Genomic DNA, 72089 nt, shown 5'->3' on the forward strand with positions numbered 1-72089 from the left:
GGAGCGAGTCACGCTACTGGACCCCTACTGGCCCACTCGGACTTGGTTCTCGGAACTCAGACTTCTCGCGACAGCTCCTCCCTGGCGAATTCCACTGAGAAAGGACCTCCTCTCTCAGGGACGGGGCATGCTCTGGCACCCACGCCCAGACCTCTGGAACCTCCACGTCTGGTCCCTGGACGGGATGTGGAAGAGCTAGCCGGCTTATCGGCGACCATTGTGAATACAATCAACCAAGCCAGAGCCCCCTCTACCAGGCACCTTTACGCCCTAAAGTGGCACTTGTTCGCAGATTGGTGTTCTTCCCGAACTGAAGACCCGCAGAGATGCCCGATCAAGTCAGTGCTCCTGTTCCTACAGGAGAGGCTGGACAGGAGGCTGTCCCCGTCCACCCTCAAGGTGTATGCATTGCCGCCCACCACGATCCTGTAGACGGCAAGTCTTTGGGTAAGCACGACCTGATCCTCAGGTTCCTGAGAGGCGCCCGGAGGTTGAATCCCTCCCAGCCAGGCCTAGTTCCCTCCTGGGATCTCTCGGTAGTCTTGGCAGGACTCCAGAGACCTCCCTTCGAGCCGCTTGAATCAATTGGACTCAGGGCCTCTCTCTTAAGACAGCCCTGCTGATCGCTCGCCTCTATCAAGAGGGTCGGGACCTGCAAGCGTTCTCTGTCAGCGACAATTTCCTGGAGTTCGGTCCGGCAGATACGTCTGTGATCCTAAGACCGCTGACCGGGCTATGTGCCCAAGGTTCCTACCACACCATTCCGAGATCAGGTAGTGAACCTGCAAGTGCTGCCCCGGGAGGAGGCAGACCCAGCCCTTTCGTTGCTATGTCCAGTGCGCGCCCTGCGCATTTACCTGGACCGCACACAGAGCACCAGATGCTCTGAGCAGCTCTTTGTCTGCTTTGGGGGACGGCAGAAAGGGAATGCCGTCTCCAAACAGAGGCTCGCCCACTGGGTTGTCGACGCCATCACACTGGCTTATCACACCCAGGCCGTGCCCCTACCCTTGCGGGTCCGGGCTCACTCAACAAGGGGTGTTGCGTCCTCGTGGGCACTGGCCAAGGGCACCTCCCTAGCAGAGGGCACCTCCCTAGCCGCATTGAGTCGGTTGCGTCTCGTGTTTTCTCAGGTCCGAGCCCGTAGAACTCGGTAACACGTAGACTGACTGGCCGTGTGGATCGCTTGCACCCAGCACCCTTTTCCTGACGTCAAGGTTAAGTAGTGCGCCTTTTTTTCCCAGGGCGCCCCACTCCGAGTCGGGACCCTGGTCGATTCCTCCCCAGCCCTCCGGGTCCGCGGTTCAGCGGAGGAACTCGCCGACCCAAGCCACTGCGGGTACCCTGATGGCTACCCTGTACTGGTAAAGGTGCTCCGCAGGTAAGGCCTCCTACTCCCCCTGTGTGTATTCCACGGTTCTGTCCCCTTACGAGTGGACCCCCGTGTCTCCCTTAGGCAGTTACAGCTGCCCCGGTCACCGTGCTGTAGCAACTCCCCCCTTTCGAGGCTGGATCTACCACTGCACCATACTTTCCACACGAGCCCCAAGACGGCCGTGTGACGTGTCTACCACTTTTCCTCCCCAAGAAAAAGGTGTGCTCTCCGCAGGGTCTGGGTAAGACCCCCTTCCCTATATGCGTGTAAGGGCCCTGGCCGTGATTGCTCTATGCGAGAAACATAGAGAGAAAAGAGGCCCAGCCAGGCTGGCCCGTTCCCATGTTGGCAAACATCGCCTTGTTCCCCTCTCAAGGTAACTAGAAGGATCCCGATGTTCATATGGGGCATTGGGGAAGGGTACGTGCAGCCGGGTACAGACGATGCGTGGCACTGGATGAATCCCTGCCCGCCTCTGTATCGGCAGTTCACATACACGGTTCAGCACATGGCAAGATTGGAATGGGTCCCCTAGTGTTGCTTCTCCGACACAACGTGGAAAGAGCGACAGAAGGGGAACGTTTGGTTACGTATGTAACCTCCGTTCCCCGAGGGAGGGAACGACACGTTGTGTCTTTCCTCCGCCATGTCGCTGAACCGAGCCACTGTTGTGGCCGGACCATTTCCGGCTCCTCAGAAAAATCCTGACTAAACTTCCGTGATTTGCCCCGCTTAAATACCCGTATGCGGGGCGGGTATGCAAATACTGACTGCCAACTCTCATTGGCCCTTTTCAATAGGTCAGAGGTGAATATCGGCGCTCAAGAGAGACCCCTAGTGTCGCTTCTCCGACACAACGTGTCGTTCCCTCCCTCAGGGAACAGAGGTTACATACGTAACCAAACGTTATTCACTGAAAACCTCCCCCTCTGCTGTAGCTCTCAAATAAAATACAGCAACAATCCCATTTGTTAAAAAGTCACGTCAACCAACAGTATGCCATCAATGGTGTCATATTACATTTGGCACGCCAATTTTGTAGTCCATATGACTTATGTAGTTCATTTAAACGCTTCAGATGAGATGTATGGACCACTTTTATGATACTTTTATGGTGCTTTTTTGTCATTTTGACAGACTAGGCCCCAATTCACATTTATTATATGGAAAGCAATAGCCAGAATAGTCTTCAAAATTCCTCTTTTTCTTTTCCACGGAAGAAAGATGGTCATATAGGTTCAGAACAACATGCTTGTGGAAAAAATAATCGTTTCCATTTTTGGGTGAACTATCCCTTTCAGCTTTAGCCAGGCTCTATGAGGACTAACATAACATCAAGTGGGCAACTGCTCCTCTACAATCATCTATGGCCATTTCCAGCTCAGGCAGTAGAAGTGTTTGACTGATGGTGGGATGTATGAAGGTCTGCAGCAATCCACCCCCTATTGTGACACAACTCTCAAAGAGCCAATTTGAGCCCGATGAAAAACAAGCCTTTCTTAGCTCTCATCTTCCCAACAGTTGCTTTAGCAGTGTGAGCTCCATACACGCTCTGAAGAGCCAGACGTGTGATTCATGTCAAAGCTCCAACTGGGGATTATTTATATGTTCAAAACTTTTTTTTTATGGTCTGCATCTTTTTTTTTTTCTAATTATAAAGTGTTAACTCAGAGCCTTACCACCCTGGTGATATGCGATCTGAGAAGTTCACACCATTGGAACCTTCCTCGGATGCCACTGGTTTACATAGCCACCTACCTGTCAACATGTCCACTGGCGGGAGCTTGGAGATTTGCATTAGAGGGAAGAGGGATTTATGTTTAAAAAGTGATTATTGAGCCTGCCAGGGCTCTAACTGTTCTTGTCTAAATTCATTAAAATCAACAACAGTCATTTAAGCAACAGCAGTGGCGTGCTCATGCTGTCCCCTTATGTAACCAAGTCACAGCACCATTAAGTGAGGCTGAGATGAAAATGCTGCTAAAATTAAGAGCAAGGTCATGTATAGGAGCAGTTAAACAGGAGTTGCCACTCATATCTCAGCATTGTTCAATTCCCTCAGTTTGTGGAATTGGCTCATAACACAATCCACTATTTCCCTGATGGAAAAAATAGGTAATTTCAGCAAAAAAAAATATTTGAAAGAGGTATTAAAAGAACATTTTCTTAAACCAGACAAAGATAGTTTGCTGGTCTTAGCTGGTTTAAGATGGTCTAGATGGTCTCCCAGCCTGGCCAAACTGGTCTACAACTGGTCTCCCAGCAGACAAGTGCCCAAAATCCCTCTAAATCTAGCAAACAGATCAGCCTGACCAGGCTGAGAGACCAGCTAAGACATCAAAGCAATTTAGGCTGGTTTAAGGTGCTTTGTTTCAGCAGGGTTAAGTTCGTCAAAAATAAATAAAAAATGGAACACGGTAGCTGGTTTGCTGGTTGATTGGTGATACAAGGTGGTCTACAAGCTAGACCGGCTGGTAGCCAAAATGAGCATCATCCAGATCAGCTTGGACCAGATAATGGCCAGCTTGAATCAACTAGAAACTTTGTAAAATCATCAGGAACTGGATTTAAATAGATTTTCAAGCACAGCCTGATGTTTCTACTCTCTGCATGTTTATCTTGATGCCTGCCTAGTAATTTCAATAGTATGCCGACTGGGAACGGGTATGTTTGTAGGGGGGCAAAGGCATTGTACCTTAAATGTCCTCTGAACTAATATAACATAGCAAACATAATACTTTGATGACAGCCAGAGATTTACCAACCAAAGTTGTGTAAAAATTATGATGAAAAATGATGAACAAAAGGGCTCACCACAAATGTTAATACATTCTAATTTTCTGGGTTTGCCCATAAACTCTAAGCCAATCAGTCCACTCGATGGCCATCTTGGAAATTATCCGGGGAAGCTATTTTCTATGGATACAAGCAGTATAGAAGTACAGCTCCTATATACTTGAATAGGGAATGACAAAAATCTAAAAAAAATTGCTGGTCAAGATAGCATTTAAAAACTTATTTCAAATCAGCAGTAAAATAAAAAATAAAATAAAATAAAATAAATGGTAACATAATTTGTGTTTCTTTAGCTCAGATCACGCTAAAAAACGTTTGGTTACGTATGTAACCTCCGTTCCCCAAGGGAGGGAACGACACGTTGTGTTCATCACCTGTCTCGGTGGAACGGGAAGATGAAGATGGCGCCAGGATGTTTGCCGGCTTGCCACAGTCTGTCCTTGTTTCTTTTATTTGTAATGTTTTTTGTTTGTTTTATCACGCGCTCTGTTTGCTCCCCTCTGGTATATGATCGCATGACACTATTTAATATTCGATCGGCTGTGTCTGATTGTTTATTTTGCGATCCCAGAGATGATTGGCATTTGCACTCGCATTATGTGCCAGTCGCATTGAGGAACATGTGTTACCTGCCGGGATGTCTGTGTATGTGGAGGAAACGGCGAAGGAGGCGTGGGAAGCGTTCTGGAGTCCTTGTGAGATCGAAGAAGATCGGGAAGTGTCCAGTCATCGGACTTGCTTCTTCGATGGCGGAGGCCGTGGTCGTGAACCTGAGATGTTCATACATTGTGCCTGTCTTCCCGTCTTCGGCGTTGATGCCTCAGTTTTCGCAGATGGTGTGCGTAAGGCGACGGTCTGCAGATCGAGGAGTTGATCGTCGGAATCTTCGCTCTCTATTACATGACAGGAGTCCGGTGGCGTTTTGTGATTCCTCTCTGCAATCCTCTTCTGATACCACTCCTACTCCAGTGACAATGGCGTTGATTAACGCGAGATCTCTGGCAAATAAGACCTTTATTTTGAACGATCTTTTTCTTTCTCATGAAATTGATTTTTTATTTGTCACTGAGACTTGGCTTAAGGCCGGTGAGATGACTTCTCTCTCTGAACTTTCTCCTCCTGGTTGCAGTTTTTTAGTACCCCTAGGTCTGTTGGCCGGGCGGGGTCTTGCAGTTGTTTTTAAAGACAAGTTTAGGTGTAGACTTTTACCTTCTGCATCCTTTTGCACTTTTGAATCTCAGCTAATTACGCTGAATTCTTTTAAATCTGTGTTATGTGTTTTGATTTATAGACCCCCAAATTTTCATGGGGATTTTATACAAGAGTTCTCTGAACTTTTATCTGGTATTGTCTCTTCTTTTGACAATATTCTAATTTTTGGGGATTTTAATATACATGTGTGCTGCCCTTCAAAGCCCCTGGTCAAAGAATTTTTAAATTTAATAGAGTCATTTGTTTTTTTGCAATGTGTTTTAGGTCCAACTCATGAACGTGGTCATACGCTTGACCTTGTATTATCTAAGGGATTCTCTGTTGATAGCGTGAAGATTGTCGATACTGTTTTTTCGGACCATAAGACTGTAATTTTAAGTTCTAACTTTCCTTGTGGCGCCGAGTAATATTGCTTCTGCCTCGGTTCCATCCCGCATACTCAATCCATGCACAGCTAGTAGTTTTTCAGCTGCTTTTAATGTCTCTTCTTTTTTTTCCTTGACCGAGTCACACTCTCCCTGTATGGGTTTGGAAGAGTTGGTCGATCAGTTTAATTCTTCTTGTTTAGAGATTTTAGATGTTGTGGCTCCTGTTAAAGTCAGGGAAAAAAAGTCAAATCACAGCCCTGGTTGAACAGTACTACCCGCGCTCTTAGGCAGGAGTGTAGGAGGGCTGAACGCAAATGGCTCAAAGATAAATTACAAGTCTCTTATGAGATTTTGAAGAACCATTTGAACGAATTTCAAAGAGCTGTTAAATTGGCTAGATCAAATTATTTTTCTGATATCATCTCCAGAAACTGTAATAATTCTAGAGTACTTTTCTCGACTATAAATGCTGTTCTTCATCCGACTACTACTCCTCCATTCACTCCTTCTGCTAAGATGTGTGAAGAGTTCTTAAACTTTTTATTGGTAAAGTTGATGGAATTAGATCTCAGATTTCATCTGTTCTCAATGTTTGTTTTACTCGTGTTGACCCTACTGAATCAATTAACCTGTTTTATGCCTGTTTCTTTGCAGCAGCTTAATGATATATCTGCTCATATGAAGCCCACCAGGTCCCCTGGTGATGTGCTCCCTTCTTCCCTGTTTAAGAAGGTACTTGATTCCATTGGCCCAAGTATTCTGTCTATTATGAATACTAGTTTGTCATCTGGTGTTGTTCGGTTAGTTTTAAGCATGCGGTTATTCAGCCCCTTCTAAAAAGAAACGGCTTAGACCCTTTTGACATGAGTAGTTTTCGATCCGATTTCAAAATTGCCTTTTATTTCGAAGATACTGGAAAAAATTGTGCATGCACAGCTTAATGACTTTTAATGAGGAATAACATCGCCGATAGATTCCAGTCAGGTTTTCGAGCTGGTCATAGTACAGAATCTGCTCTTTTGAGGGTCTCTAATGATATCCTACGAGGTGTTGATTCTGGAAACCGTGTTGTTCTGCTTTTGTTAGATCTTACAGCGGCATTTGATACAGTTGATCATAACATTCTCATTGGTCGTCTTAGGAATCAGGTTGGTATTCAGGGCTTAGCCCTGAAATGGTTCTCTTCCTATTTGAAGGATAGGACTTTTTCAGTCAGTTTAGGGGATTATTTTTCTTCTGTTGCCCCTCTTGTGTGTGGGGTTCCACAGGGCTCTATACTGGGACCAATTTTATTTTCCCTTTATATGCTCCCTCTAGGCTCGATTTTTGAGAAATTTGGGATTCAGTATCACCTGTATGCGGATGATTCTCAAATTTACTTACCACTGAAACATGGCCATAGATGTGCCATTCAGTCTCTTCGTGCATGTTTGGCCGAAGTTAAGTGTTGGCTTGCGAATAACTTTCTCCAATTAAATGAGGATAAGACCGAGATGATTTTATTTGGAAATAAGGGCTGTGTGGATGATGACTGCCTGGGGTTGTTTCCTGGGAAAAAATTGTCTAGCGTGAGGAACCTTGGTGTCATTTTTGACTCTGATCTTAAATTTGACCGGCAAATCAATGCTGTCGTTAAGAATAGTTTTTTCCATCTTAGATCAGTTTCTAAATTGAAATCTATCCTTTCTTTTGACGATATGGAGAAGGTTGTTCATGCCTTTGTGTCATCCCATTTGGATTATTGTAATGTATTGTATCTGGGTGTGAGTCAGGCTTCTCTCTTCCGCTTGCAGCTCGTTCAGAATTCAGCTGCCAGACTTTTAACGGGCACTAAGAAGAGAGAGCACATTACTCGGTTTTAATTAAATTACATTGGTTACCCATACGATACAGAATCCAATACAAAGCTTTGTTGTATGTTTTTAAGTCTCTGCATGGCCTAGCACCTGAGTATGTTAGTGATTTAATCAGCCGTTGTCAATCAAGTAGATCTCTGCGCTCTAACGATCAATTGCTTCTCATGGTTCCGCGATCATGTTTAAGATGTAAAGATGATCGGGCATTCTCTGTTGCAGCTCCTAGGCTCTGGAATGACCTTCCTCTGTCTGTAAAAACTTGTCCTTCATTGGGTGCTTTTCAGAGTGCGCTTAAAACTTACTTGTTCACTTTAGCTTTTGACAATGCTTTGTAAGTTTTTATGTAATATGTTTGCATTGTTTTTATGTCTTTGTTTTTACTTTTATACCTTCTGTACAGCACTTTGGTTCCACTTGTGGTTTTGAAAGTGCTCTATAAATAAAGTTGAGTTGAGTTGAGTTGAGTGTTGGAGAAGCGACACTAGGGGTCTCTCTTGAGCGCCGATATCCACCTCTGATCTATGAAAAAAGGCCAATGAGAGTTGGCAGCCAGTATTTGCATGTCCCGCCCCCGGGCATACTGGTATTTAAGCGGCGCAAATACGGGAGTTCATTCAGGATTTTTCTGAGGAGCCGGAAATGGTCCAGCCACAACAGTGGCTCGGTTCAGCGACATGGCGGAGGAAAGACACAACGTGTCGTTCCCTCCCTCGGGGAACGGAGGTTACATACGTAACCAAACGTTCCCCTTCTGTCGCTCTCTCCACGTTGTGTCGGAGAAGCGACACTAGGGGACCCATTCCAATCTTGCCATGCGCTGAACCGTGTACGTGAACCGCCGATACAGAGGCGGGCAGGGATTTCATCCAGTGCCGCGCATCGTCTATACCTGGCTGCACGTACCCTTCCCCAATGCCCCATAAGAACATCGGGATCCTTCTAGTTACCCTGAGAGGGGAACAAGGCGATGTTTGCCAACATGGGAACGGGCCAGCCTGGCTGGGCCTCTTTTCTCTCTATGTTTCTCGCATAGAGCAGTCACGGCCGGGGCCCTTACACGCATATAGGGAAGGGGGTCTTACCCAGACCCTGCGGAGAGCACACCTTTTTCTTGGGGAGGAAAAGTGGTAGACACGTCACACGGCCGTCTTGGGGCTCGTGTGGAAAGTATGGTGCAGTGGTAGATCCAGCCTCGAAAGGGGGGAGTTGCTACAGCACGGCGACTGGGGCAGCTGTAACTGCCTAAGGGAGACACGGGGGTCCGCTCGTAAGGGGACAGAACTGTGGAAATACACACAGGGGGAGTCCGAGCAGGAGGCCTTACCTGCGGAGCACCTATACCAGTACAGGGTAGCCATCAGGGTACCCACAGTGGCTTGGGTCGGCGAGTTCCTCCGCTGAACCGCGGACCCGGAGGGCTGGGGAGGAATCGACCAGGGTCCCGACTCGGAGTGGGGCGCCCTGGGAAAAAAGGCGCACTACTTAACCTTGACGTCAGGAAAAGGGCGCTGGGCGCAAGCGATCCACACGGCCGGTCAGTCTACGTGTTACCGAGTTCTACGGGCTCGGACCTGACAAAACACGAGACGCAACTGACTCAACGCGGAGGTTGTAAAACCTCGCAAAGGTGTTGGGTGTTGCCCAACCCGCGGCTCTACAGATGTCTGCTAGGGAGGTGCCCTTGGCCAGTGCCCACGAGGACGCAACACCCCTTGTTGAGTGAGCTCGGACCCGCAAGGGTAGGGGCACGGCCTGGGTGTGATAAGCCAGTGTGATGGCGTCAACAACCCAGTGGCGAGCCTCTGTTTGGAGACGGCATTCCCTTTCTGCCGTCCCCCAAAGCAGACAAAGAGCTGCTCAGAGCGTCTGGTGCTCTGTGTGCGGTCCAGGTAAATGCGCAGGGCGCGCACTGGACATAGCAACGAAAGGGCTGGGTCTGCCTCCTCCCGGGGCAGCGCTTGCAGGTTCACTACCTGATCTCGGAATGGTGTGGTAGGAACCTTGGGCACATAGCCTGGTCGCGGTCTTAGTATCACAGACGTATCTGCCGGACCGAACTCCAGGCAAGTGTCGCTGACAGAGAATGCTTGCAGGTCAACGACCCTCTTGATAGAGGCGAGCGCGATCAGCAGGGCCGTCTTAAGAGAGAGGGCCCTGAGTCCAATTGATTCAAGTGGCTCAAAGGGGGGTCTCTGGAGTCCTGCCAAGACTACAGAGAGATCCCAGGAGGGAACTAGGCCTGGCTGGGAGGGATTCAACCTCCGGGCGCCTCTCAGGAACCTGAGGATCAGGTCGTGCTTACCCAAAGACTTGCCGTCTACAGGATCGTGGTGGGCGGCAATGGCGGCAACATACACCTTGAGGGTGGACGGGGACAGCCTCCTGTCCAGCCTCTCCTGTAGGAACAGGAGCACTGACCTAATCGCGCATCTCTGCGTGTCTTCAGTTTGGGAAGAACACCAATCTGCGAACAAGCGCCACTTTAGGGCGTAAAGGTGCCTGGTAGAGGGGGCTCTGGCTTGGTTAATTGTATTCACAACGGTTGCCGGTAAGCCGGCTAGCTCTTCTGCATCCCGTCCAGGGACCAGACGTGGAGGTTCCAGAGGTCTGGGTGCGGGTGCCAGAGCGTGCCCCGTCCCTGAGAGAGGAGGTCCTTTCTCAGGGGAATTCGCCAGGGAGGAGCTGTCGCGAGAAGTCTGAGTTCCGAGAACCAAGTCCGAGTGGGCCAGTAGGGGGCCACTAACGTGACTCGCTCCTCGTCCTCCCTGACCTTGCACAGCACCGGTGCAAGAAGGCTCACTGGGGAAATGCGTACTTGCGCAGCCCCGAGGGCCAGCTGTGTGCCAGCGCATCTGTCCCAAGGGGAGCCTCTGTTAGGGCGTACCAGAGCGGGCAGTGGGAGGTTTCCTGGGAAGCAAACAGGTCTACCTGGGCCTTGCCAAACCGTTCCCAAATCAGCTGGACCAACTGGGAGTGAAGCCTCCACTCCCCGCCGGGCAGGCGTTGTCGTGATAGCGCGTCCGCTACGATGTTGAGCTTGCCGGGGATGTGAGTGGCACGCAGCGACCTGAGTCGCTGCTGGCTCCATAGGAGGAGACGGCGGGCGAGTTGTGACATGTGGCGGGAGCGTACGCCGCCTTGGCGATTTATGTACACCACCACCGTGGTGCTGTCCGATCTCACGAGGATGTGTTTGTCCCGAACAAAGGGGAGGAACTTCCTGAGAGCGAGAAGGACGGTCAGCAACTCCAGGCAGTTGATGTGCCAACGCAGCGGGGCCCCTTTCCAACGGCCCGCTGCTGCGTGCCCGCTGCACACGGCACCCCACCCGGACCGGGAGGCGTCGGTTGTGACCAGAACGCGTCGGGACACCTGCTGCTGGTGCACTCCTGCGCGTAAAAAGCAGAGGTCTGTCCAGGGTTGGAGTGTTTTGAGGCAGGCGGGGGTGATCCTTACCCGATGCGTGCCGTGGTGCCATGCTTGTCTCGGGACTCGAGTCTGGAGCCAGTGCTGGTGTGGTCTCATATGCATCAACCCCAGCGGCGCGACCGCCTCGGAGGATGCCATATGCCCCAGGAGCCTCTGGAAAAGTTTTAGAGGGACCACTGTGCCTGGCATGAAGGAAGCGAGGCAATCCAGCACCGACTGAGCACGCTCGCTCGTGAGACGTGCTGTCATTGAGACTGAGTCTAACTCCAACCAGAGAAAAGAGATGCTCTGAACCGGAGTGAGCTTGCTCTTTTCCCAGTTGACCTGAAGCCCCAAGCGGCTGAGGTGCCGGAGCACCTGGTCTCTGTGTGTGCATAGTAACTCTCGAGAGTGTGCTAGGATAAGCCAGTCGTCGAGGTAGTTGAGAATGTGGATGCCGGCTACTCGTAGCGGGGCAAGAGCCGCCTCTGCGACCTTCGTGAAGGCGCGAGGGGACAGAGACAGGCCGAAGGGGAGGACTTTGTACTGAAACGACTGGCCGTCGAAAGCAAACCGTAAGAAGGGTCGGTGTCGTGGCAGAATTGAGACGTGGAAGTACGCGTCCTTCAGGTCTACCGCTTCGAACCAATCTAGATGCTGAACGCCAGCCAGAATATTTGTCTGCGTGAGCATTTTGAACGGGAGTTTTAACAAGACCCGATTGAAAACCCGCAGGTCCAGGATTGGTCGTAAGCCACCGCCTTTCTTGGGTACAATGAAGTAAGGGCTGTAGAAACCCTTCCTCATTTCGGTTGGAGGGATGGGCTCTACCCTGCCCTTGGCTAAGAAGGTTGCGATTTCCGTGCGCAGGGAACTGGCATGCTCGCCGTGTACTGCGGAAAAGCGGACGCCCCTGAAGGGGGGCGGGAGCCGGGCAAACTGAATTGCGTAACCGAGTCGAATGGTCCGGTGCAGCCTGCATGATGCGTTGGGAAGCGAAAACCACGCTTCCCAGCTCTGCACTAGGGACACCAAAGGGACGAGTATTTTGGACGTACCCGGCGGGGCCTCGCAGCGGGCGGAACAGATAATGCAGCATCGGGCAGCTTCGATGCAGCCTGAGGCTGGGGTGCTGAGAATAGACTCAAAGCACTTACCTTGCTCCGCGCACCCGGCAGGGGGCGGGTTCGTGACTGAGGAGGAGGTCTGCTGGCGTCCTCTGGACTCGTCTGAACCGGCCGGCCGGGGGGCAGTCCTAGGCAGGCGGAAGGCGGGATTGCCTTCCGCCTGCCTACTCGACGCCCTCGGCGAGCAGACGGGGCAGGGCCCGTAGCGGCAGGTGTGCGGCGGGGCATGATGTGAGAGATGGCCTCCGTCTGCTTCTTCACTGTGGAGAACTGTTGGGCGAAGTCCTCGACGGTGTCGCCGAAAAGGCCAATCTGGGAGACAGGTGCGTCTAGGAAGCGGTTCTTGTCGGCCTCACGCATCTCGACCAGGTTGAGCCAGAGATGGCGTTCCTGGACCACTAGGGTGGCCATCGCCTGTCCGAGTGCCTGCGCTGTGGCCTTCGTCGCTCTCAGGGCGAGGTCGGTCGCTGAGCGCATTTCCTGCAGCACATCAGGATCAGGTCCACCCCCATGCATGTTTCTGAGTGCTTTGGCCTGGTGGACTTGCAGGAGGGCCATCGCATGCAGGGCGTAGGCAGCGCGTCCAGCCGCACTGTAGGCCTTCGCGTTGAGCGAGGATGTTGTCCTACAGGGCTTGGATGGGAGTACGGGGCGGCCACGCCAGGAGGTAGGGCTACCGAGGCATAGATGGTACGCAACTGCCCTATCGACCTCCACGCCGTGCAATGAGAAGAGAAAGCCGCTGTTGTGCGCCATCAAGATCCAACAGCATGCAGATCGTCAGAGGAAACAGGAACGTTTTAATGGCGTGTAACTCGCAGCAAACTGCAGACAGACCATCGGCTCCGAAGAAATTTTCTGACTAAACTTCCGTATTTGCCCCGCTTAAATACCTGTATGCGGGGGCGGGGTATGCAAATACTGACTGCCAACTCTCATTGGCCCTTTTCAATAGGTCAGAGTGAATATCGGCGCTCAAGAGAGACCCCTAGTGTCAGCTTCTCCGACACAACGTGGAGAGAGAGCGAACTAGAAGGGTCGATCACATAAAGCTATTTTTGTCTTCAGAAGACTTGGAATATTTTATAATACTTTATGGTGTTTTTTTGTCATTTTGGAGCTTGGCAGACCTATTCCCCTTCGACTTCCATGAGATGGAAAAAAGCAGTCAGGATGATTTAAAAAATTACAGTTTGTATTCCATGTAAAATACAAAGGCATATGGGGTTGGAACAACATGATAGTGAGCAAAGGATGACAGTATTTAAAATTTTGGGTGAACTATTCCTTTAAAAACAATGCTTATGAAATATTTTTCTAGTAATAATTTTATCTGTATGCTGCAGTTTGGTTTTCATCTTCAGGGAAGACGAGATGTTGAGTGTAGGGCAGATAAATCAATAACACCCAATCATTTCCTGTAGCAGAGGCATTATAGCTCAATAATACTATACACGCAATATTGCGTGCCAAGGTGGAATAATCATGTAGGCTGAATTCATCTGTTTTCATGTCTGTGATTTTTACTGTTCCTCATTTCAAAGGGTAAAAATCTATTAGATTGCATCTATAATCTCCTATTGAACAGTAGTTTGGTCTAATTTTTGCAAAGTCTTACAATGTGGGATATTGGTCAGTAACGTTATAATTTTTTCTGTACTTCTGTATTCTGGTAGCATAATGGCACCCTACAAGAGCTGCTGTTGTTATGCAAGTGCAGAGCCATCATAAACAGCATAAAAATATATTCGAACAGTATGGTTAGGCTGACAGAAGGACATTCAAAGTCTAAATCAATAAACACTTTGTCTGTAACCAAGGTAGCATTGTCAGTACAAATAGCATCTTAAAGAATAACATTTTAATTAATATAATTTGAAAAAGCTATGAAGCTATCCAAAACAAAAACCCACAAGTCTCAAACTGAGGAATGGGTCTGTGAGGGCAAATATATAGTTTATCTAGATTTTTTATCTTTGTAAAGTTAATAGTCAGGCGCTTTAATTAGCATGCTACCAGTGTATTGTGCTTTAGCTGTTAGAGAGTTTGGGAGAGAGCCAAAGCAAACTTGTAAGGGGCCTCAGATAGAGATATTTCACCCATGGTCAATAGAAAATGTTATACATAATTTATTGTTATTTAAACTTTTTCCACACAATGATAGTGAATGTTGACTGAGGCTAAAATTCTGTCTAAATGACCATGTAATTTTCATTCTGGGCTGAAATTTTCTTTGAAGACCAATTAGTCTACTAGTTATTCAGTAAACCAACTGTCTAGTTGATTTAAAACATATTTATTTTTGTATATAAAATAAATCTCCACCCAAATACTCTTTGGCTATTGGTCTGGGTGTGCTTTTATTTAAGCATTTCACTAGGTGTAACAGTGTCAACGTGCTGTCCCCTGGCAGAACCATATTTTGGCACTTCTGTGTAATGGATGGCTGACAGGTGCCAGCGTGGCACACAAATGCTACTTCCTGGTCTTGTCATGTCTCTGTGGCAAAAGCCTCCCATGGCAACAGGAGCACTTACTGTAGTGTGGCCTCTTTTTACTGCTGGTGGTCAAACAGGGAGCAGTGTTTCCTCTCATTTAACAAGCATGTCATTGACTGACTGGCAGAACACCTCCACCCAGTCAAAATGTAAGCCCAGTGGTGATGTACACTCCTGAAGTGGGTCAGTCCAATATGGATTTTATGGCATTGCTATGAGAAATGGGTCCACTCCACTTTTTTTGTTCTTTTTTGGTCTACATTCTTTAGTGTTTAGAATTTAGTCTTGAAGGCATTATCTTCAAAAGTTTCATGACTGTTTAAAAATAAGGTTATTTCTATTTTTGGTTAGTGGGAGGGAATGCAGATAAGTTGTCCAAATATGCTTTGGGGAGTTTATTAATGTATGCTGATTTTGAGATTTCTTTTGGAAAAGAAAATTCACAAACGAGATCTGCTTAATATCTCATTTATTTCTCCTAGACAGCAATGATATGAAATGGGGAGTCTCCTGATTCTCAGATTTCTAAGACCTCAGTAATCTGCAAATTTTCTTAGACCAAATTGTTTGCTATAGATGCTAACCAAAAGCATGTTTGCACTAACTGTAAATAGTGGCAGATACTATTTACACCCCTAATTAAATACTAACATCCACAACATTAAAACCACCTGCCTAAAATTGCGTAGGTCCCCTTCGTGCCACCAAAACTGTAGCTACCCGCATCTCAGAATAGCATTCTATTCTTCTCACCACAATTGTACAGAGCGGTTATCTAAGTTACTGTAGACTTTGTCCAGTTTTTGTTTTTGGAACCATTCTGAGTAAATTCTAGAGACTGTTGTGTGTAAAAATCCCAAATCAGCAGTTACAGAAATACTCAAACCAGCCTGTCTGGCACCAACAATCATCCATACGATAATCAAATACGGCAATTGCATGGCAGCAGTATAGTGCATAAAATCATTCAGATATGTGTCAAGAGCTTCACTTAATGTTAACATCAACCATTAGAATGGAGAAAAATATGATCTCAGTGATTTGTACCGTGGCATGATTGTTGGTGCTGGATGGGCTGGTTTGAGTATTTCTGTAACTGCTGATCTCCAGGGATTTTCACACACAACAGTCTCGAATCTTTTTTTAGAATTGTGCTAGAAACAAAAAACATCCAGTGAGCGGCAATTTTGTGGACGGAAATGCCTTGTTGATGAGAGAGGTCAACAGAGAATGGCCAGACTGGTTGGAACTGACAAAGTCTATGGTAACTCAGATAACCACTCTGTACAATTGTGGTGAGATGTAAAACATCTCAGAATGATATTCTGAGATGCGAGTTGGCGCTGTTTTGGAGGCACAAGGGGGACCTACACAATATTAGGCAGGTGGTTTTAAGGATAGACCGTTATATCGGCCAGGCAGATTAATTGGCCGATATTTGGCAATTTTTTGATTATCAGCATCGACTGATAACCATGTTCCAATACCTACCTATAGCTTTGTCAATGGAATGTCAACACTTTCTGTTTTAAATGTATGAAATTTGACTAAATATTGCATAAAATAAGTGTTTGTTAAACTTTTGTTTGAAAAATTATGTTTGTAAAGGGATGAAAGGGAATGGAGGATGCAAGAACCAGCTTGACAATAGTTTAATAATAAACTAGACAAACACCCACACACACACACAGGTGTCGGGCAGCTGCCCGTAAATCTTTCTGTCGCACTGCCGTTTCCGTTCAGACTTTATCCTTCTCGGAGGCTTGATTAGCCTGATTAGGGGCCTGGTGTGTAGCACCAGGGGGAGGGGACAGTTGGAGGGAAACAACATTAATAATTAAAAACACAGGAACAGTGAAGTACCGAAAAAAAAAAAAACACAGTCAAACTTAAAAGAGAGGGAAAGGCCAATGCAAAGCGGCAGTGGGAGAGAGGAGGAGAGAGAGAAAAATAAAAAAACGAACTCGCCAGTTCTCCCGATAAACCGTAGCTTGGTCCTCGGCCACTCCTCCACCCTCTAATGGATGACAGGCATGCCTCATCGGGCGGATTGGGTGCAGTCCTCCGGCCCCTGGTGGACGGAATGCCCGACCATGTTATCGGGGAACAGAAGGGGTCAAAAAAAGCTGACGATGGCTTTTTCACATAAAACAAAATTAATTTAAAAAAATATATTAACAAAAGCCAAATTTCAATAAAGCAAAAAAGCACTCCAATTCATCTCAATGGCACCTCCATTGTGTCATTTTTGCCCATTGGCAATACTTTTCCGGAACTTTTTTCAATTGCCAAATGCCATTATTTTATTCCTTCTGCCACTGTCTGCTAAACACTAGCCACTTTCAAACAGGAAACCCATTAAATTGCAGTAAAATAGTTGGATTACCTTTACTGGTAAAAGTACCCAATCTGCTATTCACACATGCAACAACTTACATCTTTTTTTCCATTAAGCTACCATTCACACATCAGCACCAATCCGTTTAAATCCATTAAAATCTGAGATGTTACCAAAACTTTCTGGTCACTGTGATTGTGATGTGGCACACAGAAAATCAAATAACATAGCTTCTGCGGTTACTAATTTTTCCATTTCTGGTCTTTCAGTCTCTCAAGAGTGTGTACATTGTGAAGCCATTTGCAGCATAGAAGCACACATTAATACTGAGTAATAACTATGGGAATAATTGGGCAATGCTTGTGTTTATCTCTGTCCATTAATATTTACTGAATTTGAGGCTGAGGAAGTTGTGTTGAATATTTATGGATAATAACCACATGATGCACTACCATACTAATGATTTGGTACAGACAGAATTCAATAGAAATCCTGGTGAAAACCCCTCAGTAAATTGCGATCTTTCATAATTATTATTTGAGATATACTGATTGTTTACAATAAATGGCCAGCATTCCCATGTAAATATCAAATGTACAGTCTTGCAAATAAATTGACATATCACAGGTTCAAGGAGTGCCAGAAGATTTGACATGTATGCTAAAAATTGCCATAAGTCAAGTTTGCTAATAAAAAATTGCAGAAGACTTGCCCAGTGAATATCCTCTTGATATTTACCAAGACACTATTATTAATCCTGTTTGTTCAGTAGTGGATCCTGGCATAGGCGATATAGGCAGGCGCCTGGGGTAGCACGACAGGGTACCTGATCGATCCCCCCTGCACAGAGCTTGCAAGATCGCAATGGGAGAAAGGTGCCCCGGGTTGTTCCTGACAGGCTACTCAGCGTAAAAGGCTTACATTACATGTAAAATTCCTACATTCTGAACAAACATAAGATATACAAGCCATAATCAACAATATAGGTACACCATGACAAAGGATCGACTCAGTTGTCTTGAGAAAATAAGTATCAACCATGTGATTGCTGGGCAGATTTGACAAAGTCATTGATGATTTTGCATCAGTGAAAACTATGAGGGGAGGGTTACATTTGAAATGAGGAATTATGTGTAATAGCACAAGCAGTGGGGAAGTTAAGGGGGCACCACGTCGGACCTCGACTACCAAGTAAGCCAGTACCGCCACAGACCCTATTACTTCATAGAGAGCAGGCCTGCAGTACAACTGATTGCAGGTTTGAACCCGGCAAGTGGTGATTCTTGAGCTATTCCCAACTTTATGCCTGGCAGGCTGATCAGCCTGGCTACTCCATCCAGTCTTTAGGAATCAAACTGAATGGAATGAAACATGCCAAATTAAGTAAATGCATTAACAGCGTAAAAATGAACAGCATTAACATATACCTACTTACCTAACCTTCTCCTTCGTGATATCACATTAACTCTGATTTTCTCTGATCTTATGTGGGCTTTTGTCACAAAAGTATGTAAATGTTATTGCTTTGACTGTTATCGTAGAACAGTTTGTGAATATTGAATGAGTCAACAGTATTGAACATAGAACAACAACGGCAGTTTTCCCGTACATCCATGTTTGTTTATAATCATGCGGGTTCTAGAACTCGTGCGAGTATTCGTAATTGACAGCCTGAGGGATCCTCAGTCAAATAGTGTGTGTTGCATAGTTTTTGTCTGTAGCTATTAACATAGTCTGTGTGTGATACTGAGTGTTTTTAGATTCTGTCCAGATTTTAGAAGTGTTGTTGTGTAATCCTTCCTTAAAGCGCTTCTCTTTCGCCAGATAAAATAAGTACTTACATCTCAGAGTTTAATGACATTTTGGTGCTAATGTGTGAATGGTAGCAAAATGGAAAAAAAAGATTTAAAACTGTTGCAAATGTGGATAGCAGATGTGGTACTTTTACCAGTAAAGGCAATCCAACAATTTTACTGCAATTTAATGGGTTCCATGCATGAAAGAGGCTAGTGTTTAGCAGACTCTGGCAGATGGCATACAATAATGGCATTTATGGCTAAGGTGATTGAAAAAACAAAACAAAGTTCCTGAAAATGTTTGCCCATGGGCAAAAATGACACCATGGAGGTGCCATTGAGATGAATTGGAGTGCTTTTTTGTTTTATTGGAATTTGGCTTTTGTTAAGGTTTTTTGTTTTGTTTTTTTATGTGAAAAAGACATTGTTATATTTTTTTCTTTCCTCTTGGTGTGATCAGGCCTGCTGAGGTTAAGGTTTGGACCCTATCAGCTTGTAAAGTATAATGCAGGGCACCTTATTTTAGCCGTTCTTTTAAAAAGCCTCCACTTCTGAGACCGTCAATCAGTGCGTCTTATCAATTGGCTCGTTGTGCATGACACTGCAGAGACTCTGCATGTGGAGGCTCATGCGACCCTCAATGGCCGATGCCGATATCTAGAGAGCAGGATGGCCAATATACTTTATATGCAGATAAACATAATACAGTTTAATAACTGCAAATCAGATGTGGACAAAAATACAAAAGTGTAACAAACACTTATTATATGCAATATTTACTCAAATTTGCATAAATATAAAACAGAAAGTGTTGACTTTCCATTGGCAAATATATTGGTATATTTTGTATCTGACGTAAGGTAATATTAACCCTTCTGTTAATCGGCCAAGGGAACATGGTGGGCCAAAGCTCATCACACTCACACTCACACACATACACGTAACTTAATTTATTGTGTGAGCTAAAAAGTTAGGACTATTCCTCTCCAGGTTGTGACAGCATGGCCAGTTGAGGAAGTTCAGCATGCTACAGGCGCTGCTGATACAGTTCTACTCAGCAGTCATTGAGTCTGTCCTATGCATTTCAATAACTGTCTGGTTTCGTTCAGCTATGAAATTGGACATCAGAAGACTAAAAAGGACAGTTTGGACAGTTTATTGGTTGTCCCCTGCCTTCCCTTCAAGAACTGTACACTTCCAGAGTGAGGAAAAGGGCTGTAAAAATCCAAAAAAGAAAAATATGGACCCCACTCACTCAGCCCACTATCTTTTTGAACCGTTGCCTTCTGGCTGGCGCTACAGAGCACAGAGCACCAGAACCGTCAGGCACAAGAACAGTTTTTCCCTCAGGCTATTCATCTAGTGAACATTTAAAACCTCTTCTGCCATTACATTCCCTAGCACTATCTGTGTATAACAGAATTTGTTATTCGATACACAAGAAAGACAAACTGGATGACAGCCTCTGGACAGGAAGGAGTGCTCAGGGGCAAAATAAATACAAAATAAAGTAAAAACTAAACTCCCTCAAACGGGGGAAACAAATAAACTTAAACTACCCCAAAGAGGAAAAAAGGGTATCCAGGTTGGGGTAGGGAAAACAGGGCACAGGATACAGGACCGAACAGACCAGGTAGGGATGTATGATTAACAGGACGACATGAGACAGGAAACAAGACCGATTAACATGATCAACAGGACCGACTGGAATACACACAAGACGAACTGGCACTGGACAGCACACACAAGGAGGCTAAAATAGGGAGATAAATAAAACAGGTTAACAGTGGACAAGTGAGGCAAATTAACTAATAATAAGCAAACAAGGATGTGGTGTATGATGTAAGACAGAGAGACACATGGTGATATAGAAACGAAACAAAGCCACATGCTCTCACAAGACAACAAAACACCCGAATGGCATGAGCGCACATCGTCAAGACAATATGGCAATTTACCCTCATGCCAACCGACAAGACAAGAGAATGTATTGCAATGCCAAACAAAGCGATGCCACGCATTCTCACATTAAACGAATCTGTTTACGAGAGTTCGGCCACACACAAACCCAAAATCTCAGTCCAAAGTGACCGAACCTAAGCACAACGTGAAGACAGTGCGCGACCCAGGTGTGCAGCGCAATATAAGACAGACATAAAATATTGATGCGAGTGCACACTGCCAAGATGACATAAGCACAATGCACCCACCACAATAACAGACAGAACATGGAGCATGAGTGTCCGGACCCTAGACCGAAACCGAACCAGACAGGAAGTCAAGAACCAGACACCATGTGCCAGACATGAAATAAGACAGACTGAAGAGTGCTCGGCAGGGAATACAACCGAAACTGTGCGCTCACACAAAGACAGACATGGGCCAATGATGCCACATTCCTGTCAGACAAAAACCCAGACTGACAGAGTGACAGGACTGTGACATTTACACATTTCTATTTCATCTTAAAAAAATAGTGTATTTTGAACATTTGTATTTATTCATTAATTATTTATTTTTTATAGTTTTAACAATGGTATTTGTAACAAGACCATAGTAAGTACATGGAAGCATGATCTTCTTCACTACCACGGTTAGTGTTAGGGAAGCGGAGCCATAGAAGGCTCAGGAGGCGACGTCGTAGAAGGCTCCGGAGGCGGAGCTGAGGGAGGCTCAGGAGATGGAGCCGTGGAAGGATCGTTCTGTTACGAAAGCAGGAGGAGGCAGACGAGGGGTCTAAGTGCGGTTTTTATTAAAGGTGAAAACAAACAAGACTGGAACAAATGAAACGTCCACGATGGGAAAAACGAAACCAAAACACGAAACACAACCAAGAGTACACGGGCTGGAGAAACATCCATGGTGGGCAAAGGTAACATTGACAAACTGGGCAAACACATCAACACATCTACATCCAGACATCCACATTCAACGATCGACAAGGACTGAACAAACAACGGGGCTTAAGTACACAGGGGTAATGAGGACTAAACGACAAACAGGTGAGAACAATGACTGAGTACTGCCAGTGATGAGTGCCGGGAATTATGGGAAGTGTAGTTTTATGACAGTAGACTAGTGAAACACGGGGCAGACAACAAAGGATCGTGACAGTTAGATGTACCATGATTTCTATAAAATAAACTATTACATTTTTGTAATTCTAAACAATAGACCTACTCTAAACACAAGTTAAAACAATAAATACAAAGTTGTAACAAAAATGTATTATATTACCCCTAATGTAGCCTATGACAAATTTAATAGAGCTGAAGTAGTGATATGATAATATTTATTATCAATCTATTTCTGCCTAAAGTACAGTTAGAGTTACTATAGTCAATTCAAGGGTTGTGATGTAGAATTCTGTGCTGAATTCAAATGGTTTCAGTGTCTCGCACTGTGTTTCTCACTGATTCTTGCAGAGCTGCGAGGTTAAGAGCTTTGTGCTCGTGCTGCACTGTCCATTGAGCCATATCCATCTACAGAGCAATACAGGTGCATTAGCGGAGGTTGTACCTCTGCCTGTGTATTTGACACTGCTAAACCAGATACTTCAGATGCCTCGCTAGACTTAAAAATCAGATGAACCGTGGTACAAATGCGTAACAACCTATATCATTGAGAACCAACTGATATACTCCAAGTCTAGATAAATGTTTTAATGCAAAGTGGAACTTGACAATAGATTCGATTATTATGAGTGATAAACGTCCCCCATTTGTATCCTAACACCCCCCTCTCTACTAATTTGCCCTGGCATTCTTTACCGCCCCTCCTTGAGAACCCTTGCTCTTGCTCTACTAATAGCGTGTTGCACAAGCAAATTCCTTGACATGGGTTCTGGTCCTGTGACATCCAGGAAGTAATCATGTTTAAATGCACAATTGTGAGCGAGTTAGTTTTAGGGTTGGGGTTAGGGCACATGGCTAATAATATTTTCTTTCCTGTTGAACAACTTGCTTTTGGTGCCACTCTGTGGGCATTTCACCTGGAAACTGAAGCTCGCAAAAGCCAATCATTTAATCTTCTGCCACTGGGGGCAGTGGATTGAATTTTGGTAAGCATTCAACCTTCTGAAGCAGATTCATAGTGCTATCCTATCAGTCTGATGGACCACATTTAATGCCTCATGAAAGAACCAGACATGAACAGTTGTTTTGATTCTGGATGACACTGCCAGGGTTGGGGAGTAACGGAATACATGTAATGGAATTACGTATTTAAAATAAAAAATTCCACTACAGTTTTGGTAATTATAGTACAGTTACATTCAAAATGTATTTTGATTACTGAAGAGATTACTTTGCATTTTATTGTCATTTGTTTCATTTAATATTTAGTCCTTTCAGATGGAAACCATTTATACATTTCAATTATGTGATCCAAAGTGCATTTGAACAGTGGTAAGTAAGTAAGTTTAAAGCAGAAGAAATATAAATAAACCTTGTGTAAATTGTCAGCTTTATGCTAAGCTAAAATGCTATTTCTAGCCATTTTACCTACACATGTTACCAGACACGATCATATTTTTTATCAAGAAAATTCACGTTTCATCATAATTTATTTTTTTCTAGTAGACCTTTGATATTAGGGCAAAAATCATATTCTTGATGAACATTTTTGTATTGTTTTCCTGTAAAAATATCTAAAAATCCTTAAAACAAAAAACATTTGATTGATCTTGTTTTAGAAGCAACACTGCACAAGATATTTTGTTTTTTCAGAGAATGTATTTTTAATATGTTACTGTACTGGCAGAGTTTTTATACTCAAAACAAGTGAAAAAATCTCCCAGTGCTGAAGAAGTAATCCAAAGTATTTAGGATATGTTACTGACCTTGAGTAATCTAACGGAATACGTTAAAAATTACATTATGTATTCTGTAATCTGTAGTGGAATACATTACACCAACCCTGGACGTTGCATACAGCATCTTCTGTAGAGCTCATGTGAGGCATATTTAGCCTGAACCAAAGGGCCACTGACAACACAACACAACATTCAGAGATCAGGAGGGAGCAGCTCAGATAGATAGATGGATGCAGATGAGGATTTCTAAATTTAAAATGGTTGCCCACGTGTGAAGTTTAGTGTCATGAGTCATGTTACTGCAGATCATGAAATCAAAATAAGTTAATGCTTGCCCTGTTCTCTGCTTGCAGTTTTGTGATCAGTCACATAAAAAGCCTTTATAAAACAACAAACAAAGATGGGAAAGGGTATTCATACACAACAGAAAAGACTACAGTACACTTAAGAAAGACTTACAACTCAATGTTGGTGAACAAAGCCCTAACTACATCACTACTGTTCATCACTTTGAAATAGAGACAGACATTTTGATTTTAGGCAGGATTTTATAATTTTTTCCAATCTTTTTTTTTTTTTTTATTAAAAAAGAAAGTACAAATTTAAATAAGAATACTGTAAATCTGAAGCAGCAATTAACACAGTTTGTGCTCTGTAAAACTTATCTTGAGTTCCTTTGCAGGAATAAATAAAAAAAAATGGATTTATTTTTAAGGCAAGCATTTCACAGCCCATCTGTGACAGGAGAAGCTGCATGTAATAACATACCTGAAAAAGAATCTAAGACTGACAACAAGCAAGCCTTTTTAATTCGGAGCGACTATTTGCACTAGGTGTAAATAGCACCTGCCACACAGTGTGGCTATTTGCACTCAAATAGTCTGGTGGAAACTAGGCATGTGATAGTATTAAATTGTTACATCACGATCATTTCTGAAGCTTTTATCACTGTATACGGTGTTATAACATTATTGAATTATATCGGAAAAATGGGTTGAACGATAAACAAACTTCATTGTTGTTCTGTTAATAACAAGTTTAATTACTTTTTCCAATACCAAACTGGCCTTTTAAATTAACTTTATGATAACCTTTAACAAATTAAATTAACCTGTGCCCCTTGCAAGATGCCACCCTGGGTGACTGCCCATGCCTACATAAATCTAACACTGGTGGTGAAACACTTTCTAATGATGTGTTACATTCATATGAGCAGACAGAGAAGTAAGTTTGAAGTTTGGAGCAGAAGAAATAGAAATAAACCTTGTGTAAATTGTCATATTTACTCTAAGTTAAAATTCTAGTTCTAGCCATTTTACATGCAAATGTTACCAGACACGATCATATTTTTTTATCAACAAAATTCATGTTTTTCATTTCAAAAGTAACCATCCCATTCAGCACCATAGATTCAGCCACATTTAACATTAAGTTGAAGTCTTAATATTTAAACGGTCACTATGCCATGGGGCCACATTACAGATCAGTACAGACCTACAACTTGTCGTTGAGGCTTATGTTAAATTAAGGCTATACTAATTTTATCGAGCCAGCTGCTAGACTACAACAATGGTATGCATATTCTTTTATGGATAGCAAGCCAATTGCTAATATAAAGCTGCTAGCTACAACACTGTATGGCAACGTACGATTGCATTGTGTTCCAAATCATCAATGTGCCACATTGCTATTATATATTACAGGACTTAGTATTAGCTGATTTCAACTGTATTTTAGTTGTTACTACAAGATGCAAACGTTGCTGTGTACTGCAGCTAGCAGAGTTTTAGCAAACTGCTCTTCGGCCACTTAAAGCAAGCTACACATTATCTGATGTGAATGGCAGAAACAGTTAACTTTCTTTGTCATCTAAGTTGTCCCTTCGCTAAAGAGTGTTGTCTCTCAATTTTTAAAAACAATTTGGAAAACGAGCAGAACTGTCACAACTGACCTGTCCAGCAAATGAGCCACCATTTTGGAGGTGTTCCTGTGTTTTGTTGCCACTTTTCTGCCACATATTTTACATAAAGGGAAACCATCTTCGACCAACAATCCCCCTGTATTGTATTGAACCCAAATACTTCCTCACTTCTGACTAAACCTGTTAGAAGGCGGATAAAGGATCTGCTGCTTTCCTTCTTCAGCAATACTTTTGTTTACGTCAGAGTGTGCATGTGTCATTTGTGCTACATACACGCAGTGTTGTGAATCTTGCATGTTAATTACCGTGATATACCATATTACCTGAATAATACTGTCACATGCCTAGAGGAAACAGAGAAACTGAAGAGGAACTCGTGAAGGTCAGGGAGTTGAGAGGTTTGATCTGGGTAAAATTAACCATGGTTTTTCTATAGAAATATTGTAGTAACCATGTTTTTTTGCAGAAGCCATATTTTTAACCATGGTGTTACAAAAGTAATTTGGTGTTAATATAGTAAACATGTTTGATTTAGTGGTTACTATGATTTTACTACAAACTGTCATGGTGATACTATGGTAACTGTAGTAAAACCAAGGTTATTTTTTGAAGTGGAAGGTTAGGGTTAAGTTTAGGGGTTAGTTTATAGTGTCTGTGGGACACCTGCTATGATACTGTGTGTTAGTATTTCATTAGGAGTGCAAATAGCATCTAACACTTTTTGCATTTAATGCTAAGACGATGCTTTTTGCTGCTATTTACAGTGTATTAGTTTACTATCGCTTTATAGCCTCTGCCTTTTTAATTACCAACACATACTGTACCACAATCCATACACATATACCATACCTGTGCTTGGAGCAAAACTATGTCCTCATATTATCCTAATATCTATGTATATATTTAAATTAAAAATGCAGATGGAATGTATGAATGGAATGTTCTGAAGATAAAAACAATTTATAATAACATTTTTGAATAACATATTAAAATACTGTTGTGGTCTGAATACTAGTTATCTTTGTGTGATAATGTCTGTGCCCTTCCTATGGCGCTGTTGTGTTTAGACCCCAAAATACCCCTTTGAATTTTTAATGAGGCCTTGAAAAGTAACTCTATATCTTTTTGACTCACCATGAGCAGGTTTTTCATTTTTTTCAGACAACTTTTATGTCCTTCTGATTTAAGGCCTTGACAAATTTGGTTTAATGCTGCATTCAAGAAAATTTGTCTAGCTGCTTGTTCAATTTACTTAATTTAAAATGAACTAAAGCAACACAATTCTAGAACATTTTGTCTCAAATGGAAGTTTACTTAATCCTCTTGAGTTGGGACTACATGATTACTTTTTGTGGTTTTAATGTAACATTGATGAAACTGGGCAGGGGATTTCCATTTCACAGCATGCTTTGCATGGGACTCGATAGGGAGAGTAAATGTTAAAATTGAGTATAAGAGGAATATAAAGGGGGATACTTGTTAGTGATTAATGTTTTCTTATGTTGAGATTTAGAAGAGTTTCTGTTATTTTTGAGTTTTGGGGGTTACTATTATGTGAAGAGTGGAGCTTGAGCAAACGATGAGGACAGGTAGATGTCGCTCATGATATTGATTGTTACTTTATTGAGTAAATGCTGTGCTAACCATAGCATAGTTACTAAAATCTGTAGTGCTTCCAACCAGCGTGTATTTAGCATCATGCTAACATTCACTTTCACTATCTAGTACATAAATAAATAGAGATTTTTGTTTCATCAGACCAGATGACATTTTTCCAAAAAGTAAGTTCTTTGTCCTCATGGCTTTTTTATGGTGGTTTTGGAGCAGTGGCTTCCTCCTTGCTGAGCAGCCTTTCAATTTATGTCAATATAGGACTTAAATGTGGATATAGATACTTGTCTACCTGTTTCCTCCAGCATCTTCACAGGTCCTTTGCTGTTGTTCTGGGATTGATTTGCACTTTTTGCACCAAACTACACTATAAAGTTCTGACCCACTTGAATTGTGATATAGTCAATAAAAACAATTGTTGGAAAAACTTACTCATGTCATGCAAGTAGGTGTCCTAAACGACTTGCCAAAACAATAGTTTGCTAATATTAAATCTGTGGAGTGGTTCAGAAATGAGTTTTAATGACATCAACCTAAGTGTATGTAAACTTCTGACTTCAACTGTTCTTTTGTATATGTCAAATATGTCTTCATGGCCTGCACTATTCAGTTAAAACTGTTCAAGCCTCTCTCTAAAGTAATTAGCTTGGCACTGATATCTGTTTTTGACCAGTGGGGAATAAGGCTGTAATTAGCCCAATTTCTGTGTTCATTATCTCTTTTTATTACTTTTTTTGGGCTCCTTAACCCTAAAATTTGATACCACAAATACTGGAGTTTGATGTTTTATAACAGTTATTTTGATGTTGTTGGACCTTAACTTTTAGTCTCCCTGTACACAAACCCTCCTGTATATGGTTTTGAATGTACTTCAAATACATTCCAGAGGCAAAAAATCTTTGTTTGTGTTCAGCAGAAGAAAGAAAGTCAAACATATCTAGAATTGCTGATATAAAGTAAGTGGAGTAAATGATGAGATTCACAGATTCACAAAGCTACATTGATCTACTGATTATAAACACGAACAGAGCCATTTCTAGAAAAGTACAAATTTCTCAAAAAATGTGCTTAGTAGAAATACTGAGTAATTGAGAACACACTTATTCCCAGTAACCTATGATCTAAAGGTTGCTTTGGTAATATTACATTTACATTTATGCATTTGGCAGATGCTTTTATCCAAAGCGACTTACAGAGCCCTTATTACAGGATCAATTCCCCCCAGAGCAACCTGGAGTTAAGTGCCTTGCTCAAGGACACAATGGTGGTATCTGTGGGGATCAAACCAGCGATCTTCTGATTACTAGTTCCTCGTCTGTCGCTCACTTGGACGTCTCTCTTGAGAGCCTCGCGCATCTCTTAACTTGAGAAAAGGACAATGAGAAATTGGCAGACAGAATTTGCATGTCCCGCCCCCAGACATACGTGTATAAAGGGAGGGAAATGCGTCTGTCCATTCAGAATTTTTCTTCGGAGTCGACTGGTTGTGTGATCAGCAAGCTGTATTCACAAGACTGTTCACTTCATCTCTTGAAAGAGTGTATGCTGTTGGATCTACGGCACATTAGTGGCTTTCTCCTTCTTTGCACGGCAGTGTAGCTTTGCCCCTGGGTGCTTAAACAGTGCTTTTTATGAAAGAGAATATTTTCTTAAAAGAGTTTATTTCTCTAAAAGAGCAATATACAGTGGCGTTGAACCTCCTTTTCAGGAGGCGTCTTTATAAAGATGCCCTTCCACCCCTATGTAGTTCCTGGGTGCGGTCGACTTCTCTCCGCTCCTGACAGTCACAGGCGCTGCCTCATGTGTCTGGGCCGCGATCACACCGAGGCAGCGTTTGTGGATGATTCGTGTTCTCACTGCGAGAACCTTACCAAGCCCCCCCGTGTCGCTCCTTCTTCTCACGGGATTGAGGACGACCCAGCTGGAGGTGATTTGGGGATGGCAGTGGGCTCGGTTCCGCCGGGTACATCCCCATGAACCACCCGCCCCACGACACTCTCGTAGACTTCCGCCCGGGCGTGACAACTGCTCACCTCACGGCCAGTCTGCCAATCCTCTTGAGCCCCCCGAGCTGGATGATGAGCTCGCCGCTGCATCGGAGAGTGCTCCGGTGTCTGACGCGGAAGAATCGATTGGGTTGCCACCCTCGGTTCGGCACGCCCAGTCAGAGGCTGATGCCGAGTTGGCCGACATGCTTGCCCGGGCTGCCGTCAGGGTGGGGCTGTCTGGAACCCTCCGTCCTCCCCACAGCCTTCGTTGCTGGATGATTGGTTCCTCGGGTCTGGGCGCCACTCAAGAGAGCGCTGCTTATAAGTGGCCCATCAGAAACAAACTCTCCACATACTGTAGTTCTGGGCAACAAATTTGTTCACACAACAAATTACTGAATTTACATTACACACACACACACACACACACACACACATATATATATATACACACACACAGTATCTCACAAAAGTGATTTTGTAAATATTTTATTATATCTTTTCATGTGACAACACTGAAGAAATGACACTTTGCTACAATGTAAAGTAGTGAGTGTACAGCTTGTATAACAGTGTAAATTTGCTGTTCCCTCAAAATAACTCAACACACGCCATTAATGTTTCCGTTTGAGGATGCCCCACAGATGCTCAATAGGGTTTAGGTCTGGAGACATGCTTGGCCAGTCCATCACCTTCACCCTCAGCTTCTTTAGCAAGGCAGTGGTCATCCTGGAGGTGTGTTTGGGGTCATTATCATGCTGGAATACTGCCCTGTGGCCCAGTCTCCGAAGGGAGGGGATCATGCTCTGCTTCAGTATGTCACAGTACATGTTGGCATTCATGGTTCCCTCAATGAACTGTAGCTCTCCAGTGCTGGCAGCACTCATGCAGCCCAGTCAGACCATGACACTCCCACCAACATGCTTGTCTGTAGGCAAGACACACTTCTCTTTGTACTCCTCACCTGGTTTCCGCCACACACGCTTGACACCATCTGAACCAAATACGTTTATCTTGGTCTCATCAGACCACAGGACATGGTTCCAGTAATCCATGTCCTTAGTCTGCTTGTCTTCAGCAAACTGTTTGCAGGCTTTCTTGTGCATCATCTTTAGAAGAAGCTTCCTTCTGGGATGACAGCCATGCAGACCAATTTGATGCAGTGTGCAGCATATGCTTTGAACACTGACAGGCTGACCCCCCCACCGCTTCAACCTCTGCAGCAATGTTGGCAGCACTCATATGTCTATTTCCCAAAGACAACCTCTGGATATGACGCTGAGCACGTGCACTCAACCTCTTTGGGCGACCATGGCGAGGCCTGTTTTGAGTGAAACTTGTCCTGTTAAAACGCTGTATGGTCTTGGCCACCGTGCTGCAGCTCAGTGTCAGGGTCTTGACAATCTTCTTATAGCCTAGGCCATCTTTACGTAGAGCAACAATTTTTTTTCAGATCCTCAGAGAGTTCTTTGCCATGAGGTGATGTTGAACTTCCAGTGACCAGTTTGAGGGAGTGTGAGAGCGATGACACCACATTTAACACAAATGCTCCCCATTCACACCTGAGACCTTGTAACACTAAAGAGTCACATGACACTGGGAAGGGAAAATGGCTAATTTGGCCCAATTTGGTCATTTCCACTTAGGGTTGTACTCACTTTTGTTGCCAGCAGTTTAGATATTAATGGCTGTGTGTGGAGTTATTTTTAGGGGACAGCAAATTTACACTGTTATACAAGCTGTACACTCACTACTTTACATTGTAGCAAAGTGTCATTTCTTTAGTGTTGTCACATGAAAAGATATAATCAAATATTTACAAAACGTGAGGGGTGTACTCACTTTTGTGAGATACTGTATATATATATATATATATATATATATATATATATATATATATATATATATATATATATAACAAATATTGATCCAACAACATAAAGACAATCTTTCTATTTTGACTAGTGAATTGAGTGGTAGGGTGAGTATAAAATAAAAGGGACAGAGAATAACGTAAAATGGAGTGAGATCAAATTATTGGTGATGTACACATTATTATGTGTTTTTTTAAAAAAAAAATTATGTCCGTTTAAAAAATGGCAGAATTATACTGCATCATTCAATAATGTTTGTGGCAAAACTGCTGACATAAAATATTTGAATTATGACAATATTAAATATGCATGTTTAATTCAAGGTTGAAATACTTCATATTCTTTCTTATAAAGCCTGTTTGATTTAGATTATTCCCTAATGTAAATTAATGCATTAACTATCAAACATGTACTAACATGTAATTAAGGTGGCTGTTTTTAATGCATGAATTCATATGATTCATGTTGTAGTTAATGTTAGCTCTTTATTAGTTCCTGATTAGTCCATATCTTAACTCGGCATTAATTCATGCAGAAGTAACTATTAATTCAGGCATTAACTCATGATTATTCATGTACTGTTATTATAAAGTGTTACCATTTTTATTTTATTTTTTCAAAACCGACCTGTTTATGTTTACTAGCTGTGTTGTTAGATAAGTTTTGTGAATCACAGGTCAGGAGGGAATCGAACAGAATGTGTACCATAACTAAAACTGGCATATTCATTAAGTTGCTCTCTTTCAAAAATGAGCTAAATTCCAGTCAGACAAACTGGCAGAGAAAATGATGAGAACCTGAACCAGGGTGACATCTCACACATAGCTGACATCTCCTCCCAGATTAATGGCTTCTCTCTCTCGAACAGCTCACAAATTAAAGCAATTTTAGCCAATCTGGCATTTAATTTTATCATTTGAAAATCTATTTTCGGCCAAATACTGTATATGCAGCTTTGTCTGCTATTTACCCCTTGCCCAACAGTTTGCTCCTACATATGAATGTGTAAACAGTGAGTTTCAAGGGTTGATTTGAGAATGTGTAAAGTTTCACAATCGTTTTCCTCCATAAACAGACAGACCACAAAATCACCGATAAGAGGTTAAATGTTTTGTCTGCTAAAATCGGTCTACTTCTTTGAATAGATGTGAAAGGCACAGCACGTCCAAATTTGTAGAAAAAATAATTTAGTATTAATGACATTAATATAATCCTAACCCAAACTTTAACCATAACTGTCCCGTATTAGCTGTAATGTCCTGTATTTTGTCTGAAATTTAGACTATTTTAGTGGCAAGATGCTCGACGGGGTGGCAAAACATTATCCCTGCCATTGAAGGATATTGAAGGCTATTTATCTCATATTGAAGCTCTAAAAATGCTCAAACGTCCCATATTCACATAGCAGAAAACTGGCAAACCCAAACTGTAAAGACAGCAAAAAAAAAAAACAGCATTCTTTCACTTACTACTTTGCAAATGTAACATATCGCTAGCTGAAGATCAAAAGATTCAACAGATGGTGATGCTTGTCTGGAATTCGGCACATTCACTCTTGCGTTTAATTTTTGCATTTAAATTTCATAACAATTCCATCAAATTGTACTGTGATCGGTTTAACAAATTTTTAATTAATAAAACTTAAAATATTTATTTATTTTATAAAAGATTTCTCATTTCAATTTGATGTAATTTTGTTATGAAATTAAACTACATAAATATTTATAGAGTAGAGGAAAAAATCCTGTGTGATCATGGTTCCAGAACAGATCTGACACTTTCCGCAAAGAGGAAACAACTACAATAATAATAATAATAATAATAATAATAAAAATAAAAATCTTGATAGTCAATCTCAGGAGATCGAACTAATAAAAACATTTTATATTAACTGTTTTATTTTCTATTAATTTTATAATAAGGTTTGCAATTTTTGCAACCCTGTTTTATATAACCTATACAGAATAATTGGGATATGTACCTCTAATGGCACAACTAACTGTACCATATGGATAATGCCATCTACTTTCTACTGTATCCACCCAAATGAGGGACCAGAAAATTGTGGAAAAAGAAAAACCATCCTTATGTTATCCTAAATTAAGCTTAGATTACTCATTACGGCATTGGATGTTGCATGGCAACACTACAAAGACAGAAATTTTCAAAGAAATTGTAGATTCATGCCCACAGATGAAGAATCAGTGGCTAGTTATTCCCAAATCCATGTTATTTCTCTTGAATTACCTTCCCTTGGGGTGTGATTGTACTGTACCTCAAATATGCCAATCCAATTATGTGCAATAAGGGATGGTTGTGGGGCAGAAATAATAGGGATCATCTCCTTTTTCGCCTTCATAAACCTTCCTCAATCTGGTTAAATATGTGGTACAGATACAGCTGGGAATGTATAAAATATATATACATACAGTATATGTATATATATATTCATATTTATTTAAATTGAATATGTGATGCATATTGACTTAGCAACTTTCTCTTGACTGCTCACATGGCACATACAGTATATTAGATAAACACAGCTGTTATAAATGCATGTCAATATTGGAATACCTGTGTAAACAAACAGACTTGTAGTATGTCTATACTGTAAAAGGCATGAGGTCTAAAATTAAGAACACATCTAAAGGTTAATGGTAATAATGTAAAGATCGATGGTAAATCAGGTGTGTCTTGTATAATGCCACAAGTGTCTCTCTGCATAAGTACTAATAACCAGGAGGTAGTGTCATTCTCGGTTTGAGTAATGATCATGTAAAAAAGAGAATTTGTCACTGTCAGCGGATATGAAAAAGCGCTACCTGCCATCATGCCTACAGCTGCTGTGTCAGAGCTAACAGATGCAGATTGTCTCCGCAATTGAGTTAGAAACTGGGGACAGAGTCTGCAAAAACAGCGATTTAAAAGTTTGTTGCGTAGAAAAGGTTGTGTTAGGTTAAGATATGTGTTTGAAGGATGGATTCTGGAGGCACTCTATAATCATTTACTGACCCCAGGACAGGCATTTCATTTTCCATGAAGGGACATTTTAACTTGCCTTTATTACGGTTTCAGTTTGTTTCCATTCTGTCTTTTCATTATAGAACTGGAATTAATCTTACTGCCTAAAAGATTGTATGGATCACAGTGTAATTAATTTCCGCACATTTAATTAGATATTCTGAACACCTGGTTTATAAGCATATTAACTGATGTATCTCTGGGATCTTCATGTTTGAAAGTCTGGGTACGGAACTGTTGAACTTATTCTAATTGTTTGATATTATTGTTTTATGGGTATAGTAATTTCCTTTATGAGCAAAATTTTAAATGATGCAGGTGATTTGATTATAAGTCAAAATTTTATTTGATTTGCACAGTTCCCATAAAATATTTCATCACACTTTCAAAGATATCTTAATGGTGATGTTTATAATTTGTTCAATACTAAAATACTTTTTCGTCTATCCTGAATTCTTCTATGTTCAAGAAGAAAACTGTAAGAAAGCCATTCATTGGGAGATTTCTTGAAAAAGTGTAAATACTGTAGCTCTGTGATGTTTTAAACATTAACCAACAACATTGACTCAACCATTGGTGTGAGTTTGGGGCAAAACTGTTTGTCCGACCAACAGTGCTGGGTAGTAACAGATTCCATGTTAGCTGGATTACGTAAATCAAATTACTCATCAAGTTATCATATATACAGGTGAAACTCGAAAGTTCATTAATTTCAGTAATTCAACTTAAAAGGTGAAACTAATATATTATATAGACTCATTACAAGCAAAGTAAGATATTTCAAGCCTTTATTTGATATAATTTTTATGATTATGGCTTACAGCTTATGAAAACCCCAAATTCAGAATCTCAGAAAATTAGAATATTACATGAAATCAATAAAAAAAAAGGATTTTAAATACAGAAATGTCGGCCCTCTGAAAAGTATAATCATGCATATGTACTCAGTACTTGGTTTGGGCCCCTTTTGCATTAATTACTGCCTCAATGCGGCGTGGCATGGATGCTATCAGCCTGTGGCACTGCTGAGGTGTTATGGAAGACCAAGATGCTTCAATAGCGGCCTTCAGCTCTTCTGCATTGTTTGGTCTCATGTCTCTCATCTTTCTCTTAGCAATGCCCCATAGATTCTCTATGGGGTTCAGGTCAGGCGAGTTTGCTGGCCAATCAAGCACAGTAATACCATGGTCATTGAACCAGGTTTTGGTACTTTTGGCAGTGTGGGCAGGTGCCAAGTCCTGCTGGAAAATGAAGTCAGCATCTCCATAAAGCTTGTCTGCTGAAGGAAGCATGAAGTGCTCTAAAATGTCCCGGTAGACGGCTGCATTGACTCTGGACTTAATAAAGCACAGTGGACCAACACCAGCCGATGACATGGCTCCCCAAACCAACACAGACTGTGGAAACTTCACACTGGACTTCAAGCATCTTGGATTGTGTGCCTCTCCATTCTTCCTCTAGACTCTGGGACCTTGGTTTCCAAATGAGATGCAAAATTTGCTCTCATCAGAAAAGAGGACTTTGGACCACTGAGCAACAGACCAGTTCTTTTTTTCTTTAGCCCAGGTAAGACGCTTCTAACGTTGTTTGTTGTTCAGGAGCAGCTTGACAAGAGGAATACGACATTTGAAGCCTCAGTCCACTCCGTGTGAAGCTCCTCCACACATTTGAATGGCCTTTTCCTGACAATCCTCTCCAGGCTACGGTCATCCCTGCTGCTTGTGCACCTTTTTCTTCCACACTTTTCCCTTCCACTTAACTTTCTATTAATGTGCTTTGATACAGCACTTTGAGAACATCCAACTTCTTTTGCAATTACCTTTTGAGGCTTTCCCTCCTTGTGGAGGGTGTCAATGATGGTTTTCTGCACAACTGTCAGGTCAGCAGTCTTCCCCATGATTGTGAATTCAACTGAACCAGACTGAGAGACCATTTAAAGGCTCAGGAACCCTTTGCAGGTGTTTTGGATTAATTAGCTGATTAGAGTGTGACACTTTGAGCCTACAATACTGAACCTTTTCACAATATTCTAATTTTCTGAGATTCTGAATTTGGGGTTTTCATAAGCTGTAAGCCATAATCATCAAAATTATATCAAATAAAGGCTTGAAATATCTTACTTTGCTTGTAATGAGTCTATATAATATATTAGTTTCACCTTTTAAGTTGAATTACTGAAATTAATGAACTTTTGCACGATATTCTAATTTTTTGAGTTTCATCTGTATAGTCTTAATAAGATTACAGTTACTTTTGGATGGATTACGTGATTAGATATTAATCGGGCAATGACAGAAACTGTTCATGTTTTATATTTTTATTTATACTTAGTCATTTGGCAGATGATTTTATCCAAAGCGACTTACTAAACTAGGAACATAAGCAATTCATCATACAAATGCCAACAATATCACAATAATAATTTTGTAGCAGGAGAAAGACACAGAAGAAAGAAACCATTTTCGATGTGTTTTCGAAATCGAGGGGGAGGGAAATTGGAGAGTTGTGGAGTTGCATTGTTGCAGAAATTAACTAACTTGTCACCTTTTCCCGAAACCGTAGTAACTGTGTTGCACATCCATCATTCAAACCACAATGGTTGAGCTGTCATTAATGATGTTTCTTAGGGCGTGGAGTAATAACTTCTGCAAATATTAAATTATAAAATCTCATTTACATGTACACCAGAAAGCTGTTTAATGTGAGAAAGCTGCTGATGACACAAAAGTGTCATGCATTTTGTAATGTGACAGATACATGTGCTGAAAAAGTAGGGTTTCCCTCTACATCACACTTCGGGGTTCCCCTGATGCACTTGAGCATAGACACACATGCACACTCTTCAGAAACATATTAACGGCACTTCTGCGTTAATATAAATACATAAAAGATTTTTAATCTGATACTTTTAATCGGATTAAGGGATTTTAATCCCTTAATTGGCTGAACTCACGCTTACGTGCCATTTCAGAGCGCAGCTTTCTACAAAATCCCATAATAAATTGGCTTCTTAAATGCATGTAAACATGTCAAAGTCTTGACAGAATGAAATATATATATGGATTAAAAGATGTAGAAGCCTCAGCAAAGTGACATGATGTTCAGACCGCAAACTAACAATGAGCTATGCTTTTAACCACAGGTTTGCAATGGTGTTTGCGAATGTTCGTTGAAACTATGGTTTCAGGAAATATCAAATTGTTGAACTGTGTTGGTAATGATGGAACTTGCGAGCATAGTTGGTTAATAATGCTTTTGGGAAACACACCCCAGATCTGTTACCTCACATGGATGGCATTTCTATTACCATAATTGTTGGAGTAAAACCACATTAGAAGTTAAGCTACAGTACAAAATTATTTCCCCGTCTGTCGCTCACTCGACATTATGTCAAATGAAGCGACACTAGGGGTCTTTCTTGAAGGCCTCGGTTCCCTCTGAACTTGAGAAAAGGCCAATGAGAAATTGGCAGACATAATTTGCATGTCCCTCCCCTGGACATACGGATATAAAATGAGGGAATTGTGCGTCTGTCCATTCCGATTTTTTCTTCGGAGACGAGCTGTTGTGTTCACCATGCTGGTGTTCCACTACTGTTCCACTCGCCTCTAAGAGCATTGCTGTCTTTTTAAAGATGTCTTTCCACCTTTGTGTAGTTCCTGGATGCGGCAGATATCGTTGATAATGATGACTCAACTGGGGTGCAACCTTCGGGTCTCTGGGCCTGATGCACAGATGTCCGCTATGCTTGCCCGGGCCGCTGTGTTCATGCGCTTGACTGGAACCCTCTGTCCCCCCCTCACCCCTCACGGCTAGATTATTGGTTCCTCGGGTCAGGGCGCTGCTTAGAGCCACAGCCTGATTCTGATGTGGGGCGGCTGTGGCTCAGGTGGTAGAGCGGGTCAGCTGCCAATCGCAGGGTTGGCGGTTAGATTCCTGGCCCACACGATTCCACATGCCGAAGTGTCCTTGGGCAAGACACTGAACCCCAAGTTGCTCCCAATGACAGGCTAGCACCTTGAATGGCATCTCTGCCATCATTGGTGTATGAGTGTGAGTGTGAATGTGTGTGATTGGGTGAATGGGACACATTGTAAAGCACTTTAAACCTCTAAGGTTAAAAAAGTGCTATATAAGTGCAGAACATTTACTATGTGCTGCAGGGACTGCGTTCGACAACCCCGGGTCAAGAAAGTCACAGTTCCGGCACTTGGACAGGCGACGGCCACACTCGTGGTCTAGGAACGACATCTGTGGCTGAACCTGGTCGAGATGTGGGAACCTGACAAAGCCACTTTCTCAACGCCCCCGTCTCCCAGTTTGGCTTATTCGGCAAAACAGTTGAAGACTTTGCCCAGCAGTCTTCGGCAGAGAGGAAGCAGACGGAGACCATCTCCCACATCGTGCCTCGCCACCGGTCCAGTGCGAGCCATGCTCCGTCTGCTCGCCAAGGGCACCCCCTGCGGCTTCTAAACAACAGGCAGTTGTTTAAACAACAGGCAGCTCTGCTTCAACCTGGGCCCAGCTCTCAGCCTCAGCATAGAGCTCCCCGCAGGAAGCTGATGCCCCCATCTCTCGAACCACTACCGGTATCTAGAAGGCTCCCAAGCATTCCTGAGATGATTAAACCAAGGAGCGAGATGGCCGCTACGGAGTTGGTATCTGGACCACTCCATCCCCCGGTGGAGGGCCGGGAGGGAAATCTCTTGCCACACCCCGACCGGGCAGTGGTACCCACATTGGGTACCCACAGTTTCTTCACTCCTTTGGTCACCTGACCGGTGCCCCCACACAGCGTTCTCACGGCGGTCTGGCACCAAACACCTACAGTCACGGCACCATGGATGTGGTCCCCTCGCCTCCATGCCTTCGACTGTAGACTCCCAGCGGGCCGGTTCTGATGAGTCTAGAGGAAACCTGCATAGGACCTCCTCCTCAGTCACTTTCCCGCCCCAAGCCGGGTACGCGGAGCAAGATAAGTGCTTTGAATTCGGGTCGCAACTTTGCTCCACGACATATTATTACCTTCTACCCACGCTGTGAAGCCCCACCGGGTATGTCATATGTGATTGTCCCCTTGGTGCCCCCTGCTCGGAGCTTGGACGCGTCGCTTACGCTTCCAACCTGTTGCGCTGGCTTGCCGGGACCATCCGACTCAGCTAAGCGATTTAGTTTGCCAGGCACTCGCCCCACAGGGTGGCGATATAAGTCGGCCGTTCCTCCAGCTGAGATGAAGCCAGGGTTCTACGGCCCTCACTTCATTGTACCCAAGACAGACAATCTTGGACCTGCGAGTTCTGAACCGGGCCTCACACAGACTCCCATTCAAAGGTGCTCATGCGGAAACTTATTCGAACATGTGTCTAGCATCTAGATTGGTTCACAGCGGTAGACCTGAAGGATGCATACTTTCATGTCTCACTTTTGCCTCGGTACAGACCCTTCCTATGGCTTGCATCCGTACTAGTTTCAGGTCCTCCCCTTTGGCTCGTCCCTGTCCCCTCGCATCTTCACGAAGGTCGCAGAGGCCGCCCTTGCCCAGCTAAGTGAAGTGGGCATCCGCATACTCGATTTCCTCGACAACTGGCTGATTCTAGCTCACTCTGGAGAGTCACCACAGACACCTCCAAACTGGGTTGGGGTGCCATGTGCAACGGGCATGCAGCCGCTGGTTCCTGGACAGGGCCGCGTCTAACTTGGCACATCAACTGCCTAGAGTTGTTGGCTGTACTGCTTGCCCTGCAGAGGTCTCTCCCGCCGATCCAGGGCAAGCACGTCTTGATCCGTTCAGACAGCACCATGATGGTGGCGTACATAAATCGTCAAGGGCAGCGTACGCTCTCGTAACAAGTCACAACTCACACGCCATCTCCTCCTTTGGAATCAGTTCACTGCATGCCACTCTTATCCTGGGCAGCCTCAACACGGCAACGGACACGTTGTCACGATACTGCCCGCTCTGTTACACCCTAACCAAGGCTTCCAGATGCGCTGGCACACAGCAGGCCCAGGGGGTTGGAGGACGAGGAACCCTATTGTCCCACTCAGACTTGGTTCTTGGTTCTTACTCTCCTCGCAACAACACCTCCCTAGCATATTCCCCTGAGAAGGGACCTTATTTCTCAGGGACGGGGCACCCTCTGGCATCCGCGACCAGACCTTGGATGGGCTGTGGAAGATCCAAGTGGCCTACCACCTGCTGTTGTAGACACGATCAACCAAGCCATAGCTCCCTCTACCAGGCAGCTTTACGCCCAGAAGGGGCACTTTTTCGCAAATTGGTGTTCTTCTTGATATGAAGACTGCAGATGCCCAGTCGGGTTTGTGCTCTCATGTCTGAAGGGGAGGCTGTGCCCCTCCACCTTGAAGGTCTATGTAGCCGTCATGTCGGTGCACCACAATGCAGTGGATGGCAAGTCCTTAGGGAAGCACTTCAGGGAATGGGGGTTACAACAGTAACCTAGATGTTCAGTGGACAGCATTTGTGGCATAATATTTATTACCAAAAAATATTAGTTAGACTTGCCCCTCATTTATAAAAAAAATAAAAATCTACTTCCATTTTAAGTGCCTAAATGTTACAATAAGGCACTTAAAATGGAAGTGAAAAGGGCCAGTCCATTAATGCTAAAATACACACTCTTTCAAAAGTTTAGCCACAAGACATAAACATTATACATGTCAAGATGATTGTACTTTGACAAAATCACTTACAACAACTAAGCACTTCTGAAGAGCAGAAAAAGATCAGGCAGTGCTATTCCTTTGTAGCACAGTGTAACACAGCACACTTTCCATAGCGGGTACAAAACTCGTAAAAATATGCTTGTGATAGCAAGTAAATGCTGTTTATTTTTTTACTAGTTCCTCTCCAGTATCTGTCTCTTGTGACCCATCAGAATATTTAGAAATTTTACCCACAACATCTTGTTGGCCCCTCATACCAGATGGCAGAGAGCCAGTCTATTTGCCATGCCCTGTGCCCCCCTCCAGTTGGCCAGATGTCTACCATTGAATTAATGCAATCTCTAAAATAGAATTTATGATTTAGACTGTCTGCGATCCTAAATATGACAGTATATGTATTAATCAAGAAAAATGTGACAAAACAATTAATCTTCTATTGTGACCATGTTCAAATCCTGAATATAAGACGATATCCCAAAAGGAGCTTTCCATGCTTTTGGCATTAACATGTTTTGACATTAGCAGTTCAAAAGGATTCGATTAGTATCACAGGAGAGGCTGGTTGGAGTTCCAGAAACCCATGGCTAATGACCTACTTCCTGGGGGTGGCATAGAGTGAATCACCAAAGAGAAAATTCAGAATTTGTGTTAATTGGTTGATGAAACAGACCTCAAGCAGCTTAAGATATTGTTCAATCTTAACTCAGATGCAAGGCAGACATCCAGACTCTTATGAGCTCAAACAAAAAAAGAACATACTGAGGAAAACATCTGATGGCAGCAGAATGTAGAAGTACTTCACACACATTACATCTTTTTTTCTCTTCTAAATAGCAATTAAATTAAATAAAGATCATATGGAGACTTTCAGTTCTGACTCCTCATATTTTGCTTCTGGGATAAAAAAAAAGCCAGACCCAATTTGTAATCTTTAACTACTATGTACTTAAGCATTTGAAACAATGTGCATAATATTTACATCCATGTAGTTGCATTGTACATGCATTTAAAATACCTTAATTTAATTACATCGGTAGTTATACTTTTAACATTACCCTTAATTCTAAACCTAACCCTACCACATCCCTTACCCTGAACCCTAACTCTAAAGCCCAAAGTATAATTTGGTCAGACGCGGACACGTGACACAAATTTTGTCATCAGCAGAGAGCGCGAGCACTAAGCATTATGATTTTTTTAACCGAATGTGCATGTGCCTGTAGTTATTTGTACTAAGTAGTGGGTCCACAATGTGGCAACACTCACATTTGAGCCATTGCTGTCACAAATTCACCGTTAAACATCAGGAGATGAAGGTAAAAACAACAACAGTGGATGTGAAAGTCAAGTGAGGAGGTCTGGAGATACCTGCATTTCTATAACTAGAGTCTGAAGGAATATAAAGACATATTTATGAGTCTAAACTCTTGAAGAGAAAGTCTGGTGACACATAGTAGTCATAGCGGGCATGTGGCAACCATATTTGTATGTGCGCAGTTATATGGAGTATACTTTGACAGGCTCGCTTTCAACTGTATGCAGATGCTGATTGTTCATGTCGAAATGGAAGTATACCTAGGGCCCAACCCCAACCCTAACCCTACTCCTAAACCTAACCCTACTCCAACCCTTACCCTAAACCAACCCGCACCTCAACCTCAGTAGCAGTAAATGCTATTCTGCTTATTACAGTTGTACAGAGTGGTTATCTGAGTTACCGTAGCCTTTCTGTTACCTCGAACCAGTCTGGCCATTTTTCATTGAGCTCTCTCATTAACAAAGCATTTCCATCCACAGAACTGCTGCTCACGGGATGTTTTTTTGTTTTTGTCAACATTCTGATTAAACTAGAGACTGTTGTGTGTGGAAATCCCAGGAGATCAGCAGGTACAGAAATACTCAAACCAGCACATCTGGCATCAACAATCATGCTATGGTCAAAATCACTGAGATCACATTTTTCCCCACATTCTGATGGTTGATGTGAACATTAACTGAAGCTCCTGACCCATACCTAAATAATTTTATGCATTGCACTGCTGCCACATGATTGGCTGACTAGATTATTGCATGACAAAGTAGGTGTCCAGGTCTCCTTAATAAAGTGCCCATTGAGTGTAAATGTCTTTGCATATTAAGCTATAATGATGACCAGTCACAGCCACTAAAATATATATTGTTTCTTATATTCATTAGTAGCCTATATTTATATAAAGATAAGCATAAAATCTTGATGTTTATGTTATACACATTTACATCTTATATGTGAACTACCCATAAGCAGTAGCATAATGTTTTTTCTTTTGAATGAAAACATTTAATTACATGATAGATGCATTACATATATCCCATATACTTTATATTAATCTCTCTCTCTCTCTTACTCTCTCTCTTTAGAGGGTGCCCAGATGAACAGTGTGGTACCAGGTTCTTCTCTGATGCAAACCATGACACAGTACCCTGCCCTTGGACAGGTATCCCACCCATATGAATCATCTCAAGCTGGAAAGGAGCTTAACAAGTATGCTTCGCTCAAGGCTGTTGGTAAGACTGCTATGCTTAATTAGCCTGTATGTGCATTCAATCAAACCCTGTGCTATTATGGTGCTAATCAAAATTATGATTAGGACACAACAGATTTTCTTCTTTATATATTATGTTATTTTGTAGTAAGGCTGATATGAAATGAGGCCTCCTTAAATCTTGTTGTTCTGTAATCAGGTATGAGACAAGTTTGAAAACACTTATTCATTATTACAATTTTTTTTACATTTAAAATAATAGTAAAGTCATCAAAACTTTGAAATAACAAAAATGGAAGTATCAGAATTATGATAATAGTAACAATAATAATAGTATTAATAATTATAATAATATACAATAATAATAATAATAAAAAAGAAGAAGAAGAATTTTCTAAAATCATCTCCTCTAAAATGTACCTGTATTTTAGCTTCTTCAAAGTTGCCACCATTTGCCAAGATTACAGCTCTACATGCTCTAGGAATTCTCTAATCTTCAGTAAATTCAGTATGGGATGCTTTTTGAATTTTTGAAGGAGTTCCCATGTATGCTGGGCACTTGTTTGCTCCTTTTCCTTAACTATGTGGAGCAAATCCAATGCCTTTTCTCCAAATGTGCAGTCACAATTTTACATTTTTAAAAATCACTCACAAGCTCAAACGGCACAAATAACGGAGTTATAAATAAAGTTTACATTATATTTTGGGATTATTTCATATTTGTCTATTTGTGTTTTCCCCAAAAGAAAAACATGGCACAATGCTGTAATTATGAAACAAGACTGATAGTGTCCGGAACTGCTCAATCGTGAATTCCATCAGCATAAAAAATGTCCCTGCAGTTTAAGTGTTTTTTGTTGATTTAAGAAGTCAGCCCACATTAGGGCCAGTAATGCAATCGGCTGTTCCTTATTCAAATGCTTTTGCTAAGGTTAATGATGAGTCTAGAGACTTGCTCAGAGAGGAAAGTAATAAACCAGCATAAAAACAAGCACATTTCTATTTATGATTTATAATGCTGCTAAACTAAGAATGCCTGTGTAAATTTCTGACTACTCTTTCTCTTAACTTGAGTATAAGAAGTGTTTCAGAAGACAAAATGATAGTTACTACAGTTATTGTTTGAACAATACAAAGTGGTTTTGAACAACTATATAGTGTCACCAAACGAAATAGCAAAAGTAATGCTTGTTTTCAAACAATTTTCCTGAACATTCCTCATTTTAACACCGGAAAAAAAAATGCACATCACATAAAGTACATACATAGCATTAACATTTCTGGAATTTCAGATTGTGTTTAATATACTATAAAATGAACAGACAACCTTTCACATTTATATTGATGTTATAAAACCTTTCACATTTAAACCAAAACCAATGAGTCTGGCATCAGAGAGAAGGCTATCAAAAGACTAGAGTTAGATGACAGACAGCAGACAGACAAACTTCAGAAGCGCCAGACAGGTTTGATGGTGCGAGCATTGTGATCTGCTTTCGGGCAAAATGCTTCGCGCTCGCCTCGCTCACTTCCGGGAGTCAGCGCCCACACTTCATTTGTGGGATTCTCGCATGGATCTGGCTGAGGAGCGAGAGACGGGTTTGTCCCTTTCGCTCGCTCTCTCCTCAGATCCAGCCGGTCCATCCCGTGATCTCGAAGCGCATTACGGCGCATCTTCGGTTCATGAGGAGGACCGTGACTCGTTTGGTTCAGCGGAGATAGAGCTATCCACCTCCGGGCATTCCGGGTTTGATAATAAATCAACAGAGGAATTGCTCGACGTGGTTACTCATGCTGTGGCCAAGCTTAAAATAGACTGGCCACGACAACAAGAGACCCCCAAACGCTCCAAATTGGAGGATAGATTTTTGTCTGGTGGCCTGGGGAAGGGAACGCCTCATCAGTCAACTTCCCTTCTTTAATGACCTCCATGACAAGCTTTCTCGTTCATGAAGGAGACCCTATACTTCCCGTATTCACGTGCCCTCGACGTCGATATATTCGACTATCGTGGGTGCTGAGGCACGGGGGTATTCGATGATGCCGCCGGTTGAAGAGACACTTGCGGGTTATCTCTCACCAGGCTCGGCATCATCAATGAAAAGACCCTCACTCCCCACGAAGCCGTGGGGAAGGCGTATCAAGTGGCGGGTCAGGCTGGTGCTGCCCTGCACACCATGGCGGTATACTTCCTGGTTCCCATTGAGGGTGAGGGGTTGCGTCTGGCATTAGATCTTAAATACTGAACTACCAGTCTGGGTGTTCAAGTCCAAGATGCTGCCTACCAAGACGATCGTGTCACAAGCCCAACGTCACATTTGGCTGGTCACCGTTGGTCTTATGACGCACTTCTTCACTTAGAAGTTCTGCCGCAACACAGGAAGCTCCTGAGGTTCGCTTTCGGGGGCGAAGCCTTCCAGTATCGGGTTCTTCCATTCGGCCTAGCCTTCTTAACCCGCACGTTCACAAATGCATGATGCAGCGCTGGCTCCTTTGTGACTCCGGGGCATCCGCATTTTGAATCACATAGACGAATGGCTGATCCTAGCACAGTTCCAGCAACTGGCAGTTCAGCACAGGGATACCGTCTTAGCTCATTAGCTCATGGGGTTGGGGCTCAATGCCATGAAAAGCTGTCCATTGCTTATGGGGTTCAATCGCTATGCGGGCACAAATGTCTCCCGCTAGAATCGAGTCCATTCAATATACCCTGAGCAAATTCAGGCTAGGTCAAGGTTCTACTAGGTCTCAGGGCAACCGTGTCCTCGGTGATCCCTTTGGACCTTCTGCACATGAGACCGTTTTTGTTGTGGCTCAAAGCCAGGGGATTTCTTCCAAGGGCCAAACCCCCTAGGCTAATAAGGGTTACGCGCCTCGGGCTTCGTTCCCTTTCTATGTGGTTCAGACCCTGGTTTTCTACCTTGGGTCCCACTCTAGGTGTGTCATGTTGTCGCAGGCTGCTAACGACAGACGTCTCCCTGATGGGCTGGGTAGCGGCCTTAAGTGGTCGCTTAAGGGGATAGGAGGGTCATCAGCTTGGTTGTCACAGTTACTGTCTCGAGTTGATGGCTGTATTTCTGGCCCTGAAATATTCCTCCTGAGGCTGCCATGTCTTGGTGCGGGTGGGCAATACAGCGGTAGCCTCTTACATAAACCATCAGGGAGATCCACGTTCTTGTCAGCTGTATTTCTGATGTGGCGGATTCTCCCTGGGGCCCAGGGCAGCTCCTGTCACTCAGGGCAGTTTATATCCCTGGATGCCCGTATGTGGGAGCAGATTTACTGTCCAAACAGAAAATACCAACGGGGGAGTGAAAACTCCACCCTAAGGTAGTAGTTGGCCAGAGTTCGCCAGCAAGGGTTTTTGCTTCTTACTGATAGCACCGCGCTGCCCGAACAGTGCTTGGTTCTCGGAGCTAATCTCTTCCCTCGACGGCTCGCCTTGGGCGATTCTGAACAGGAAGGAACCTCTATCTCAGGCACAGGGCAATATTTCATCCATGCCCCGAATTGTGGAATCTTTCATGTTTGGCCCCTAAGGGTACCAACTGAAGGACACGGGGCTTTCTCCTGAGGTTATCGAGACAATTTTAAATGCCGGGCTTTTTCCACTTGGAACAAGTTTGGGTGAGATCTTAGGGCAGAAGAGGACCTCGTCGCCTCTATGAATAGCGCAATGTCTCCTCTACTTCTCCCTGAGTCACCCAGCCCCCCTTGGGTCTGGAAGTTAAGACACATACATGACCCACAGCGCGTCTGTATGCGTTTCTTTCCCCGGTTTCTCTGCTCCCAGGAGTCTTGGCCAATGTTCACCACAAGGGTCTTGCCTCCTACTTATGGTGCTGCGCTGGCCGAACAGGATATGGTTCTCGGAGTTAATATCTCTCCTCTATGGTTCGCTTTGTTCGATTCCGAACAGGGAGGACCTTCTTTCTCAGGCTCAGGGGACATATTCATCCCCGGCCAGAATTATGAAACCTTTCACGCTTGGCCCCTGTAGGGTACCAACTGAGGTTCGCAGGGCTTTCTCCTGAGGTTATTGAGACCATTTCAAGTGCTAGGGCTCCCTCCACTTGGAACTGATCTGGGTAGATTTTACAGGGCAGAAGAGGACCTCTTCGCCTATGTTGATAGCGCAATGTCTACTTCTCCCCGAGTCAATAACATTTTTGCAAAATAGTTTTATGTGCCTTGTTCTACACCGGTGTACACCGGTGCCTCGAACCACATTCATCTGTGCAAGAGGAGCAGAGCTGAACCACAACCAAAACAATGTCCTTCCTCAAGACACAGGCAGTTTAATTTTTTAACCGCTAGAAAGTGTAGCTTTAAATCTCCATAGATCATTCACTGTAAAAACCTCATCTTTTTGGGAGAACATTAAACTTGCTTTTAGTGCCCCTCAGTGAAGAATTTCACCTTGGATCTGCAGCGAAACATGTAATGAACCCCATTATTTCAGTTTTCAGCATTTTTTACGCAGTCACAATGACAAATCTGAATACATTTCGTATTTTTTTTATACTCTATGGGAGTAAAAGTAGCTTGTATAATTTCTTACTCACTTAAGACAGTTAGGGTAAAAATAACCCAACAGGTAACCCATTGGTGGGTTGATATATCACCAATATATAGATATAGCAAGCAACATAGATAAGTATGCTCTGGAAAAAAGGAATCATATAAAGAACATTCTATGGGAACATGTCCTAAATAATTATTAAAAGGTAGTGAGGTGTACAAAACACTTGTAAACAGACTTTCATAAATTAATAAAACAAATATACTGAACGCACTTGCTACTTGACCTACTGTTGTATCACTAAATACATTTTTTTTTTAAGAGACAGGGTTGTGTTTAATGTGTTCCTTAATAAATCTGGTCAGTGATGACTGGAGCACAGAATTTAGATTAATATATATTAAATACATAGATTTCACTTACTCATACTGTTATTATGACTTTTTATAAGACCAGGTTGACCTCTATCATGACTGGCCCAGATGACATACCTTATAGGCTGTAGTGTCCCGGGAGTTACCAGTGCTACATGAAACATGGTAGTCATCCTCTGTGATTTGTGTTAATCTCAGGGCATTGATGTGAATGAAAGATTTTCCTTCTCAGGAGATCAACTGTTCTCTCGTCCTCCTGCATTTTTTGTACTCGCTCTCCTGATATGAGCTTTAAGATCTGTCGTTTGCAGCGACTCGTGGGGGAATCAAGACTGTTAAAATGAAAATGAAAATCATCTGAAGGATATTTTTAATTAAAAATTCTAAAATGTCATGCTGAGTTTAGTCATCTCAATTAAGGCCAGGCTGAGTTTGAAGGTGATACAACATTAGTGTTGCCTGGATGTTTGAAAAATGTTGTGCCAGAAGAAATGATTAGTGATGCAGTCTGGAAATGCATTAGCCTATTTTATGCTAAGTTGTTGGGTCTTTGAGTCTTATTTTACACTGTCACTGGGTTTTAGGGTGACTAGATGACCATGCCCAAAAAAATCAGGATGCAACAAGCCCTAAAACAACAGATCTCAAAATAAGATTTGTTGTCTGCCATGTCAGATGGCATTGTGTGACTTGTTTGTCCAAATATAACATGCCAAGTCATTTTAGTAGAGTAGCAAAGAGACTCTGTGATTTACAAGTATGTGATTACTACTGATTCAGATGAATAGAAACAAGTAAAAAACAACAATAAAAAGTGGTTTTGATCAAATAGCCAAAACCTCATCATCTTCTGGAATATTAGAAAGCTGCATGTTTGTAGCAAATCCAGTCCAATTTACATTTAAAGACATACATTAAAATGCACAATTGTTGAAACAAATAGAAACCTGGAGTGAAATGAATCATTATCATGTTGCAAACAGCTCCAAATGATTTAACTTCTTTTTTGTCACATCTGCATTCACATCTTGTCAACTCACCTAACATAATATGTGAGGTACGCCAAGATTTGCATTTTACTTTTAAAGATTGTTTTTTTTTTAAACAAACCCTAAAGTTGTGCACTATGCATGATTAACAAAATATTTGTTTTTAATTCATCCAAAAATGACAATTTTGTTATTAAAAAACTTATGTTATGTTTTCTGTGGAATGCAAAAGGAGAAATTTTGAAGAATCTTCACGCAACTCTTTTCCACTCAATAAAAGTTAATAGTAGCCATGTTTGTGAGGGTCCGAAAAAGAACAAAACCATAAAAGTAGTTCATATGACTATGTCTTTGTGGCATGGGGGGCGTGGTCGTGTGTCGGTCTGCGGGAGAGAGAGAGAGCTGTAAGGCTTGCCACCTGGTTTGTAATTATCTCTAACACCTGTGTCTTGTTGTAGTGATACGGAGAGAGACATTTAAAAGGGACGCCAAGTGTCGAGTAAGGGAGAGAGAGTGGATCCAGAGAGCTCCACAGACCGGAGTGTGTTATTGTTTATGTATATTTACATTTCTACGGCGGTGACCGTCGTATGTTTAGCATAAAAATTAAACAGCTGATTTCAAACCTGCTTCGCTGTCTCCTGACTCCTCCATTGCTTAACGAACGTGTTCACAGTCTTCTAAAGCCATACAATGAGAGTTAATAGAACAGAGCAAATTTTAAGTTGTTATTCACTGAATTTTCTTATTCCCCTTATCTGCAGGTATTAAATGTCATTCTCCGTTCTGCATATTGTGGCACAACCAGCATATGTGAAAATCAAGTGACATTTGGTGTCAGTGTCATCAAACCTGGCTCAACGCATCAATGCTGAATTTTTTTAACTTGAATACAGGCAAATACAGTTATTGTATGGCTTCAGAAGACTTGACACATAGCCTATAAAGTTGTGTAGACTTCTTTTATGACCCTTTTAGTGTGATGATTTGGTTCTTTTTGAAGCTTGACAGACAAGGTTACAATAAGCTGTTGCGGTATGGAAAAGATCTTTTTTGATTTTTTCAAAAATTCTTTTTTTGAAGAAATGATTACTAAAGATAAGCATTTTTGTTTTTAAGTGAACTGTTTATTTAAAAAAAACATCCAGGTATTTGTTGAATGTTGGGTGAAAATATTGGGTCAATTATTATCAGAGGAGAAGGGCTTATAATATTTATTATTTGGGGGGGCAAGTGATAACTCTTAAATGTGTAATTCTCTGGTACTTATGAGAAATAAACCAATTAGCAATCAGACAATGTGAATATGTGTGTAACACGTCAATGAACATTGACCGGAATTTATAGCCTCGGCTGGTGAGATCATTGGATGCCCCTGTGGCCAGGCTATAAATAGACGCGTCACCAGCGTGTCGTCAGATCCATTTTCTTCAGAGCATACTGTGCTGTGTGTCTCACAAGCCTGTTAGAAACTTTCTTTCCTCTTCTAGGATTTAGAATTTGTTAGGCAGTGTGCAGTGAACCTTTTCTCCTTTCCCTCTTTCTATATATATATATATATATATATATATAAGGCTACAGCTAGACTGGCCACGCGAACAAGATACCCCCCCCCAAACGCTCCAAACTATAAGACAGATTTCTGTCAGATGGCCAAAAAAAATATACATATATATAATAATAAAAAAGGGAATGCTATATTAGTCCCTTCCTTTCTTTGATGACCTCCATGACGAGCTTTCTCGCTCATGGAGGAACCCATATATTTCCCGTGTTCACGTACCCTCGACGAATTTGACGCCCGAATTGTGGAGACTTCATGTTTGGCCCCTGAAGGGTACCAACTGAGGGACACGGGGCTGTCACCTGAGGTTATCGAGATCATTCTTAGTGCTAGGGCTCCCTCTACCAGAAGAATCTACACCAATAAATGGGGTGTCTTCGAAAAGTGGTGCAGTTCACATGGTGCAGATCCAGTTAACTGCCAAATTGTTTCAATTCTGGACTTTCTGCAGGAAAAACTGTTAGCATGCATATGCCCTGCTACTCTCAGGGTTTATGTGGCCGCCATTTGGGCTTGCCACGCCTTGATGGATGGGGTGCCTTTGGGGAGTCATCCTCTACTCGCTCGTTTAATTCGTGGAGCCATGCGACTGAGGCCTCCTGTTAGGACCAGAACTCCTTCATGGGACTTAGCAATAGTCTTGGAGGGTCTGGTTGAGACCCCATTTGAACCTCTAGAGTCAGCGTCTGACAGACTTCTGACTCTCAAGATGGTCTTATGGCGATTACCTGTCTTAAGAGGATTGGGGATCTACAGGCTCTGTCTGTTTTGCCGGCCTGTTTAGAATTTGCCCCAGGTATGACCAAAGCTATTCTGCATCCTCATCCTGACTACCTTCCTAAGGTGCCTTTTTCGACACTACATCCTGTCACTCTGGAAGCCTTCTAACCTGAACAAGTTTGTGATGCGGCAGGCTGGTCCTCTCCGCACACATTCATCAGATTTTATGGTATAGATGTTCACGCTACTCCTGGCTCTTATGCCCTTGAGTCGACATCTCAAGCTCATGTCTGAACAAGTTTGTGATGCGGCAGGCTGGTCCTCTCCGCACACATTCATCAAATTTTATGGTTTAAATGTTTATGCTTAGGTCCTTGATTCGACATGTCAAGCTCATGTCTGAGACCTCTCGCGTTCTTGTGAGCACACTTCACAACCGTAGGGGTCCGGACAGCCCCAGTGCGGCGGCGTGGGTATTGCGTTCCCAAAGCGCTTAGCAAAGCGCAGCATCATAGTGAAGGTTTTTGTAAAGGGAACATCTCGGGTTACATGTGGAACCCTTGTTCCCTGAAAAAAGCGGAACGAGATGCTGTGCTTCTTTGCCGCACTGGGACGTCCAAGGACTGCTCTTCAGAAAAAATATCTGTCGACACGCTGGTGATGCGTCTATTTATAGCCTGGCCACAGGTGCATCCAATGATCTCACCAGCCGAGGCTATAAATTCCGGTCAATGTTCATTGACATGTTTCACACATATTCACAGCTGGTCACAATGCAGGATTGTTCCTAAAGTGCTTAGCAAAGTGCAGCATCTCGTTCCGCTTTTTTCAGGGAACGAGGGTTACACATGTAACCCGAGAAATTTTTTTATAAGTGAAAAATAGATCTAAAAAAAGTTAAATTATAAGTGTTATTGATTTTTCATCCCCTTTGCTCTCTCTATCTCTCTGTTTCTAGCTGAAAAAGCCAGTGAAAACTTCTATACTAATAGACGGCACTTGGCTGACCTGGCAGCAAAAGGCACTCTTCCTCTGCACTCTGTAAGCCTTGAGCAAGAGCCCACCAACCCATACAGCCCCGAGCTACCCTGCCAAAAGCAGAATGGACAGAAGTCCAAAAGCACCAGGGTCCACAGCTCCCACCCGCTGAATTTTGGCTCCAACACCATTGCCAACCCCGGCATGCTGAAGGGCTGGGATGCGACAGAGACACTGGGCCACCGGCACACTTACGGCCCCAAGAAACAAGGGACCACCATGGAGCAAGTGAACGAGCTGATGTCCGCTCACAGCCGGCACTATCTGCCGCCACATCCGTACTTTGTCACCAACAGCAAGACTGAGGTTACTGTGTAAATGGGACCACAACTCTAGGTTTCTCGAGCCCAGCTCTGAGTGGATCTGTGAAATGAAGAATGAGGATAACAGAGAAAGCGTGATGGTGGAAGAAGTGTGGATTGGGACCCTATCCTGCTGGAAAGATTGGCCAAGCAGTTTGGCTCAAGATCTGCAGGGCACATTCTCTGTTGACTGTCTGTTTGCCGTTTGTCTTTGAACAGTGGTGCAAGGAACAGGCATGCATTGGACATCTGCCTCATTTAAAAGGAAAAGTGAAATGTTATATACTCTTTCTGTGTCCATTCCATTCCGTTTCAATTCAAATGTATAATCTGACCTGTAGAGATAAGGCACTGGGACATTCACACAGTACCATACGTCAAAGTGATGAGAACAAAATTTGACATTCAATGCAATCAAACGTACATTCAGCATCAAGGTGGGACCACAATCGTTTCCTGAAACAAATGTTTCTCATCAACCCATATTGAACCTGAAAACTTGTTCAGCCCCGTGAGAAGACATTTTGTTTTTTCTCAGAATCTTGTAAATAACAGAATGTTACCAAGGACATTTAAGCTTCCTCAAATAGTCAAAGAACATCTAATAATCAGTCTGGAAGATAAAAGATCTCATAAGGATAATCGTGTCTCTAGTTCCTCTCAAAGACTTTCCATAGTGCTTGCACCAAAAACCTCCTGTAGCAATTTAACACTATATTTTGACAAACACTGGGCTTGTGCCTTTCCAAAAAGAGAAGAAATCCTTATCTAAGAACTCTTGTGCTTGTAAGCACATGGTGTTTCTTCAGTAACAAAGATGCATAATATATAAACAAATCTATTGTTTAATGCTGTCATATTTCAGTAGAAAATGTTAATTGTCAGTGTTTTTATCCCCTGTGTCATGCCATTTTTCTCTGTGTTTGCATACTGTATGACCCTATCTGTTTGTTAGTGCAACTGTAGATGGTAGAATTTGAAGAAAGTAGGATTAATGATAAGCGTTCCTAATTTTCAATGTTAGCTATGATAAAGGTTTATCTTTGATTGTTGCAATTACAACAATGCCATCACTGCATTCCCAATCTGGGGTGCATTTCCCAAAAGCATAGTTAGCCATAGTTAGCCAACTATGGTCACAAGTTCCATCGTTACCAACATAGTTCAACGATTTGGTGTTTCCCTGAAACTGTAGTTCTGTAGCTCTTTACCAGTTGTAGAAGCATAATTTATTGTTATTTTACTGTGTGGAAATCATTTCACTTCGCTGAGGCTTCTACAGTATATCTTAGATTCTATGAAAACTTCGACCACATTTACATGCACTCAAGAAAACTGCTTATTCTGGGATTTTGCAGACAGTGCCGTTCTGAAACGTCACGTAAAAGAGGATGTAGCCGTTTAAGAGATTAAAGGCTGTTAAGAGAAACATTTTTATCACACATGGTTTCTGTAAGAGAACACAGTTTGTGTGTCCATGTTGACGAGAAGGTTACGTTGTTAAAGATTTTCAAGAGTGCACATATGTGTATATGACCAAGAGCATTGGGGGAACCCCGAAGTTTGATGTATAGTGAAACCCCACGACTGCAGAGCAATAAATCTGTGTCATTTACATATAGGGAACGCAGCTTTAATTTCTACAGCAGCTTTTACATATTAAACAGCTATCTTGAGTACGTAGTATGATATCCACTTTAGTTATTACTCCACCCCCTGCATATCTTAATAACGACAGCTCTATACTGTTGATCAAACTTTTTCAGGAAACAGTCGTGACTTGCTAGTTAATTTCTCCTATGATGAATCGTTCTGTGGTGGTTAAGCAGTAAGTTATGTAGTTGGGAAATTCCCCCCTGTTTGGTTTGATAGCTGATTCAGTAGTTCTTTTTTTCTTTATCATAATTTGAAATATTTTAATTAGCATAAGAGGAAAAACTCTACAGTATCTCTGAAAGTAGTTGCACAGCACAACCACACCCAAATAATTCAAAGTATCTGGTTTTAAAGTTGAAGCTTACTGTAATGTTGGTCACTTTATTTGCTCTCGAACAAGTAGCGTTATCTCAGTGTACTTGTACTATTTTCAAATAATTCTGGCAGATTGGCAGGCTAAACCATACTGACAATAAAGACTGATCTACATATCTAGTAAGGCTTTTTGCAATATCATTCTCTTATATGTTGCAGGTAGCAAACTCATTCTCAGTATTTTCACACTAGATTTAGTGTTCCATTCACCTCCATTCCTACTATGTGAATGTGCAAGTGCAGAATATTGTGTACCAAAGTTCATGTTTGGTAAACTCTAACCTGAGAATTTTTATAGTGAAAAGATGTTTGAACAATCACAAATTTTATAAAAAATATCAAACATCATACTAATTTTTTGCATCAATTGATGCTTAAAAGAATACACACTTCAATTAAGAACAGAAGCTGCATGGTTTGCAGTGTCACTGGAATTTGTAATTTATTATTTTGAATATTTATTATACATTTGTATTTATTATTATTTCAAAATATGTTTATTTATAATTTTGTGTTTATTTGAAAGGGTCCTAGAGCATGACGTAATTTTTGTTTTCTAAAAAATCTTGTGTGAATACCTCAGCCACTATATTAATAACACATCTGCATATCATGATTTTGAATCATGTTGTATGTAAATAAGTGTCAGATTTATTATAATAAGATTAAAAATGTTGCTGCAAGGAATTAAAAGAATATTCTGGGTTTAATACAAGTTAAGCGCAATCTACAGCATTAGTGGCATAAAATTGATTACCACAAAAATATTTTACATTTGTCCCTCCTTTTCTTTATAAAAAGCAAAAATGTGGGTTCCAGTGAGGCACTTACAATGAAAGTGAATATGGCCAATGTGTAAACATTAAAATGCTCACTAATTCAAAAGTATAGCCACGAGACGTAAACAGTATGCATGTTAAAATGATTTTAGTCTGATAAAAGCACTTACCAACCTTCTCTGTGTAAAGTTTAACCAATTTTAAAACTTCATTGCCATGACAATGTCGTAAATGACTGTAAAAAATGACACTTTACACAAGCTTTGAAATCAGAAACTGTAGGTTGACTTTTCTTAATCTAAAATCGGTCTGTGCTAAAGGAAATATTAAACACTGCCCCCAGTGTTTCACCAAAGCAATAAGTGTTGTTGGACGTCTGGTGTGAGCTCCATTTTCAGGGTGTAATGTCCATGGAGGGGGCGCAAAAAGAGCATTGTGAAGTGAGTTTTTTTCAGCTGTACAGGCTGTAGTGGCTGTATATCTTATAAACTGTACCCCCAAACCCTAAACCTAACCATCAGTGGAGTAAAAAATGTAATAATAGAGAGAAAAATTCAACCTCCGAATTGTCATTTTGTCACTGATGCGAACGTGATTACATCCTGGTTTCAACGGGGAATCCAAACCTGAGTCTCCCATGCTGATGACGCTCTTTTGGAAAGGTAAACACGCTGCAGCTAATGCAAACATATAAGTGATGGTGCTTGTCAGTGAGTCTGCATAATGTGGCTTATCATAGGGTACTGGAACTCTCAGAAACAACATGCATGTTGCAACTGAAGAATTAATGTAAGTGCTTTTATAAAATTCTTCAATTATAAAAGCTTCAATTTCTGCCTTTAAACCCTCCAAAAATTGGCCCCATTTATCTCCATTGTTAGTGCATCAGTGTAACCTCGATTTGTACTTTTTTATTTATTTTTTTAAAGAAAAGGAGAAATGAGTCATAAATATTTTGTGTAGTAATAATTGTATGCCACAAATGCTGTTGATTGAGCTTAACTTGTATTGAACCATGAAGATTTCCCCCTAAAAGAAATACACCACCAAAATAAGCCCTGCCCACAGTTTAACTGCTTCTCTTCTTCATGTTATTGAAAACCGACTTTGTGCGTCACCAAACAGACTGTGACAAACCACTACTTAAGACTGACATAATGCCCGCTAATCTGCCAGTCACGGAGTCCACTCAACATCTATTAAGCCTTAGTGTCTCACCATAGGTCAGGTCATGACTCAGAGCACACTACAGGATCACTCACCAGGGGGGATGTTTCTTGGATTTAAATAATGAAGTGAATAACTTTTTCCCATTTCAGAACACAGATATGAATAAGCACAGAAAATGTCAAAGATTGTGGTGTAGCTAAAGAGACCATCACAAATGGATTGTCTAGCTGCGTTGTCTAAAGTGGGGGATCTTGCAATGGAAATCAGTCATGTGTTAATTATTATTTAAATAATGAGGTTAGTACTTAATCTGTTAATATGTATGAAAGCACATGTTACTTTGAGCCTACATATGGGGACTTATTACGGAAGTACTGATTATTGTTTTCACCTCTCATTGCGCCTTTCTATTTTGCTGATCGTGAACAGACACCTGTTTTCTGCAGTCTGAGTTCATGATTAAATTTATGCTTTTGGTTACATTTATAAATCTTAGAGTGCTTGAGCAGATGTCCATGGATGAATGCAAAGAATGTGGAAGGCTCTTTTCATGAATATGGTACATTTTGGTGCCCTATTATTTTTTCTAAAACCATTAGGGGCACAAATGTGTTTTTGTTGTGAGAACTATAATATATGTAAGAGAAACTATTAACTTACATAAAATTAACCAAGCATGAATTGGGAATTTTGGCCTGTCCCACCTCAGAGGTTTTGACCTTCTCGACTGTATCCAACAATTAAATTGATACAGCATTGTCATATTATGACATATATTTTTTTCAATTAATTTTATTGAAAAAAAAATATTTTAATCATTAAAAAATGTTGATATAATTAAATATATACAGTATCTCACAAAAGTGAGTATACCCCTCACATTTTTGTAAATATTTGATTACATCTTTTCATGTGAAGAAATGACACTTTGCTACAATGTAAAGTAGTGAGTGTACAGCTTGTATAACATTGTAAATTTGCTGTTCCCTCAAAATAACTAAACACACAGCCATTAATGTCTAAACCACTGGCAACAAAAGTGAGTACACCCCTAAGTGAAAATGTCCAAATTGGGCTCAGAGTGTCAATAAATTGTGTGGCCACCATTATTTTCCAGCACTACTTTAACCCTCTTGGGCATGGAGTTCACCAGAGCTTCACAGGTTGCCAATGGAGTCCTCTTCCACTCCTCCATGTTGACATCACAGAGCTGGTGGATGTTAGAGACCTTGTGCTCCTCCACCTTCCGTTTGAAGATGCCCCACAGATGCTCAATAGGGTTTAGGTCTGGAGACATGCTTGGCCAATCCATCACCTTCACCCTCAGCTTCTTTAGCAAGGCAGTGGTCGCCTTGGAGGTGTGTTTGGGGTCGTTATCATGCTGGAATACTGCCCTGCGGCCCAGTGTCCGAAGGGAGGGGATCATGCTCTGCTTCAGTATGTCACAGAACATGTTGGCATTCATGGTTCCCTCAATGAACAGTAGCTCCCCAGTGCCGGCAGCACTCATGCAGCCCCAGACCATGACACTTCCACCAACATGCTTGACAGTAGGCAAGACACACTTCTCTTTGTACTCCTCACCTGGTTTTCGCCACACATGCTTGACACCATCTGAACCAAATAAGTTTATCTTGGTCTCATCAGACCACAGGACATGGTTCCAGTAATCCATGTCCTTAGTCTGCTTGTCTTCAGCAAACTGTTTGCAGGCTTTCTTGTGCATCATCTTTAGAAGAGGCTTCCTTCTGGGACGACAGCCATGTAGACCAATTTGATGCAGTGTGCGGTGTATGGTCTGAGCACTGACAGGCTGACCCTCCACCCCTTCAGCCTCTGCAGCAATACTGGCAGCACTCATATGTCTATTTCCCAAAGACAACCTCTTTGGTCGACCATGGTGAGGCCTGTTCTGAGTGGAACCTGTCCTGTTAAACCGCTGTATGGTCTTGGCCACCGTGCTGCAGCTCAGTGTCAGGGTCTTGGCAATCTTCTTATAGCCTAGACCAACTTTATGTAGAGCAACAATCCTTTTTTTCAGATCCTTGGGAGTTCTTTCCCATGAGGTGCCATGTTGAACTTCCATTGAACAGTATGAGGGAGTGTGAGAGCGATGAAACCAAATTTAACATACCTGCTCCCCATTCACACCTGAGACCTTGTAACACTAACGAGTCACATGACACCGGGGAGGGAAAATGGCTAATTGGGTCCAATTTGGACATTTTCACTTAGGGGTGTACTCACTTTTGTTGCCAGCTGTTTAGACATTAATGGCTTTGTGTTGAGTTATTTTGAGGCGACAGCTAATTTAAACTGTTATACAAGCTGTACACTCACTACGTTACATTGTAGCAAAGTGTCATTTCTTCAATGTTGTCACATGAAAAGATATAATCAAATATTTACAAAATGTGAGGGGTGTACTCACTTTTGTGAGATACTGTAAGTTTCAGCCCCTATTTGTGTAAAGTGCTGGAAAGGTTTTTTTTTTTTTTTATCATTTGATATTAGCATACGAAAGTATGGACTGGTATATAACAACAGATGCAATCTTCAACAACCAGGCTGTACACTACATCATAAAGGGCTGAAAATTACAGAGAAACTTTAATGCTGTGATCATGTCTTGGTGAACCAAGAGCAAATGAAGGACATTTGTTGGATGCTGAAATTGGCACAAATAGATTATGTCTCTCACAGTCAAAGTCTCAGTGACACTTGAAATGTATAGGCAGAGGTTGTATAAAATGCAGCTGTGCTAAAATGGAATTGCCCTTTATTTCATGTTAAAAAGCTTCACGACCCCATTGCAATTGATATTGATGTTTGTGTATTTTTGTCTGTAACTGGTTTGTTTTAAACACACATGATTTTATACAATTAAATTTTTTTAATTAATACCTCAAATAATTGCGAAAAGAAGAAACCCACTGTTATAACAGAATTAATTGTTATTTGTTTAGTCTGGTAATAGATATGGACATGCTGATGGTATACTATAGTATCATACTTATCTATGATATGATATTGTCATATTTTCCACATGAATCCATAACATTTACACAATAACTTGATATTTGAAGGTAATAGCACCGTAGTTGCTGATCAGACCAAGTTTTCCAGTTCAGTGGTCTATATTGTGAATCACATAGACAAAGCATTGAAGATTGAAATGATACCTACCAAATATTCCCGCATATGCTCAGATCACACTATAACACCTGAGTGTCATTTATTCAACCATTATTTTGTGATTTGTACAATAAATGTCTGTTCTCTACATGTGCATTTTTGAGTTATGTAATGAATGTAAAATTATGTCAGACAAGGAAAGACTTCTTATCTAGGCTATTAGGCACAAAGTGTGTAGTCTCACAGAGCCAGACTTTTGACATTGGGCATAAAGTCTGGGCCATATTGTAGCTTATTCTGGCCAAGATCACCCACTTAAAGGAATCACTCAGCTGAAAAACAACAAAATGATGTGATCATTTACACCCTCTTGTTTTTCAATACCAGTTTTAGTGTTATTTTTTCTGTGGAAATAATGGTTCTGAAAGAATCTTCATTGTACACACGACTCATATAGTGACCTTGGTTGTCAAGCTCCTACAAGTACTGGAAATCAACATAGAAGCACCCCAATAAATAAATAGTCAACATGACTTGAGCACTATATTCAGTCTTTTGAAGTCATACAAAAGTTGTGTTTAAGAAAATGTACCCTTATGCTGCAGCTTTTAATTTGCTTTATCATATTTTATTTTTTGTGAACAGTTGCTTTAAGGAGTATTTTTGTCTTATTTTACAGTAAAATATCTAAACATCCTTTAAAAAGATTACTTGAGAGGCAGAATGATATAAGATATTAAGTCTTCAGAGAAAACTAACAAAGTTTTGTGGGGTTTATGCTTAAAACTAAAATAATTAAAAAAAAAAGTATTTGTCAATGGGGTTTGCAAATAAAACTTGTTTTCCCTTTGAATCAAGTTTTTCTTAACCCATTGGCAAATATATTTTTTCTTGTTATAAGCATAAACTTTTGTTAGACTTCCCTCAAAAAAGACATGTCATTTGGCTTTGTAAGTAAATGTAAAATGACAATTAGTGATAGCTCATTCAGATAAGCAGGCAATGTTTTACAGAAGACAGAATTAGTGCAAAATTTGTGTAGAGATTGTGGTCAGAATTTATGTTCATACAAATATAATTAGCACTAACTATTCCATGGAGAACTCTCATAAAGAAAGTTCTCTAATACATTTAAAAGGTTGGATGCAATGAATCTTGCAAATCATGAGTGACTTATTTTCCCTCTAAGCCTGGTAATTTGTAAATAAAACTTTGCAAACACAATCTTGGCACACTCACCGCACAATTTGTATAGCAACCAACCAATTAGATTAGAAATATTGATTTGAGCCAGCTCTTGCCATTTTGATGTGCAATACTGAATACTGCTTTTGGAGTATCCTATATCATTTATTACCCAGTTCTCCACAAACTCAGTCAAAACTGAATCTTGAGTGTCATAAAATACAGAATGAATAAAACAGCTAGATCTGACAGGGATGACAGCATCAGAATCCGGAAGTCTTTACAGGCATATCATGAATTGTTTAGCAGCAACAGAAAACAAAACAAAAAAACAATGAGTTGATTGATGTCATTGCTGTGCAGAGGAGAGAATTACCTTTAAAATCCAAGGAGAACAGAGCAGATCAGGCAGATGGCCAGGAGACCAGTGTTGATCAGGTGGATGGCCAGGAGACCAAGGGGACCAGAACAGATCAGGCACATGGCCAGGAGACCAGAACAGATCAGCCAGACGGCCAGGAGACCAGGGGGACCAGAGCAAATCAGGCAGATGGCCAGGAGACCAAGGGGACCAGAGCAGATCAGAAGGACAGCCAAGAGACCAAGGGGACCAGAGCAGATCAGGAGGATGGCCAAGAGACCAAGGGGACCAGAGCAGATCCGGGGGGTGGCCAGGAGAACAGGGAGACCAGAGATGATCAGGCGGACGGCCAGGGGACCAAGGGGAGCAGTTCAGGTGGTTTGGAAGGTGGCCAATGGACAGGGACTGGGTCAGGCTGTGGGGCAGCTGTAGGAGGAGTCACCGGTAAAGCAGAGGGAACCGCTGAAGGAGGAGTCTCTGGGGGAGCGGGCGGAGCCTCGGGAGGAATAGTCTCTGGAGGAACGGACGGAGCCACGGGAGGAATAGTCTCTGGGGAAGCAGACGGCGCCGCGGGAGGAATAGTCTCTGGGGAAGCGGACGGAGCCGCAGGAGGAATAGTCTCTGGGGGAGCGGACGGAGCCGTGAAAGAGAGTACAGGTAGAAACTGGGGAACAGAAGCCTTTCTTCTTTTCCTCCTCCTCTGGATGGCCGAAGTTGGCAATGTTGGCTCTGGGACGGACGAGGCTGGCAACGCTGGCTCTGGGACGGACGAGGCATCCGGCTTGTTGGCCGTGGCAGTAGTGGGCGTTGGCACGTTGGCCGTGGCAGGTGTGGGCATTGGCTCGTTGGTCGTGGCAGGCATGGGTGCTGAATCTGATTCTCAAAAGCAAACATCTCTAAAATTAAATCCATGTATTCTTCCCACATGTAGTCACCGGTCTCCGGCAATTCCTTCAATTCGTGAGCAAGGAGGCCGATCTGGTACAGGGACTTCAAGTCGGCATCAGCAAATCAAGTGCATCTGGCAATGGTGCTCAACGGATGAGAGTATTCGATAATAGGGAGGTTCGCTCGGCTCAACCGGATGAACACCGCTGCTAGATCCATTTTGGTGGGTCAGATTTTCTGTGACATGGCAGGCGAGGAAGGAGGATCTAAATGCAGCTTTATTTAACAGAAAAAAGAACAAGTTAACTCAGAATAAAAAGACAAGACAAGACAAGACAAGACAAGACAAGACAAGACAAGACAAGACAAGACAAGACAAGACAAGACAAGACAAGACAAGACAAGACAAGACAAGACAAGACACAGGAACCAGGCACAGAGCATAGACAATACATGCAATAACTGACAAACATACCAGGGGAAACAAGGGCTAAAATATACAAGGGAGAACAAGGAACACCTGGGGAAACAATCAGGGAATGAGGAACACCTGGGGAAAAATTCAGGGAGAACCAATCGTGAAATAAAACTACAAAAGGACTTCAAAACAAACAGGAAATAATACTATGAATAAGAATAAATTTATAGAGAGATGATACTGCAACAACAACAAAACTTCAAATGCTTTGTCCATCTGATATTAGATGGACCAACAATAGACTTGATTGAGTGATCAAAGTGATCAAAAATGTTGAACTATTGCTCATTTAAACTTATGTAGTCTAAGGAATAAAATTCATGAGGGGGTGAGATTATGTTCTATAGATAATATTCATGTTTTAGCATTGTAAGAAACCCATCTGATCTCAACCATTAATAATTCTAAGTTCACTGTTAATGGATATAAACTGTACAGAAAAGATAGGGATAAGTATGAAGGTGGAGTTGCTTTTTATATTCAGGAACATTTATTTATCTTTGAAGCTTATGAAGAATATCATTGAAGCTATATGGTTACAAATTTTGTTCCACATTTCAAACCTATTTTGGTTGGTTGTTGATATACGTCTCGCAGTTCTAATGTGCAGTATATGGATTGTATATGTGAAAATATGGATAAAGTTATAGAGGAAAATAAGGATATAATTTTACTATTACTATTACTTTTTACATTAATAAAGAAGTTAAAATCTGTGTCTGATGCTTGTAACCTTACTCAAATGGTTACCCAACCAACAAGACTTTCTTTGACCATCAATGGTGTTAATATTTCCACTTGTTTTGTTCTTATATTTACCAACATCCAGGAGCTGTGCTCTAAAGCAGTATCAGTTGCAGTGGCCATTATTTAATTGCTTTAACTAAGAAGTCAAAAAAGCCAAAGTTGGGAACAAGGAGTATTTTACAGAGGTCATACAAAGGTTTAATGAAAACGTATTTGTCAATGAAGTGCAGAGTGTGCAATGGTCTGAAGTAAGTTAGGAAAATGATGCAGACAATGCGATGAAATATTTTATGGACATATTACTCAAGATAGTGAATAAACATGCCCTAATTAGAAAAAGGTCATTGAAATGTAATAATGCTCCCTGGCTCAATGCTGAGCTGAGATTACTAATGCTTCAAAGAGACAATGCAAAGGACATTGTCTCTTTGAACAATGCACAACAATCAGGCAGTTATCTGGATAAACAGTTCAATTGTAAGTTAAGGAGTAAGGTTACAAAATTAAACTACATTAAAAAGATGCAATATTTTAAGCAAAAAATAAGCTGCATAGATAGTAATAGCAAAACATTATGGAAAACTTTGAATGAAATCATGTGTATGTGGAAAGGGATGGATAGTTTATTAGATATTAGATATATATATATATTACATATACATTAAAAGAAAGAAAGAAAGATGATAGATAGATAGATAGACAGACAGACAGACAGACAGACAGACAGACAGACAGACAGACAGACAGACAGATAGATAGATAGATAGATAGATAGATAGATAGATAGATAGATAGATAGATAGATAGATAGATAGATAGATGGCAACTTTCTCAACCAACATGCCATATTTTTAATAGATGCTTGCTTAGTGAAACTTTTCCAAGGCTTTGGAAATAAACTAAAATTATACCTTTACTTAAAGGGGGGAAAGCTAAATTTTACTGGTTCTAACTGCAGGCCAAATACTATTCTTCCTATTTTGAGTAAGATTCTGGAGAAGATAATTTTTTATCAAATTTGACATTATTTTTGTGTAAATGAGCTACTTACAAATGCATTATGTGCATTTATATATGACTGATGAGTGGTTAACAACTATAGATGACGGGAAATTAGTTGGAGCTGTTCTTTTAGCTTTCACTGCAGCAGCTTTTAATGTCATTGACCATTGTAATATTGTTGCTAAGTTTAAATATTGTGGTTCCCCTTCTGTCACTCACTCGACATTGTGTCAATGTAGTGACACTAGGGGTCACTCTTGAGAGCCCCGAACACCTCTATTTCTTTTCCACTCCCCCAGACACATGGGTCTAAAAGGAAAAGGAATGCCCACTCTCATTCAGATTTTTTTTTCCTCTTAAGAATCAAATGCCCCTGGGTGGTTCGACAGCACTAAAAGGGTGTAAATTCCGGCTAAAGAGTATATTTTCTGTATTAGAGCACACATTGACATTGAACATCTTTTTAAAGACGCATCTTTATAAAGATGCCTTTCCGTCTTTGTGTGATTCCTGGATGCGGTCGTCATTTCTCCACCACTGACGGTCACAGGCGCTGCCTCATGTGTCTGGGCAGCAATCACACTGAGGCAGAGTTTGTGGATGGTTCATGTTCTCATTGCGAGAATATGACCATGGCAATGTTGCGGTGGTGGCTTTCCTTCTTCTGAAGCGGGAAAGCCACTCTAGCTGCCCCCCACCCCCCTGTGCTGCGCCTTCTACTCACGGGTATGAGGCCAGAAAGAGCAAGTCCGGTTCAGAGCATCTCTTTCTCGATATGGAGTTAGACTTGCTCCAATGATCGGTGATCACACACAGTCATTGCTGAACTGTCTGATGTCATTCAGGCGGAGGACAATGTTCCACTGAAAAACATTCAGAGGCTCCTGGGGCATATGGCTTCCTCTGCGGTGGTCACACCGCTCGGGTTGATGCATATGAGACCGCTTCAGTACTGGCTTCAGATTCAAGTCCCAAGATGGGCATGACGCCGCGGCACAAATCGTGTATCTATCACGCTGTTCTGCTGCCACTTATTCAGCCCTTGGACAAACCTCATGTTTTTGCAGGCAGGAGTTCCCCTACAGCAGGTATTCAGATGCCTCCAAATTGGGCTGGAGTGCCATGAGCAATGGGCTGACCACGTCTGGGTTGGCACATCAACTGCCTAGAGATCCGCAAATATGCATTCCCCCCAGTGAGCCTACTTGCACAGACCCTGTGCAAGGTCAGGTTGGACGAGGAGCGAATCACCCTCGTGGCCCCATATTGGCCCACACAGACTTGGTTCTCAGACCTCATGCTCTTCGTGACAGCACCTCCCTGGAAGATTCCCCTGAGGAAGGACCTTTTTTCTCAGGGATGGGGCACAATCTGGCACCCACGCCCAGACCTCTGGAACCTCCATGTCTGGCCCTTGGATGGGATGTGAAAGACCTAAGTGTCCTACCACCAGCAGTGGTAGACACGATCACTCCGGCCAGAGCTCCCTCTATGAGGGAGCCTTTTATGCCCTGAAGTGCCCTGAAGATGCCCAGAGATTTGCAGTCAGGTCAGTGCTTTCTTCCTGCAGGAGAGGCTGGAGGGGGCAGCTGTCCCCCACTACCTTGAAGGTATATGTAGCTATTATAGCGACCCACCACGATGCAGTGGATAGTAAGTCCCTAGGAAAGCACAACCTGATCATCAGGTTCCCCAGCAACACATTCTCACCCCAACTCGTCACATATGGATGCTTGGGCAGTTGCGTCACTTATTGACGCGCTGGGTATACCTTTGGCGTCATTTTTCAACGCGCAGGGTAGTCCAATAGACTTCTATATATCTCTGAACCGGAGCGTGTAGCGTTGAAATTTCACGTCTTGGGTAAGCACTGGCCCATGGCACCTATCTAGCAGACATCTGCAGAGCAGCAGGCTGGGCTACACCCAATACCTTTGCAAGATTTTATCATCTCCGGGTTGAGCCGGTTTCGTCCCGTGTTTTGTCAGGTACGAACATGTAGACCCGATGCGTATAATAGCGTTAGATGGCCCCAGCCGGATTTTAATACTCTGTGGAGAGAAAACATAGAGAGAAAAGGCAGCGGCTGGTGCGGGTTCCATAATGCGTTCTCCGAAATGACAGTTAAACAGCTAATTTTCAACGATAACCATTAACATTGCCATCGTCTACTTCACTGTAAGAGTACGTGCCATTTTCCAAAGAAGCTCTAACTTTTAATTATTGTCTAATGTGCTCCTGGATGTTTTATGAAGAAAGACCTAACTGACCTTTAGTAGGAAATTATTTGTGTCTCTTTTAACCTGTTCCCTCACATGTAACTGTGCTGTAACTGTTTTTTTTTAATCACTCATAAAATGTATCCTCACAGATTTATCTGGATAAGGTGTCCTGAGAAATCACATTTCTCTAAAGCTGGGTTTCCATCCATTTTTTTTTACCTCAGCAAGTCTTGTGACTGAATAATTTGCTCATAATGTTGTGGTCAATTCAACTCATCAAGTCAAATTTCCAACTTACTGCTAGTAAAAATGCAATGGAACCCCACTTAATGTCAGAATTCAAACTTGTAAAACTCTGAAATCCTCATCTCCGAAAAAAGGAATCTGCGTGCATTTTTGTATGCATGCTCTAAACCACAGGTCATTTACTAAGTGTAATAAGAGTCACAGGGGCTTTAACAGTGGCTGCAATTTCCCCAGAAGTGCCGATTTTGTTCTCTTGAACACTTGGAATCGAAATGCTGCTTTATTTGCACATTGCTTTGTGATATTGCTGGGTTTTTTTTTACATAAATAACATTTGCAAATTGGATGGAAGGTTTAGGAAAGTGAAGCTGCCCGTAATTTTTTACCAATTGAAAAACGTCTTAGTTACTTGGATAGACATTGTGTCGATGTAGTGACACTAGGGGTTTGATCTTGAGAGCCCCAATCACCTTTGCTTATAATAGGAAAGGCCAATGAGAATTGGCGATTGGAATTTGCAGCCACTCTCCGCCCCGGACATACGGGTATAAAAGGATTTGCCGTGCACCACTCATTCAGATTTATGCTGAGGAGCTGATAGAGAATTCTGTCCATGTCAGCGGCCGGTTCTGCACCATTAAATGTAAGTATATTTAGGGGTGCTAAATTTAGAAGGGAATTTAGGGTCTCGAATTATGTGAGCTATGAACTAAATTAAACTGTCCTTATTGTACATTATTAGGTAATGAAATGTAAAATGGCTGAGCTGGCAGAAACGCTCCCATGTCCACATCCAGATCGCCTGAGGTGCTTGCCGGTAAAGGAGATAGATAACTGATATTTTGTTCACTGACATAAAGATGCTGTAAGCAATTTTTGGTTTGTTTACTAACTTCAATCATACACCCTCTCTCAAAAAACCCACCCTCCAAAGATATGTCAGCCAACTTGATATCCGTAAACCCACATTTCCAAATATCGGCCTGCCTGATAATCAAATCAAATATTAATAATTTTTCTAATTATCGGAATCATTATTTTGTCTGATCTCATTGCCAACCACCAATCTCTGAAAGGTTACTGCTTGTAGTCTGGCTCAATGTCCTGCTCACATTATTATCAGATTGGAGAGGTGGGAAAGAGGAAAGCACACTATAGTGCACTATATCTCAGCAGTAAGTGAACAAAATTAGTGAATTCGGACAAGAGTGTCGGAGCTCTGTGTTTGGTGCAGAAATGTCACATCTGAAATTTTAAAATACTTGGGCCTTATTTGTTATTCTTATTAAATAATATATGAATACAATACATTTTAATTCTGTTTGTTATGTTTAATATATACTGTGTGTTAATATAAAGAGTAAACACATTTGATCAAATGTTTTGTCTCTCTAAATGCTATTATGTTATTTTAATCAAGTAATGATATGTCAAAAAGTCATTTACTACATTCAGCATGAAATAAAACATTGCAGGAGTGAAGGAAGCAGTAAACCTTCCCTGTGGAGGATTTTGGGAAATTAATCGTCATTGAGTGCACTTGAAATGTACGCTTGAAATTAGAGTGCATTGTGGGTAAGAATGAGTGAACAAAAGTAGGGAACAAGTGGCTCACTCAGAATTCAGACACAAAATAGCAAAAACTTGAAATAGTGCACTATAAAGTGGATAGGGGGTGGTTTCAGACACAGTGAGTGTTCCACGATCAGGGCTGCGTGCTCTGCATTTAGAGATGGAGACCAGGCTCACTACCTGGTCTCCAAAGGGTGTGGTGGGAACCTCTGACAGAGAACGCTTGCAGGTCCCCGACCCTCTTGATGGAGGCGAGCGTGATCAGCAGGGCCGTTTTAAGAGAGAGGGCCCTGAGTCCAGCTGAGTCTAGTGGCTCGAAGGGAGGTCTCTGGAGGCCGTGAGGACCACTGAGAGATCCCAGGAGGGGAACATGCTTGGCCGGGATTTCGGTTGGAGGGACAGACTCTATCGCGTCTTTGAGTAAAAGAGTAGCGATTTCCGTGCGCAGGGAATTGGCATGTTCGCCGTGTACTGCGGAAAAACGGATGTCCGTGATGGGGGGCAGTGGCCTGGCAAACTGAATTGCGTAACTGGGTCGAATGTTCCGGCCCAGCCAGCGTGACGGGTTGGGCAGTGAAAGCCACGCCTCCAAACTCCGTGCTAGGGGCACCAAGGCAACGAGTATTTTTGACGTACCCGGCGGGGTGGAGCAGCGGGACGGAGCAGGTAATGTGGCGTTGGGAGGCAAGGGTGTGTCCCGAGGCTTTGGTGCTGAGAAAAAACTCAAAGCACTTACCTTGCTCTGCGTGCCTGGCAGGTGGCGGGTTCGTGACTGAGGAGGAGGTCCGATGTTGGCGTCCTCTGGACTCGTCTGAACCGGCCGGCCGGGGAACAGTCGTGGGGCTGAGGGCATTCAGGAAGCCGGGACTGTTGATATCTGGAAGCATACCGTGAGGCCAGGTGACCCAGAGATAAAGGAAATAGCTCTGTTATTGAGAATGATTGGGTGCGGCAAATGAAATAATTTCAACACAAGATTCTCCTCCCGGCCCTCCACCGGGGGAGTTAATGTCTCGGACTCTGGGTCGGATGTCTCAGGAGCGCCTGGGAGCCTTCCGGGTCCTCAAGGGGGTCTGTGAGACAGAGGGCGTGCGCCTCCTGCGGGGTGCTCGATGCTGGGGCTGAGAGTTGAGCCCAGGTTGAGGTGGAGCAGTATGTTTCTTAGCCACAGGGGGACGTCTTCGGCAAGCAGGACGAATTTTCTGGTCCAGCATCGCGCTCGCAGTACCCGGGAAAGCATAGCAGACCTCTGTGCGTCAGGCTCAGACTGGGCCAGACGAGTCATCAGACGCCGCTGTAACGCTCTCCGATGCAGCGGCGGTGTCATCATCCAATTCCGGGAGCTCAAGGGACAGGCAGGCTGGCCGTGAAGCGGGCCGCAGTCATCCTGAACTCGGATGTAAGCCAGCAAGCGTGCCGGGGAGGCGGATGGTTCGAGGGGATTTACCCGGTGAACGTAGCCCGTCATTATCCCCAGATCGCCTCCATCGCCCGCGGCGCCTGCCTCAATCCCGTAGGAAAGAGGCGAGGCGCGGGGGGTGGCTGAAGTGGCTTTCTCTCATGACAAAAGATAGCCGCGACCGCAACGCTGCCACGGCTATGTTCTCGCACTGAGAACATAGACAATTCATAAAACGCTGCTTGCGTGCCTGGGCTTTTATGACCATCAGAGGAGGGGAGAAATCAACCGCATCCAGAAACTACACAGAGGCGGAAACACATATTTAAAAAGACGCATCCTGAAAAGTACTAAAAGTGTACTAACTCTTTTAACTGCGCTGTCGATGCGCCCAGGGGCAAAAATTGTAATTCTCATTATTTACTCCCCAGATGTGTATGACTTTCTTTCTTCTGCTGTACTTAAATAATTTTTTAGAAGAATTTCTCAGCTCTGTAGGTTAATACAATGCAAGAGAATGGGTGGCAAGGCAATATTTTAAAACTAAAAAAACTAACACAAGTCAGCAGAAAAATAATCCATAAGATTATTATCAAGTGGTTAAATCAGTATCTTCAGAAGTGATGTGATAGGTGTGGACAAGAAACAGATCACTTTCACATTCTTCTTGTGTTTTTGGTGATTCGCATTCTTCTCTGCATATTTCCCCCTGCTGTCTAGCAAAAAATTACAAATATTGATCTGTTTCTCACACACACCTATCATATCTCTTCTGAAGACATGGAATTAACCACTGGAGCCTTATGGACTACTGTTATACTGCCTTTATGTGCTTTTTGGAGCATCAAAAATGTGGAATACAGAGCTAAAATAATCTTTTAAAAATCTGAATTTGTGTTCTGCAGAAGAAAGGAAGTCATACTCATCTGGGATGGCATGAGGAAGAGTAAATGAGAATTTTCATTTTGGGGTAAACGATCTCTTTGAAGTGATAGCTCAGCCAGAATTTAATATTATGTTATCATTTCTGTACCCTCATGTTGTTCCAAACCAGTGTGAGGCTTTGTATTATGTGGAACACAAAATATGTTAGGGACTGACAGTCTCGGTCACTATATACAGTATATTTTAAAAAAACATTCACTGAAAGTAAATGTTTTTTACTTTCAAAAATTGAGGCAAAAATTCTGTCTAATATCACCTTATTGTGTTGCATGGAAGAAAGTCATACAGGTTTGGAACAACATGATGGTGAATAATGACAGAATATCCATTAATAATAATCATAATTCTGTAGTAAATGTTCAATGTGTAATACGTAATGGAATATAGGGGAGTTAACGTCTATTATGTAATTTGTGAAAGTAATGAGTTACTCACTACTTGAGTACACTTTTAATTGGATACTTTCTTACTCTTACTCAAGTAATTATTTATTTTATTACTTTTACTTATACTTGGGTAATTATGTTTTTGAAGTAATTGTACTTTTACTTTAGTACAGTTTTTGGCTACTCTACCCACCTCTGATCACAATCTTTATAATCGAATTCTATAATGACAATACCCAGTTTTTTGGGCTAATGGTACCCCACTGAAAATATGCCTGAACTTGTTATGTTTGGTTGTAGCAGACTAGCAGGAAAAATGAGACATTGGTAAGTGACTTTTCAGGAACCCCCATTTAATAAAGGGCAAAAGTGATATGTTTTACAGGTAATATATTAATTGTTTCCATACTATGAACGTTAGCTATATGTAGTTGAATTAGTGCCAAAATTACACAAAAATATCACTGCATAAACAAACTCAATGAATGTTGGCACTATCTTTTACTCAACTGAGTGCATTATGCAGGGCCTTGCCAACAGAGATAAGGACTGAACAACTTACACACAAATACTTACATTTTTACAGGAAAAAAACTTTGGTTTTAGTTCATTATTTTTATATATTTAAAGTTTCAGTTCAAAAGAAATGCAGCTAGGAACTCTCTCTTTATTTAAAAAAAAATAAGATGTGATTTGTTGTTTTCTACTATTTTTCATAAGATAATATTGAAATGTACAATTGTTCAAGTATTTCATCATATAGACACCCAAAAAAACGTGTCTAAAAATGAATCTGTATTAACCAAATTGTGTTTTTACTACA

At 42.2% G+C, this 72089-nt stretch overlaps 1 protein-coding gene across 1 annotated transcript; it reads left to right on the forward strand.

Moving 5' to 3' along the window:
• Positions 1 to 4808: 4808 nt before the first annotated feature.
• On the forward strand, positions 4809 to 53156 carry LOC127652297 (protein shisa-9B-like). The gene is made up of 3 exons (XM_052138436.1): positions 4809 to 5007; positions 43087 to 43233; positions 52339 to 53156. Exons 1-3 carry the CDS (start codon positions 4809 to 4811, stop codon positions 52734 to 52736), a joined length of 744 nt encoding a protein of 247 aa, XP_051994396.1. The 3' UTR covers positions 52737 to 53156.
• The last annotated feature ends 18933 nt before the right edge of the window (positions 53157 to 72089 follow it).

The sequence above is a fragment of the Xyrauchen texanus genome, chromosome 12, assembly GCF_025860055.1.
Source record: "Xyrauchen texanus isolate HMW12.3.18 chromosome 12, RBS_HiC_50CHRs, whole genome shotgun sequence".
In the NCBI taxonomy this organism is placed as follows: Eukaryota; Metazoa; Chordata; class Actinopteri; order Cypriniformes; family Catostomidae; genus Xyrauchen; species Xyrauchen texanus.

Excerpts from the sequence above, each read along its gene's own strand:
- LOC127652297 (XM_052138436.1), top strand. The coding sequence starts at position 4,809 with ATGTCTGTGTATGTGGAGGAAACGGCGAAGGAGGCGTGGGAAGCGTTC. Across the intron at positions 5,008-43,086 it reads TGCCTCAGTTTTCGCAGATG|AGGGTGCCCAGATGAACAGT; the intron begins GTGTGCGTAAGG and ends CTCTCTCTTTAG. Across the intron at positions 43,234-52,338 it reads TGCTTCGCTCAAGGCTGTTG|CTGAAAAAGCCAGTGAAAAC; the intron begins GTAAGACTGCTA and ends CTCTGTTTCTAG.